The sequence below is a fragment of the Anolis sagrei genome, chromosome X, assembly GCF_037176765.1.
Source record: "Anolis sagrei isolate rAnoSag1 chromosome X, rAnoSag1.mat, whole genome shotgun sequence".
NCBI lineage: Eukaryota > Metazoa > Chordata > Lepidosauria > Squamata > Dactyloidae > Anolis > Anolis sagrei.
Window position 1 is genome coordinate 57,004,880 of NC_090034.1, and position 52,497 is coordinate 57,057,376.

General features: G+C 42.9%; 1 protein-coding gene across 1 annotated transcript; it reads right to left on the reverse strand.

Moving 5' to 3' along the window:
- Nucleotides 1–7,642: 7,642 nt before the first annotated feature.
- Nucleotides 7,643–50,891, reverse strand: ARID3A (AT-rich interaction domain 3A). The gene is made up of 9 exons (XM_060784920.2): nucleotides 50,588–50,891; nucleotides 42,662–43,308; nucleotides 40,334–40,655; nucleotides 31,530–31,602; nucleotides 21,066–21,249; nucleotides 17,489–17,730; nucleotides 17,104–17,394; nucleotides 15,775–15,864; nucleotides 7,643–14,788 (listed from the first exon to the last, which is right to left on the reverse strand). The coding sequence occupies exons 2-9, from the start codon at nucleotides 43,015–43,017 to the stop codon at nucleotides 14,610–14,612; spliced, it is 1,737 nt and encodes a 578-aa protein (XP_060640903.2). The 5' UTR covers nucleotides 43,018–43,308; nucleotides 50,588–50,891; the 3' UTR covers nucleotides 7,643–14,609.
- Nucleotides 50,892–52,497: the final 1,606 nt, after the last annotated feature.

Sequence of the window (52,497 nt, forward strand, 5' to 3'; positions counted from 1 at the left end):
TTGTCTTATTGTTTTGTTGATTTTAATTGCTTGTATTGTTGTTGTTATTGCTTGTATTTTTGTATTATGGGCTTGGCCTCATGTAAGCCGCACCGAGTCCCTTGGGGAGATGGTAGCGGGGTATAAAGTTGATTGATTGTTGCCCGATATTGTGATATTAATATTGCAATATTAATTAGTATTGCTGCAAGTCACTTCTGGCAGGAAAGCAAGAGTCATAGCCATTTTGAAACCAGGCAAAAACCGTAATGATCCAAACACTATAGATCAATCTCCTTGTTGTGCCATCTTTATAAAGCTCTGGAGAGACTTATCCTTCACAGAATTATGGAAAAAATAGACCTCTGTCTGATCCCACAGCAAGCTGGTTTCAGGAAAGGGAAAAGCTGCACATCACAAGTGCTAAACCTGACTCAGCACATAGAAGATGGTTTTGAAAGGCAGCACATCACAGGAGCTGTATTCAAAGACCTGTCAGCAGCTTATGATACTGTAAATCATTGCCTCCTCCTGAAAAAAAAGGTATAATATCTCAAAGGACTACCACCTCACCTGCTTCATAGGAAATCTGCTACAAAACAGGAGCTTTTTTGTTGAGTTCCAGGGCCAGAGAAGCAATTGGCAGAAACAGAAGAATGGCCTGCCTCAGGGGAGCATGCCTGTTACATCCATGTTCAACATTTACACAAATGATCAGCTACTGTCACAAGGGACAGAGAGCTTCATCTGTGCTGACAATCGTGCCATTAAAAGGCACAGTAAGTGATATCTATAAACTGTTATTAATGAATGAACAGGAACAAGATTATTTGAAGGAAGTATGGGAAACAGACTTGGGGGAAAATGAATAATCAAGAATGGGCAAACATATGGAATATGAGAATACTAAAAATATGTCTATCAGAATTAAAGAAAATTACTACAAAATGATATGGAGGTGGTATCTAACCCCTATTAGATTAAATCAGATTGATAAAAAACATTCAAATCAGTGTTGGAGAGGTTGTCAGGAAATAGGGACATATCTTCATATGTGGTGGTCATGTTACATTATACAAAAATTTTGGGAAAGCATATTCAAAGAAATAAGAGCAATAATAAAAATAGAGACTGAGATTACACCAAAATTAGCATTATTACTTATACGTGATAATATAATTCCTGTACAAGAGGAGAAAGAATTGGTTTCTAATTTGATAACAGCAGCTAAATTGTTGATAGCAAAAAATTGGAAGGAAAAAAAAGAAATTCAATTAGAAGAATGGTATAGGGAAATTTGGAATATAGCGATTAATGATAAGCTAACTGGCAATATTAAAATTAAAAAGGGAATATGTAAACAAACAGACTTTTGGAAAATATGAGGAAACTTTATCGAGTATGTGTTTAATGAGGGAAAGGGGTATAAGCCAGCAAGAGAAACAATGATATTTTGGAATGGTGAAACAACATGAGTTGGTTGGTCCTAGTGGAGGGGGCACAAACTAAGGGTAAGGGGAAGAGGGAGGAAAAAAATGTATCAAAGAGAAACAACAGGAATGGACCATGGTCAATATCCAAAGAGTGCTCATCATTATGCTTCCAAAACAGAATAAGATTGAAGGATGGGACATGTCTAGAATTTGCATGTTGCATATATGTTACGATCATATTGCATTTGAGGAGTGAAGAATGAGTGACTTGATTATAAGGATTGGTCAGATTCTAATTATTATTTTTTGTTTTGTAAATTGAGAGAAGTCTGAATTGATTTATAGTTAGTTGGAATTTGTAGTAGTTATAGAGTATAGGAATAATTTAGTGATAAAGGTATGTTTACTTAATGTGTTTATGTTAAATTGAATAAATGCAATAATGTCGTATGAAAGCTGACTGGCACAACCTGGGGATCACAACCAGACACAGTGAAGACGTCTGCCCTTTCGCTTTGCGACTCTGCTGAATACACATAGAATCATAGAATCATAGAATCAAAGAGTTGGAAGAGACCTCATGGGCCATCCAGTCCAACCCCCTGCCAAGAAGCAGGAATATTGCATTCAAATCACCCCTGACAGATGGCCATCCAGCCTCTGCTTAAAAGCTTCCAAAGAAGGAGCCTCCACCACACTCCGGGGCAGAGAGTTCCACTGCTGAACGGCTCTCACAGTCAGGAAGTTCTTCCTAATGTTCAGATGGAATCTTCTCTCTTGTAGTTTGAAGCCATTGTTCCGCGTCCTACTCTCCAAGGAAGCAGAAAACAAGCTTGCTCCCTCCTCCCTGTGGCTTCCTCTCACATATTTATACATGGCTATCATATCTCCTCTCAGCCTTCTCTTCTTCAGGCTAAACATGCCCAGTTCCCTAAGCCGCTCCTCATAGGGCTTGTTCTCCAGACCCTTGATCATTTTAGTCGCCCTCCTCTGGACACATTCCAGCCGAGTGTGAATATATTTCTCCACGTTGAAACAGTGGATGTGGCTCTTAGTGAGACATGCCTCATTATCACAAGATATCTACACCCTACACTACTGGAGAAATTATACTGGTTAGCCGGTATTGCACCATCTGATATCTGTTGGTAAGTAGCAGTCTGTAATGAAAGGACCAAGGCAGTGACATCTCCAGCCCATCCTTTGTTCGGACATTACCCAGCAGGTCAACGCCTTAAATCAAGAAATAGCTTCCTAAGATCTATAGATATGTGCAGGAACAGCTCAGCAAGCAAGAGTCCAAAAGTGGCAGGTTAAAACCTTGAACCTCAATCAGTGGCTGAGACTGGATGAGAAATTTCCTCCTGGGCACACAGAAGACTGGGCGACTTGGAAGACGCTGAACAGACTGCACTCTGACACAAGATGCAGAGCCAACCTTAAGAAATGGGGCCACAAAGTGGAGTCCACAACATGCGAATGCGGGGAAGAGCGAACCACAGACCACCTACTACAAGCAGCCTGAGCCCTGCCACATGCACAATGGAGGACCTTTTCACAGCAACACCAAAGGCACTCCCAAGTCGCCAGCTTCTGGTCCAAGGATATTTAGTATAATGCCAAGTTTCTAACTTTGTTTGGGCGTTTTCTATACATTATAACTGTATTCTCAATTAGCTTCTGACATGATAAATTAATGAATAAATAGAAATATTAATATTGCAATATTAATTATTTGGGACTTCAGAAACCATACGTAGTGTAGAGAGAGAGAGACAAACATCTTAATTTTTAATCTTTTTTATTTAATATTTCTGCAACTTTTCCACAGTTAACAATCATCTTAAATATTCCCAAAAGTTTAAATACAATCTGCAATAATAAATGTTATAAAATGTAAACGTTTTCGTGTGTTTTCTTTTTTTTACAAACTTTTTCCTTTCTTTTCTTTCTTTCTTTCTTTCTTTCTTTAAGGTGAACAATACCTGAACGTTTGTTTGTTTTTTAATGCGGAGGGAAAAACAATTTGATTTTTTCACTTTTCCCCACCGAGAAAAATAAAATAAAAACACAAAACAATAATAATAGAAATAATAATAATAAAGAACAGAAGCCCGGAGATGATTTAAAATAGACCTCCAGGAGCCACTGTTGTCAGAGGTAGAATGTGGTTTCTTTTTTACGGTTTTATATTTCTTATTCTATTTTATTTTCCTGAGTCACAAAAGAAGTACAGATTGCATATCCTCGCTATAGAATAAAACAAAGTCTATTTTATTCTATTTCCATCGCAAAAAAGGAGGGAGGGAGAAAAAGCCCTGAAATTATGACATCTCTTTAAAAATATAATGTAAATAGGGGATTAATAGGTTTCATTCGAGAGAGAGAGGGAAAAAAAACACAGAAAAATCCCTAAAACTAATAACTAAAATTAATTAAAACCAATGACAAACAATAATCTCCCCCCCTCCCCCCCAACAAACCCCAAATTTGATTGTGATTTGAAGCGGAATGAAAATGTAAAATAAATGGATAGTGCGTTGTCAAAGGCTTTTGTGGCCAGAATCACGGGGCTGCAGTGAGTTTTCCGGGCTGTCTTGGCCATGTCCCAGAAGCATTCTCTCCTGATGTTTCGCCCACATCTATGACAGGCATCCTTAGAGGTTGTGAGGTCTGTTGGAAACTAGGCAAGAGAGGTACAACACCAATGACAAACTGATCAGCTTCGATGTGGTGTCTATTTACCAAGGTCCCGATAGCAGACACCATTGCACTCAACCAGAATTTCCCAGAAGACATCGCAGTCCTGTTTCACCATTGCCTCACCACGAGCTACTTCCAGTGTGAAAGAGGGGAGTAGCCATGGGGAGCCCTCTCAGCCCGGTCATAGCAAATTTCGATTCAGTTATTTATTTACACTATTTATATCCGTCCTTCTCATCCCGAAGGGGACTTGGCAGATCACAGAACACATAAATGACAAATATTCAATGCCGATTATACAACTGATTGTCACTGTGTCGTGGTGAGGGCACTTGCGTGTTCCAATGAACCTGCAGGTGTAACCACCGGAGTAATACATTCCTAGAAGGGGCTGCAGGGGAAAGGCCGGCTGGTTAGTTGCCAGCAGCAATAGATCACTGCCGACCAGAAGGTGGCAATTTCGAAGCCTGAGTTAGATTGAGCACCTGACTGTTAAGCCTAGCTTACTGTCCACCTTGGGCCCCCTGGTGGTGCAGCGGGTTAAACCACTGAGCTGCTGACTTTGCTGACCAAAAGGTCAGCAGTTCAAATCCAGGGAGCAGGGTGAGCTCCCGCCGTTAGCCCCAGCTTCTGCCAACCTAGTAGTTGGAAAGCATGCAAATGTGAGATCAATAGGTACCGCTTCTGTAGGATGGTAACAACACTCCCATGCAGTCATGCTGGCGACATGGCCTTGGAGGTGTCTACGGACAACACCGGCTCTTTGGCTTAGAAATGAAGATGAGTACCACCACCCAGAGTTCGACACGACTAGACTTAATGTCAGGGGAAACCTTTTTGACTGTCCACCTAAGCACCTGAGTGGTGAGTAATGAAATGAAGTACCACTTAAAGCAGGGAGATATTTTTGACACCATTAAAATGCCCTCGATTAAAGAACAAGGAGGAAATACGATCAAATGGCTTGGCGCCATCATGGATGACGCGACAGCACCTCCCGTGGTTGGAATCGAACATAACATTCTGGCACTGAAGTTGGAAATGCCAAAAATACCTCTATCTGTCTGTCTGTCTTGCATGTTTAAAAACGGCATTGAATGTTTGCTGTGCATGTGTGCATTGTGATCCGCCCTGAAATATAAATACTATAAATAATAAGTTTCAGACCGAGCACAATCCAAAGACCTCAATGGCAGATCAGGCGAAAGATTACATGGTACATGTTACAACAGCTGTGAAGGCAAAAGAAAGCTGCAACAGATTGAGAAGCCACAGTCATAGTGTTAACCACACCACTATTTGGGACCCTCACTCTGTGAAGACTGTGTGTTGATCGGCTGTGCACCTACCTCCACACATTAAAAAAGCTCACACAGAGGTATCTTCCAAGAATTTGGAAGGCCATGATACTTAGACAATGAGGGATCACCTAACTAACCAATACAATGAAAAGACAAGACAGAAGATAGAGGTGTATATATATATATGGGCTTTGCCATTTTTCGGCATCTTTGGAAGCTGTGCTCGGTTCCAGCCATAGGTGGGTCCTGTTGTTCCATATCATTGCCAAAGAACTTTTCTTTGTATTGTCGAAGGCTTTCATGGCTGGAATCACTCAGTTCTTGTGGGTTTTTCCGGGCTATATGGCCATGTTCTAGAGGCATTTCTCCTGACGTTTCGCCTGCATCTATGGCAAGCATCCTCAGAGGTGAGGTCACCTCTGCTTGCCATAGATGCAGGCGAAACGTCAGGAGAAATGCCTCTAGAACATGGCCATATAGCCCGAAAAAACCCACAAGAACTGAACTTTTCTTTGTTCGTAATCGTCCTTTTCCTGATGGAAATGCCATGGCTAAAATACAGTAGAGTCTCACTAATCCAACATAAACGGGCTGGCGGAACGTCGGATAATACGCCGTTTCCTACTATTACCCATCCGATGTGGCGCTAGACACCTAGAATATTAACAACAGGGACTCAAAGAGTAAAGGAAAGGCAACACCTCTGAGCTAGAGGGGCCCAGCAGGAAGTGCCCAGATGTGGAAGAGGAGCGTGGAAATCACAGAGGGAAGGAAGAAGGAAGGACGCTTCCACTTCCAGTCATGACTCTTCCCCCCCCCCCTTTTCTCCCCCCTCCTCCTCGACTTGCCCTTTTCACTTACTGGGAATGGAGAGAGAGTTGGGGAGCACTCCTTTAATTGAGGGGAAATGCTGGAGGAAAGGGGGGCGTCGGATAAGACGGAATGTCGGATAAGTGAAGGCCGGATAAGCGAGACTCTATTGTACCTCCCCGCTTTAATGTGTTTCTTATTTATCTACTCACATTGTTTTCGAACCGCTAGGTTGGCAGAAGGTGGGCTAAAGCTCAGGCACTCACCCTGATCCAGGCTTCGAACTATCAACCTTCTGGTTGGCAAGATTTATTGCAGCTTGGTGATTAACCTGCTGTGCTAAAGCCCGGCCACTACATGGAACACTTTTCTCCATTGAACACTTTGAAAAACAAGCCCTGGAAACAGCAACAAAAAAGCCCACTGTATGGTTCAGATTTCTGGATGACATCTTTACCATTTGGAGCCATAGGGGCCGGGCTTAGCACAGAAGGCTAAACCGCTGTGCTGCAGAAAAATCCTGTTGATCAAAAGGTCAGCAGTTCAAGACTAGGTCAGTGTGAGCACCCACTGTTAGCCCCAGCTCACTAGCAGGTTGAAAGCAGAAATGCGAGTACATAAAAAAGGTACTCAACCCATTACGCAAAGTAAGCATTTGCAGTATAGTTGATTTTGCTCAAGGGTGCTCTTGAGGCGCTCTTGGGGGAAAATAGACCTTGACATATGTGAGTTGTAGTTACCGGGATGTATAGATCACTTACAATCAAAGAGCATTCTGAACTCCACCAATGATGGAACTGAACCAAATATGGCACACAGAACTCCCACGACAAACAGAAAATATATATCTGTGATTGGTTGGGGTGGGGGCACCAAAATACTGTTTGCTTACCATTGAAAATTACCTAGGGCCGCCTCTGAAGGTACTGCTTTTAGTGGGGAGGTAATAAAGGCGCCCTCAAGGATATCAATCAGAGGAAAGCTCTTTGGCATGGAAGATGGAGCAATAGCACCCCCCATGGCCGGAGTCGAGAACAGCCTCCAAGATGCCAGAAATAAGATGAGAACAACTGCCTTTACCTCTGTGTTTTCTGTCCTTGTTAATTGTATAATGGGCATGGGATGTTTGCCGTATGTGTGTTATGTAAGCCGCTCTGAGTCCCCTTCGGGGTGAGAAGGCCGGGGTATAAATACTGTAAATAAAAATAGATGGAGAAGAACTCAACAAGCTCCTGGACCACCTCAACAGCATCCACCAAGACATCCATGGAGAATGAAAACAAAGGAAAACTACCACTTCTAGATGTTCGAGTCATCCGCAAACCCAATCAACACTTGGGCCACACAGTTTACAGAAAACCTACACACACGGATAGATAGATACCTACATAAAAACTCCAACCATCACCCAAGTAAAAAAAAAAAAAAAAAGCACAAAGCCCTGGCAGATCGTGCAAAAAGGATCTACGAAACCCACCTCCTCCAAGGTGAACGGAACCACCTCAACTGGGCTCTACAGGCCAATGGAGACTCCACCTCAGACATCAGAAGAGCTGCAAGACCAAGAACAAGCCACAAGAGTCAAGATAAAGATCCACCCAGAGGAAAAGTGTTCTTGTCATACATCAAGGGAACCACCAACCTCATAGGGAAGATGCAGAAGAAACACAACCTACAAACTATCTACAGACCTACTAAGAAAATCCAACACATGCTCCGTTCAGCAAAGGACAAGAGGGATCCTCTCACTTCTGCAGGAGTCTACCGTGTACCATGCAACTGTGGACAAGTCTCCATAGGGACTCCAAAACACAGACATGAATCAAGGAACTGGAAAGGCACTGTAGGGTAAACCAGAGAAGTCAGCCATAGCCGAGCACTTGATGATTCAACCTGAACACTGCGTATTATTTGAGAACACAGAAATGCTGGACCACGCTAACAACCACCATGGCAGACTACACAGAGAAGCCATTGAAATCCACAAACAGGTGGACAATTTCAACAGAAAGGAGGAAACCATGGAAATGAACAAAATCTGGCTACCAGTATTTAAAAACTCTTAAATCAAAACAGTAAATAAAGAACAACACACAAAAAACAGGGAATTCCAGACAGAAAACAATCAGGGCTAGCTAATATCTCCCAACAAAGGACTCATGCAGGCAGGAAGCAGCTAGGCTGTGAAGCTGCAAGACCATTCATTGCTAATCCAAAGTGGTCAATGGCAACATTCACACTTGCCTCCAACAGACAAGCGTTCTTTCTCCCACCCTGGATATTATTCCACAGATATATAAACCCGACTTACCTAGTTTCCAACAGACCTCACAACCTCTGGGGATGCCTGCTGTAGATGTGGGCAAAACGTTAGGAGAAAATGCTTCCGGAACATGGCCAGACAGCCCGGAAAACTCACAACAGCCCAATGGAGATTGCCATAAGCATTGCATTGGGGCCAAGGATATAACGCGAAGGGTTCAAAATACAATAAAAATGTAAAAGCAATGGAGATTTTCCATAGCACTTGTACCCCGAATACAATCAAAATATCCAGACAGCAGATTGATTTCTTCTTCTTTTCTTTTTATCCCCTGAGTTACAAATCCAACCCTTGTTTCGAAAGCTTGGACTAAGACATATATATATATTCATTTTACTTCTTTGAAAAGAGAAATAAAACGTTTTTCACACTTAAGCCGTGAAATAAAAGCCCAACAACCCACAAGCATACACACTTAGCAATAGATATTCTTATATATATATATATATCCTGATATATTTTGTGGAGGAGAAACCCGACACTCCGAGAAAATCGGGCGATTCTTTTCTCTCTTTTTGGTTTTCATGCACAATTGTGGTGAAAATAAAGGGGAAAATAAAGACTGAGATATTAGAGGCATATCAGTTATTAATGTAGATATATTGGCAGCAATTTATTGAATCGTTGGTTAGAACAAACCATGGTTTGCGATCGTGGTTTAGTGTTGTTCTCCGATCCTGGCTTGTTCCAAAGCTGGTTTGTTTTGGGAGGTTTTTTTGCCATTTTGGAAGGGAAAAATAAAACAACAGACGCCATTATGAAAAGAACTAACACAAAATAATTGCAAATATTATCCCAATAATGCAGCCATGGGTAAACTTGCGCTGTCCGGGTGTTTTGGACTTCAACTCCCACAATTCCCAACAGCCTCAGGCCCCTTCCTTCCGCAGCGGCTGAGGGGAAAAGGAAAGGGCCTGAGGCTGTTGGGAATTGTGGGAGTTGAAGTCCAAAACACCCGGACAGCCCAAGTTTGCCCATGCCTGCAATAAAGGGTCGCCAGAGGAGATAGAAATATTGATATTGCTTTCTATCTGTACATGGATTGGGTATAATCATCTCTCTGTATTGAAATCTATTGATATATTGGTACCAATATTTTACTTTGTAGTAGATAAAGACAACTGGAACTTAATAAATGCCAATTTTCAGAAAATAATGGACCCATACAGAAACATAGTTCTACCCTATATATAATAAATGGATATCCATTTGATATCCAGGGCTGGGGTTAAACCGCCAGCTGCCAATCGAAAGGTTCACAGTTCAAGCCCAGGTAGTGGTGAGCTCCCACCATCAGCCCCAGCTTCTGCCCACTTAGCAGATTGAAAACAGTAATGTGAGTAGATAAATAGGTACCACTTTTAGTGGAGAGGTAACAAAAACGCGCTCATAAGGACATGCCTCCGATTCGATCAAGGGGATGTCTATGGACAACAAAGCTCCTCAGAATGGAAGATGGAGCGACAGCACCTCCCCGTGGCCAGAGCCAAGCACAGCCTCCATATGTCAGAGATGGAAAAAGATGGGAAAAGCCTATATACCTCTGTTTATGTACTGTCTGCCTGTGTTAATTGTATGATGGCATTAAATGTTTGCCCTATTTGTGTTCTGTAATCCACCCTGAGTCCCCTCGGGGAGATAAAGCAGAATATATCACCATTTATCTGAATTAATGTCTCAATATATATATTGATGTATTGTAGAAGATAGACAACCAGGACCTAATGAATGCCACCTTTAGGAAATAACGGATCCATACAGAAACATAGTCATATCCTATATGCATGTATGTGTGTGTGTATATATAATATGGTAAAGCTTTTCCTTGTCATTAAGTCTAATCGAGTCCGACTCTGGGGTGGTGGTGCTCATCTCCATTTGTAAGCCGAAGAGCCAGCGTTGTGAATAGACATCTGCAAGGTCATGTGGCTGGCATGACTGTATGGAATGCTGTTACCTTCCCACAGAAGCGGTACCTATTGATCTACTCACATTTGCATGTTTTCGAACGGCTAGGTTAGCAAAAGTTGGGGCTAACAGCGGGAGCTCACCCCACTCCATGGATTTGAACTGCTGAACTTTCGGTCAGCAAGTTCAGCAGTTTAACCCACTGTGCCACTGGGATATATATATGTGTGTGTGTGTATAGTGTGTGTATATATATATATACACATACATACACACACATATACAGGATATGTCTATACATGGATATCCATTTAGTATAACCACCTATCTCAGTGGTTCCCAAGCTTTTTTTAACCAGGGACCACTTTGACCAGGGATCACTCTCCAACATTAGCACCAAAAGGGTTATGAATCAGTTTTTGGACAGCTTTGGATTTGGTTTGATGGGTGATGATTCAGAAAACTGCATTGGCTAGACCACATCAGCTCTAGTTTCTGATACAGAGCATATGCCATCCAGTAGTTGCCATCTCCTTGCACACAGAAAACCATATTTAATAATTTGATGTGGTAGTACTAATCTTTTGTGGGTAGTCAGCCTCTTCCCTTCCGACATCCCCGTTGCCTTGGTACTAGACCAGTCACTCTTGTTGCTGCGTGGTTTCGAGGCAACGGTGTAGTAGTGGTGAGGGCACAGACCATATTTTCATTCTTGTGGACCACTGGTGGTCCATGGACCACAGATTGGGAACCACTGATCTATCGGAATGGATGTCTCAATATATATTGATATATTGGTACCAATATTTTACTTTGCAGAAAATAAGACAATCAGGATTTAATGCTATTTTCGGGAAAATAATGGATCAATGCTGATAGATAGTTATATCAAATATATATTGGATATAATAATCTATCCATATTGGTCTCAATAGATATATACAGTAGAGCCTTGCTTATCTGACATAAACGGGCTGGCAGAACGTCGGATAAATGAAAATGTTAGAAAATATGGAGTCTCCTACTGTTACCCGTCCGATGCCACGCTATACACCTAGAATACTATCAACAGGGACTCTGAGAGTTAAGACAAGGCAACGTCTCGGGGCTAGAGCGGCCCAGCAGGAAGTGCTTGGATGCGGAACATGGAAATCACAGAGGGAAGGAGGGAGGACGCTTCCGCTTCCGGTCCTGCCTCTTTTCCCTCTTTCATTCCTCCTCCTCTTCCTTATCTTGCCTTTTCACTTACTGGGAATGGAGTTGGTGAGCGCTCCTTTAATTGAAGAGGAAATGCTGGAGGAAAAAGGGGACATTGGATAAGAACACCGGAATGTCAGATAAGCGAGACTCTACTGCATTGATAGATTGGTATCCACATTATAGTTTGTTCCTTTCCATATAGAAAATAGGCCACCGGGGCTGAACAAATGCAAGCTTTAGGACAATAATGGATCAATACAGATAGATAATTATAGCAAGTACATATTGATATAACAATTGGATATAATCACCTATGCATAGGCCAGGTGTTAGCACAGGAGGTTAACCACCAGCTGGAGTAAATCTTGCCAACCAAAATGTTGACAGTTTGAAGCCCGGGTTGGGGTGAGCTCCTACCCTTTAGCCCAGCTTTTGTCTACTTAACAGTTCAAAAGCAAAATGTGAGTAGATAAATAGGTGCCGCTTAAAAGCGGGGAGGTATTTAAGGCACCCTTAAGGAAATGCCATAAAAATTCTGGCGATTTGATCAAGGAGGAAGCTTACAAACAAAGCTCTTCGGCAGGGAAGATGGAGCAACAGCACCCTCCAGTGGCCAAAACCGAGCACAAGCCTCCAAGATGCCAAAGATGGGAACAGCCTATATATACCTCTATCTATGTATAGCTGTCTGTCAATGTATAAACAGCATTGAATGTTTGCTTCATATGTGTTCTGTGATCCGCCCTGAGTTCTCTTCGGGGTGAAAAGAGTGGAATATAAATACTGTAAATAACAATAATAAATAATCCATATTGCTGTCTCAACATGTATTTATATATTGGTATCAATATTAAGGTTGGTTCTCTTTCTTATAGAAAAAAAGGCAACCAGGACTTAATGGAGGCCATCTTTAAGGGGGAGCTCTTAATTTTATTTAGTACTAAAATAACGTCTAAAATCTTCACAATTTAGAAATCCATGTTATATCCCTTTGGCTTCGCAATTTGGACAACACTAAAACTCATGAAATTAATTAATCCATGTACTGAATGTTTGCTTTCCAATCCTGCTTCTCTTTCAGTTGCACTTGGGAAATGACGGGGAAAAGGGAGTTTATTTATTGGTCGAAAGCCTTTCAGAGAAGACTTCCGTATTGCTCTCCCTTTTCTCTGAATCCGCTACCTTAAAAAAATATTATGATAAATTATCTTTGCAATGCAAATAATTAAAAAAAAACACGCAAAGCCCTGCCTTCCCTGCCAGTGGTAAATGCATTGGTGCTTAAAAAATAAATACATATATTGTAATTCATCTTTAAAGAAGGATTCGCGTGAAGTAAGGCGTCTGTGGCGAACCATGTCAATAAGATAAAATAGTAATAAAGCTGCATTTTATTTTGTGATCTGGCTCAGAAAGTGAAGGGCATCTTTCTCCGGAGTTTTAAGAAAAAGATAGCTTTTCTTTCCACATTTAGTTAGCAAAGAGACACAGGAGACCTCAAGGTTTGAAAATCCTCAAATTTGGAACATCTCAAATTAAGGAGCTCCCTAAGTTAAGGAGAGCCCAAAGTTTTGTAGACCAAATTAAGAAGACCCCAAAGTTTTGGAGACCAAGTTAAGGAGACCTCAAAGTTCTGGAGACTAAGTTAAGGAGAACCCAAAGTTATGCAGACTTCAAGTTTCAGAGTTCCTGAGTTTCGGAGACCGAAAGATACGGCGATCCAAAGCTTTGGAGACCCCACATTTTTGGGACCGACCCCAAGCTTTGAACACCAAAGGTTTTAGAGAGCCTAAGTTAAAAAATCCCAAATTTTGGAGACCCCAAATTCAGGAAACCCAAAGTTTGGCAGATCTCAAGTTTTGGAGATTCCGAGTTTGTGAGACTTCCAATTTTAGTAAACACAAATTTGGAGACCCTGGTTTTGGAGACATATACATTTCAGAAACCTTGAGTTGGGGAGAATCCAAGTTTGGGATACCTCAAGTTTCAGAAATTGCAAGGTTCAGAGATCCCAGGTTTGGGAGACTTTGAGTTTTGGAGATTCAGCATTTTGGAGACCCAAAGATTCAGAGATCCCAAGTTTGGGAGACCCAAAGTTTGGCAGACCTCAAGTTTGGGAGGCTTCGGTGTTGGAGATCCCAAGTTTAGAAGATTTCACATTTGGAGGAGATATTGAAGCAAAGCTCAAGTTTCAGACACTCCAAATTTGGGAGGCCTTACATTTCGGAAAGCTCAAGTTTGGGAGACCTTAAGTTTTGGAGATCCCAAGTTTGGGACACACCGAGATTTGGATACCTTGAATTTGAAAGACCTCTGGTTTAGGAGATTCCAAGTTTGCAGGGATATATTTTGGAAAGCCTAGGTTTCTGAGACCCTGAGTTTGAGAGGACTTGAAGTTTGGAAATCTTGAATTTGGAAGGGATACATTTTGCAGATCCCAGGTTTCAGAGACCCTGAGTTTGGGGGACCTTACGTTTCAGAAACCTTGAGTTTGGGAGACCTAGTTTCAGAGATCCTCTTTTTGGGGGATTTCGAGATTGGAAGAAATAAATTTCTGAGAACCCAGGTTTTGGAGACCCCAAGTTTGAGAGATCTTACATTTCAGAAACCTTGAGTTTGGGATACCTCTTTTTGCGGAGATCTCACTTTTGGGAGGCCTGGCATTTAGAAGAGATACATTTTGGAGATCCCAAGTTGTGGAGACCCTGAGTTTGGGAGACCTTACATTTAGGAAACCTTGTGTTTGGGAGACCTTGAGTTTTGGAGACCCCTAACCCGTAACTTCCAATTCCTTGCAAGGCATGGCTTCACCCCCTCCACAAAAACACACACATGCACACACACACACACACAAATGCACACTTTCCTGAATGCAACTGGGAAAGGAAAGAGGATGCCCGATGAACGCGGCCCTGCCCAAATTGGGGCGAGGCGGTGAAGGGCGTGGAGGTTTTAAGGCGATGAGGAGTTGCTTGAGGTAGATGTGGGGGCTGCAGGAAGGCCGGCAGGAGGAGCCCCCGCTGCAGGTGCTGGGACAGCAGAAGAGGCGGTGGCACCGCTGCCAGGCTGCTGCCCGCTATTGGCGCCACTTTTGCCGAGCGGGGCATCTGACGTCTGGGCGAACAACACGCCTGGGGAGCCCAAGAACAAGTGTGTTACATAGTGGAATACTCTGCCTCGGAGTCCCTTCCAACTATAGGATGCAATGATTCTTTCGAAGAGGTCCCTAAAGGCCATCCAGTCCAACCCCCTTCTGCCAGGCAGGAAAAGCACAATTCAAGTGTTTCTGAGAGATAGCCATCTAGCCTCATAGTCATTAGCAGGTTCATGAAGTAACAAAGCAATAGTATTATAGAACCTGAGAGTTGGAAGAGACCCCAAAGACAATTCAATCCAACCCCATAAGACAGGGATAGATAGATAGATAGATAGATAGATAGATAGACAGACAGATACAGGGTAGACAGATACAATAGATAGGATAGATAGGAAGATAGATAGGATGGGTGGATGGATGGACGGACGGACGGACAGACAGACAGGAAGATAGATAGATAGATAAATAGATAGATAGATAGATAGATAGACAGACAGACAGACAGACAGACAGACAGGATAGATAGATAGATAGATAGATAGATAGATAGATAGATAGAGATAGGATAGAGAGATAGAATAGATAGATAGGAAGATAGGATAGGATAGGATAGGATAGGATAGGATAGGATAGATAGATCTGCCTCATGGATAGGTAGATAGGATAGATAGATAGATAGATAGATAGATAGATAGATAGATAGATAGATAGATAGGAGATGGATGGATGGACGGACAGACAGACAGAATCATATAATCCTAGAGTTGGAAGAGACCCCAAAGGCCATTCAGTCCAACCCCATAAGACAGGGATGGATGGATGGATGGATGGGTAGATAGATAGATAGATAGATAGACAGATACTAGAGTTGAAAGATACCCCCAAGGGCCCATCCATCCCAACCCCTTTTTCCAGGCAGGAACGCCATATCCAAGCCCTCCCGACAGATGGCCATCCAGCCTCTGCGTAATTCTAACTCTTTCAGTTTCTCTCTCAGCCGCAAATTGAGCCCCCCATTACCCGTGTAGACGATCCCGTTGATTTCCACTGACATGCTGATGCTGTTGGTGCCGTTGGTGGCGAGGTTTGCCGCCGCGTCTTGACGGCTTTCTGCAAGGAAGCAAAAAAGTTTTGTTTTTGTGGGACATCCTGCTATAGCACATTTTGCTCTAGGTTTTCAATAACTATCTCTTAGGGTCTCAAGCAAGTCAACAGTTTGTGGCAGCCACAAAAATGAAGTTTCTGGAGTAGGACAACTCCTTTCGAAGTGTTCTTTGTATAAAAACCCACAAGAACCTAGTGATTCCAGCCATGAAAGCCTTCGACAATAATAGCAGTAGTCGTAATCGTAATACCGTAGTAATCATAATAACAAGGATCATAGTAATCGCAATCATAGTAATCGTAACAGTAATCAAAATAGTAATAACAGCAGTAATAGCAATAATCATAGTAATCATATGATTATAATAATAGGGGGTGGCTAGACCCAGCCCCATAGGAGCAGTAGCAGTAGTAGTAGTAGGAGTAGTAATAATAATAATACTAGGAGGGTGGCTAGGCACATCTCACCAGGCAATAATAATAATAACAACAGGGGATGGCTAGGCCCATCTCACATGGCACTGATAGTAATAATAGTAGTAATAACAGTAGTAGAATAATAATAGGAGGGTGGCCAGGCCTGTCGCACCTGGCAGCAATAGTAATATTAGTAATAATAATAATAATAATAATAATAATAATAATAATAGGCAGCAGCTAGGCCTGTCTCACCGGCAGCAATACTAGCAATAGTAGTAGTAATAATAATAATAATAATAATAATAATAGGGAGTGGCCGTTCTCACCTGGCAGTAATACTAATAATATTAGTAATAATAGTAGTAGAATAATAATAATAGGAGAGAGGCTAGGCCCCGTCTCTCCAGGCACAAATAGTAGTAGTAATAGTAATAATAATAAGAGAGAGTGGCCCTTCTCACCTGGCAGTAATAGTAATAACAGTAATAATGATAGTAGTAGAATAATAATAATAATAATAATAATAATAATAATAGGAGGGTGGCTAGGCCTGTCTCACTGAGCAGTAATAGTAATAATAATAATAGAGAGTGGTCTTTCTCACATGGCAGTAATAGTAATAATAGTACTAATAATAGTAGTAGAGTAATAATAATAATGGGAGGGTGTCCAGGACTGCCTCACCTGGCAGTAATAGTAATATTAGTAATTTAATAATAATAACAACAACAACAACAACCACAACAATAATAGGGGATGTGGCTAGGCCTGTCTCACCTGGCAATAACAACAACAACAACAAAGGTGTGGCTAGGCCCATCTCACCTGGCGAGCGGCGTCCCTGGCCACTGCTGCCGCTGCTGCTAATACGAAGGCTCATGGGTAGCTGCCCGGCCATGGCCAGGAGGTTCTGCTGGAGGGCCCTCTGCATCAGGCGCTGCTGTTCCTCGGCCAGTGCCACCTTCTTCTCGGGCGGCTCTCCAGACTCCAGCTTCTCCCGCAGCTGCTCCAGTGCTGCCACCTGCGCTGCCGCCACTGCCTGGACAGCCGAGTGTCCGGCCAGCGAGACCGGGAGTCGGGCGGGCAGCGCAATGGGGACAGCCGAGGAGTCCTCCTCTGTGGGAGAGAGAAACAGAGTCACAATGGGGGACCGGGAGATGGCTTGAGGGATTTGTAGCTCCCGCATCACAGACGTTGATCACAGCCTTACCTTTCTTGATTTTGGGGGTTCCAGGGCTCCCGTTGGTGGCAGCAGCAGTGGCAGCGGCCATGCCCTGGATCTTGGGGGAAGCCATGACGGAGTGGGTCCCGCCGGGGGAGTAGGCGAAGAGGGATCCCCCAAAGCCCTGGCGCCGGCCTTCTCGCCGGTTGCTGTCGATGGCAGCCTGGAGCTCGTTGGGGTTGCTGAGCCCCCGCTTCTCACACTCGTACGGGTACAAGTACTTCATGTACCTGCACAGGGAGGGCAGGAAAAGGATGAGCCAAAGGCCTGATGTGGCAGCGGAAACGGCTAATGTGATGCTAAGCTGCATTCACAGCGCCCAAATTGAGCAAAGTCCTAGTTGCCTTTTGTTGTTGTTATTGTTCTTTATACCCCGCTTTTTCTCTCCACCAGGAGACTCAAAAGTGGCTATATAGTTATTATTAGTATTAGCATGTATGATTATTTTTACTTTTTTTTTTACTTTGGTCAGACCTCCCTTGGCGATCCTTGTGATGAAGAAGCTGGATGGCCATCTGTCGGGAGGGATTAGATTGTGCTTTTCCTGACTGGCAGAAGAGGATGGGACTGGATGGCCCTTGGAGTCTCTTCCCACTCTAGGAGGATGATAATAAAAATAATAATATAGTAATATCTATCTTCCTACCCGGCAGAAGAGGGTTGGATTGAATGGCCGTTGGGGTCTCTTCCAACTCTAGAATAATAATAATAATAATAATAATAATAATAATAATAATAATAATAATAATATAGTAATAGCTATCGTCCTGTCTGGCAGAAGGGGGTTGGATTGAATGGCCGTTGGGGGGTCTCTTCCAACTCTAGAATAATAATAATAATAATAATAATAATAATATAGTAATAGCTATCGTCCTGTCCGGCAGAAGGGGGTTGAATTGAATGGCCGTTGGGGTCTCTTCCAACTCTAGAATAATAATAATAATAATAATAATAATAATAATAATAATAATATAGTAATAGCTATTGTCCTGTCTGGCAGAAGGGGGTTGGATTGAATGGCCGTTGGGGGGTCTCTTCCAACTCTAGAATAATAATAATAATAATAATAATAATAATAATAATAATATAGTAATAGCTATCGTCCTGTCCGGCAGAAGAGGGTTGAATTGAATGGCCGTTGGGGTCTCTTCCAACTCTAGAATAATAATAATAATAATAATAATAATAATAATAATAATAATATAGTAATAGCTATCTTCCTGCCTGGCAGAAAGGGGTTGGACTGCATGGCCTTTGGGGTCTCTTCCAACTTTAAGAATATAATAATAATAATATAGTAATAGCTATCGTCCTGCCTGGCAGAAGGGGGGGGGGGTTGAACTGGATGGCCTTTGGGGTCTCTTCCAAATCTAGGAATATAATAATAATAATAATAATAATAATAATATAGTAATATCTATCTTCCTGCCTGGCAGAAGGGGGTTGGAATGAATGGCCGTTGGGGTCTCTTACAACTCTGGGAATTTAATAATAATAATAATAATATAATAACATCTATCTTCCTGCCCGGCAGAAGGGGGTTGGATTGAATGGCCGTTGGGGTATCTTCCAACTCTAGGAATATAATAATAATAATAATAATAATAATAATAATAATAACAACAACAACAACAACAACAACAGGCGCTGACAAAATTACCATCTGCCAGCTGCAAAAGGCCACCTTTATTCTCCGATACATCACACAGTCCTAAACACTTGAGAAGTGTCCGACGTGTAATCCAATACAACATCCAGCAGAGTGTCTGCTGTGGACTCATCTTGTTGTGTTTCAACTAATGATATTAACAACAACAATACTCCTAACCTCAAGATTGTGTTAAAAAACAAAGTATGGATTGCTGATGTTGCAATCCCAGGTGACAGCAGGATTGAAGAGAAACAACTGGAAAAGCTGACATGATATGAGGGTTTAAAGATTGAACTGCAGAGACTCTGGCACAAGCCAGTCAAGGTGGTCCCAGTGGTGATCGGCACACTGGGTGGAGTGCCTAAAGACCTTGGCCTGCACTTAAACACAATCGGCGCTGACAAAATTACCATCTGCCAGCTGCAAAAGGCCACCTTACTGGGATCTGCACGCATTATTCGCCGATACATCACACAGTCATAGGAGTGTCCGACGTGTGATCCAATGCAACAGCCAACAGAGTGATCTTGTCTGCTGTGGACTCATCTTGTGTTTCAAATAATATAGTAATATCTATCTTCCTGCCTGGCAGAAGGGGGGTTGGACTAGATGACCCTTGGGGATCCCTTCCCACCTGAGGAGTAGATTTTTTTTTGTATTGTCGAAGGCTTTCATGGCCAGAATCACTGGGCTGTTGTAGGTTTTTTCGGGCTATATGGCCATGGTCTAGAGCAGTGGTTCTCAACCTTCCTAATGCCATGACCCCTAAATACAGTTCCTCATGTTGTAGTGACCCCCAACCATAAAATTATTTTCGTTGCTACTTTAGAACTGTAATTTTTCTACTGTTATGAATCGTAATGTAAATGTATTTTCATCATTACTAATTGAACATAATTAAAGCATAGTGATTAATCAGGGAAACAACATGTTTTGGGGAGATTGGACAATGGATGATGGGATCTACAGTACCTCTGACTTCCACAGACCTGGGTGGCCCAGCTCGGGGGGCAGGGCCTGGGTCCTGTGGGGAGACATTTTGAGGAGGGGGGCAGGGCAAAAGGAGGTGGCCTCGCGACCTCTCCAAAATGGCCAAGCGACCCCCTTGGGGGTCGCGACCCCCAGGTTGAGAACCACTGGTCTAGAGGCACTCTCTCCTGACGTTTCACCTGCATCTATGGCAAGCATCCTCAGAGGTAGTTTTTTTTTTGTCGTGTCAGGAGCGATTTGAGAAACTGCAAGCCGCTTCTGGTGTGAGAGAATTGGCCCTCTGCAAGGACATTGCCCAGGGGACGCCCGGCTGATTTGATGTTTTTAGCATCCTTGTGGGAGGCTTCTCTCATGTCCCCGTATGAGGAGCTGGAGCTGATAGAGGGAGCTCATCCGCCTCTCCCCGGATTTGAACCTGCGACCTGTCGGTCTTCAGTCCTGCCAGCACAGGGGTTTAACCCACTGCGCCACCGGGAGAGTAGATGATCTTATAGCTCTACCTCTTTCCATGGAGATGCTAATGTCTATGAGGGTTGGATGGCCACCTGTTGGGAGGTGTCACGACATAAGGAGGCTGGACTGTAGCCGAGAAGGGGTTAAAGGCCTTTGCCGGCCTCCCTCTTGCTGCTCCCTGCCCCCAAATCCCCTTCCGCCACCTGGCCCTCTGCATTCCAGACTAATTAACTTTAGCCTTCATTAAGAGGAGGAGGGGAGATGTCAAAGGAGGGCGAGTGAGCAGAGAAAGGGGGAAAGGAGAATTCCCATCTCCTCCCAGGGCAATTAAATATTGTCCTCTCCAAGTGCCTGTCCTTCTTTAAACAGGAGTGCTTTACCTGTGTGTGGCATGGAATAGATGGCCTCTGGGGGTCCCCTTCTGATCTATCTATCTATCTATCTATCTATCTATCTATCTATGGGACTTACTGTGTGCGGAGGGTGAAGGCAGCGCTGGTGATGGAGGTGGGCAGGCTCAGGCCCTTGGTGATCTCCCGCCAGAGCTTCTTGTTGATGACTTCCACCAGGCCGCCTTTCTCGGTCACCAGGACATAGAGCATGTAGAGGTCCAGGACTTGCTTGGCCATGATGGGGATGCGGTTCACCGGCGTCCCTGCGAGGCAACCAAAGCGATATATTATATTACCTACATTCACATACATATACATACATACATACATATGTATCTCCCATATAGCAGGGATCCTCAAACTATGGCCCAGGGGCCGAATACGACCCTCCAAGGTAATTTACCCGGCCCTCGCTCAGGGTCAACCTAAGTCTGAAACGACTTGAAAGCGCACGACAACAACAACAACAATCCGATCTCATCAGCCAAAAGCGGGCCCACACTTCCCATTGAAATACTAATAAGGTTATCTATATATATAAAATCCAAAAGGGCGTCGTTAGGGGCCGCAAAACGTGAAATACCCCGGATGAAAAATCACCAGTCTTGGGCGTACGCATACCTCAAACCACAAGGTACGCAGAACACTCATCACAACTCAAAAAACCATAACAATCAACTCACAATTACACAACCAAACGAAGCATGCGCAGAGGAGTCCCGGAGCGAGTCGCCCGGCACACGCACATGACCGCACCACGCCCCCTCCGCGCAAGCCCCGCCCCCTCCCATCAATGCCCCGCCCCTTCCCCATGCCAAACCGAGCGCGGCCTAGGCACCGATACTGAAGCCCCGGACTGGGAGTGGGAGCTCGCCCGCCTGTGCGTGCTGGGGTGCACATGCGGCGTGGGGGGCTGTCCACCTTCCACGGGCCCAAACAGCTGGTGGCCTTTCTGGGGCTGGACCAGCGGAGGCTGCCTGGGAGGCCCCCACTGTGCGCCTTCGTGGCCCGCCCGGGAGGGGCCGCGACCCGCCTCTCCCGAGGACAACCCTTCGGCCTCCGTCACGCCCGGCCCAGGCCACCCCCGCACACCGGCGTCTGGCTCCAGGGAAGGAAGGACGCCGCCATCGGGGACGATGAGGAACAGGAAGGAGGGAAGGATGGACGGAAATGAGGGGAAGGGGTGTAAATAGGAAGGAAGGAAGGAAGGAAGGAAGGAAGGAAGGAAGAAAAGAAGGAAAGAAAGAAGAAAAGTGGCAAGGGGAAGGGAAGGTGTAGGAAGGAAGGAAGGAAGGAAGGAAGGTAGGTATATCAGAAAAGAAAGGTAGGAAATAAACAAAAGGAGGGAAGGGGAAGGGAAGGTGTATGAAAAAAGGAAGGAAGGAGAAGTTGGGAAAATATATGAGGGAAGAAAGGTAGGAAAGAAAGAAGAAAGAGAGAGTAGGAGCATGGGAAAGAAGGGAGAAAGGAAGGAAGGAAGAAGAAAGGAGCGGAAGGGAAGGTATAGGAACGAAGGAAAGGAAGGAAGGAAGGACAGAAGAAAAGGCAAGGGAGGAAAGAAAGCAAATGAAGAAGAGAAAGGGAGGGAAGGAAAGAAAGAAAGAAAGAAAAGGAAGTATGGAACTACAGAGTGAAGGAAGGAAAGAGAAAGAGAGGGAAGAAAGGAGACAAAGAGGAAGGAAAAGAAAAAGGGAGGAGGAAGGAAAGAGGTACAGAAGGAAAGAGGAGAGAAGGAAAGAAAAAAGGGAAGGGAGGAAAGACACAGCAAAGGAAAAAGAGAAAGGAGAGAAAGACGCAGGGAAGGAGAGAAATAAGGAGAAGGAAGGATGAAAGCAAACAGCTAAGGAAGGAAGTAAACAGGTAGAGAAGGAAGAAAGGAAAGAAGAAAACTGAATGAAGGAAGGAGTGAAAGAAGCAGAGAAAGAGGGAGAGAAGGCTGGCCACCGCAACGCGTGGCGGGTAAAGCTAGTATTTGTTAAATTGTTCTTCATTTTAATTACTGTATTGTTCTAAAGTGTTTTTTTGCACTACAAATAAGATACGTACACTGTGCATAGGAATTCATTCTTTTCTTTTTTCAAATTATAATCCGGCCCTCCAACAGTGTGAGGGACTATGACCTGGCCCTCTGTTTAAAAAGTTTGTGGACCCCTGCTATATAGTATAGAATTAAAGCTAGCTGTCTCTATAATATACGGTGTGTTTGTATATACATATACATATTACACACATACATATACATACACATATAGGTATCTCCCACATCCTATATAATACAGAATTAAAGCTAACTGGCTGTATAACCTAGAATTATGATATATATATCATACTAGCTGTCCCCTACCACACGTTGCTGCGGCCCAGTCTGTGTATATGTGTTTTGTGTGTGTATATGTGTGTGTTTGTGTGTGTGTGCATATATATATATATATATATATATATATATATATGGGTGTATTTGTGTTTATATGTGTACATGCGTATTGTGTATATGTGTGTGCTTGTCTATATGCATATTTGTGTGTATATATACATATGCACATGCACACATTCATACACACACACGTATATATATGCAGAAATATATACACATACATATACACACACATATATACATATACACACGCACATATACATGCACACACATATACATATACACATGCACACACATATACATATCCACATACATACATAGTGTATGTGTATATGTATGTATGGTGTATTTTGGGGTTTTTTAAGTCTGTTCCGCTGGGATTTTGTGTGTGTGCATGTGCGTGTACGTGTGTGTTTATGGATGATGGACACTCATTGGACTGTTAGGTGTATTGTGTCCAAATTTCGTGTCAAGTCGTCCAGTGGTTTTTGAGTTATGTTAATCCCACAAACGAACATTACATTTTTATTTATATAGATTATATATTATATTATATTATACTATATTCACACATACATATACATACATATCTCCCATATCCTATATCATATAAATCTAACTGGCTCATAATATAGAAATAGATAGATAGATAGATAGATAGTATATTCTAATATATTATATATACATCCATACCTATACATACATAATATATGTGTATCTCCCATATCCTACATAACACAGAATACATGTAGTTAAGGCCCATATCCTACATAACACAGAATACATGTAGTTAAGGCCCAACATCAATGCTATGGCATCCTGGGAGTTGCAGTTTGACAAGGCCCTTGCATCATCATCATCATCATCATCATCATCATCATCATCTATACACATAATAAAAGAGAAAATACGTATGTGACTGGGGTGTCCACTTACACAAACAAGCTTCTGCCTCCACAAACAGCTATAGCTCCCACTGCTCAGGAGACACCAAAGGCCCTCCCTCCAATGACATTGCAGGTTACAGCGAGCGCCATGAACATGTCCAAGAGCCTTGCCAATGTCCTCCACAAACACCACACTGCCCACCACCCAAGTAAAGGCTTTCATTTGGGGACAATTCCATTCTAGATTTTCTGTTTCTCCTCCACCGCAGGCATCCCAGTGTTTCTTACTCTCTCTATTGGTGTGGAATTTACATGACCCTGCCCACTGCCTCTCTCTTAACCCTTTCCTATTATTTTCTATGCCACACAGCATACAGAGGAACTGATCAGCAACTGAACATACTAGAGAGGTTTGGGGAGAATTCACCCCGATTTATAGAAGTTGTAGGTACTGGGATGTATAGTTCACCTGCAATCTAAGAGCACTCTGAACTCCACCAACAATGCACCGTCCTGGAACAAACTTGGTACACAGAACCTATATGACCAGAAAAAAAATACTGGAGATCTTTGGGGGAAATTCACCTTGATTTGGGGAAGCTGCAGTTCACCTACATCCAGAGAGTACTGTTAACCGAAACATCGATGGATCTGGACCAATCTTGGCACAGACCTGATATGCTGAAATCTGATTACTGGAGGGGTTTGGGGGGAACCGACCTTTCTTTCTAGGAGTTGTAGTTCACCCACAACCAGAGAAACAGTAACCTCCATCATTAGATGGACCTGGACTACACTTGGCATACAGGACCTTCATGACTAACTCAACCTATTGGAGGGGTTTGAAGGGACTGACTCACCATAGTGGGAGTTGTAGAGCACACCCAAAGAGCACACTGAACCCCACCAATGATGCATCTAGAGCAAACTAGCCTGACATAACAAACTTTTAGGGGGTTAACCTGGCATGATGGGAGTTATAGTTCACCCACAACCTTATGCATTTTGTGCAATAAAAATTGACTTTTTCAAGTAACCTGGGCAACATATATTTTATATATTACTAGCCGTCCCCTGCCACGTGTTGCTGTGGCCCACATGGGGGTTCTGTGTGGGAGGTTTGGCTCAATTCTATCATTGCTGGGTTTCAGAATGCTCTGTGATTGTAGGTGAACTATAAATCCCAGCAACTACAACTCCCAAATGTCAAGATTCTATTTTCTCCAAAGTCCACCAGTGTTCGCATTTGGGCATATTGAGTATTTGTGTAGAGTTTGGTCCAGATCCATAATTGTTTGAGTCCACAGTGATCTCTGGATGTAGGTGAACTACAACTCCAAAATCAAAGGACACTGCCCACCAAACCCTTCCAGTATTTTCTGTTGGTCATGGGAGAACGGTGTGCCAAGTTTGGTTCAACTCCATCGTGGTGGGGTTCAGAATGCTCTTTGATTGTAGGTGAACTATAAATCACAGCAACTACAACTCCCAAATGACAAAATCCATTTTTTTTAGTGAAGGACATACATTGGGTTGTTAGGTGTATCGTGTCCAAATTTGGTGTCAATTCCCCCAGCGGTTTTTGAGTGCTGTGAATACCACAAACGAACATTACATTTTTATTTATATAGATAGTATATTATAATACACATACATACATATACATACATTTAATATGTATCTCCCATATCCTTCATAATATAGAATGCATGTAGTTAAAGCCCGACGCCATGGGTCAATGCTATGGCATCCTGGGAGTTGAAGTTTGACAAGGCTCTGGCATTATATTATTATTAATGATAGATGACCCATGCTATTATTAATATACTTTTGCCAGATTTAAAACCAGAGAAACCAATCAATTGGGACAGACACAGCAAACCAATCAAATAGGCGAAATGATGCCTCGTTTTCATAGAATCATAGACTCAAAGAGTTGGAAGAGACCTCATGGGCCATCCAGTCCAACCCCCTGCCAAGAAGCAGGAATATTGCATTCAAATCACCCCTGACAGATGGCCATCCAGCCTCTGTTAAAAAGCTTCCAAAGAAGGAGCCTCCATACTCCGGGGCAGAGAGTTCCACTGCTGAACGGCTCTCACAGTCAGGAAGTTCTTCATGTTCAGATGGCATCTCCTCTCTTGTAGTTTGAAGCCATTGTTCCGCGTCCTAGTCTCCAAGGAAGCAGAAAACAAGCTTGCTCCCTCCTCCCTGTCACTTCCTCTCACATATTTATACATAGCTATCATATACCCTCTCAGCCTTCTCTTCTTCAGGCTAAACATGCCCAGCTCGCTAAGCCGCTCCTCATAGGGCTTGTTCTCCAGACCTTTTATCATTTTAGTCGCTCTCCTCTGGACACATTCCAGCTTGTCAATATCTCTCTTCAATTGTGGTGCCCAGAATTGGACACAATATTCCCGGTGTGGTCTAACCAAAGCAGAATAGAGGGGTAGCATTACTTCCCTAGATCTAGACACTAGACTCCTATTGATGCAGGTCAAAATCCCATTGGCTTTTTTTTGCCGCCACATCACATTGTTGGCTCATGTTTAACTTGTTGTCCATGAGGACTCCAAGATCTTTTTCTCGAGCCAGGCATCCCCCATTCTGTATCTTTGCATTTCGTTTTTCCTTCCAAAGTGGAGTATCTTGCATTTGTCACTGTTGAACTTCATTTTGTTAATTTTGGCCCATCTCTCTAATCTGTTTTATGAATTTCTTGCCCTGCAAATGAATTACTGGGGCCGAAGGGGTCGCAAAAATACTGTGAGGACGGAAAGGAAAATGTCCCAAATGTTGCAAAGATCTGAATTAACCCAAAACAAGCAAGGAGGAGGAAGGCAGACTGGTGGCATCATTAAGTTTATTGATTCCCCCCTTCCTTTTTATTGTTTTATTGTTTCCTTATGAACCAAAGGGGAGAAAGCAGAAGTCGTCTGTCCCGCTGTTTTACAAAAAAAAAGGGCTGCTTTATGGCCGGAAGGGGGTCCCGGATCCAAACTCCTGAAAGCAGAGGAGTTTTATAAGGCCATCTGCAGTCCTTCCTGCCCTGTTTGTGGGGGGCTGAGAGAGTGTGACCCACCCCAAATAATTCTATTTCAAAGAGCGCAATGCCGCAAAGCAATTGATGTAGGATTCGGGGCCCCAAAGAACGGCCAATTGTTCATTTGTAGGGCAGAAATCAATCCGGAAACAATGTGAAGCAGGGATAAAAATAAAGCCATTTTATATATATACACACACATATATATACACACATAGTCTGGAGGATATTTGCAGCATCCGGAGGCAGCTGTTGGGTCTACAAATCCCAAAAGCCATGACATCTCCCCCTCCCCACCCTTCATTCCTTGGGGTTTAGCTGAGCAGCCAGGAATTTGAACCATAAGGGTTTACGGTCAGTTTCTTTCCTGCCTCGAAAACATGTTGACAATTCAGTTGGGAAAAAGACGTTAGTTGTGTGTCTCTCCCTCTTCTCTTTTTCCTTAGAGGGAAAATTTATTGATCTGGTTTACTTTTACCCCGCCCTTCTCACCCCGAAGGGGACTCAGGGCGGCTTACATATCCAAGGCACAATTCGATGCCCGTAACATACAACAATGATAAAAACACAATAGCGCGAAATAGCAAACAACAACAGTACATCATATCCGTACCCGATAAAACCAATAAAACCCATAAAATATTTCATACAAACCGATACAAACCAATTACTCCTTATTACCGGTCAATATTCGCTATCTCATAGTTCAGAGTTCATTCCACAGTTATCAGTCCTGCCGGTCCTATTTGTCTGGTTGTCCTTACTTAGTTGGCAGATTGCCTGAAGGCCTGGTCCCACAACCATGTCTTTATCTTCCTCCTGAAGGACAGGAGTGATGTTGATGTCCTGATATCCACCGGGAGTGAGTTCCACAGGTAAGGGGCCGCCACTGAGAAGGCCCTGCTCCTCGTCCCCACCAGCCCCACTTGGGAAAGCGGTGGGGTCGAGAGCAGGGCCCCCTCAGATGATCTTAAATTCCGTGGTGGGACGTAGAGGGAGATACGTTCGGACAGATACACTGGAACCGTACAGGGTTTTGTAGGTCAAAACCAGCACCTTGAATTGGGCTCGGAACTGAACCGGCAGCCAGTGGAGCTGACACAGCAGAGGGGTGGTATGCTCTCTGTATGTCACTCCAGTGAGCAGCCTGGCTGCCGCTCGCTGCACCAGTTGAAGTTTCCGAACCGTCTTCAAGGGCAACCCCACGTAGAGTGCGTTACAGTAGTCTATCCGGGATGTGACAAGAGCGTGGACCACTGTGGCCAGATCAGACTTCCCAAGGTACGGGCGCAGCTGGTGCACAAGTTTTAATTGTGCAAAAGCTCTCCCGGTCACCGCTGAAACCTGTGGTTCCAGGCTCAGCGATGAGTCCAGGATCACTCCCAAGCTGCGAACCTGAGTCTTCAGGGGGAGTGTAACCCCGTCTAACACAGGCTGTAACCCTATACCCTGTTCAGCCTTACGACTTGTGTTAGGCTTGTGTTAAAGGGGATTCCTGGATTCCCCCAAAGAAAGGATAATATAATCCTTTGAGGCATCGGGGAAAAGCACCCAACACATCCCCAAAAGGTGCCCCCTAAAGGTCTCCAAAAAAGGCTTCCGGTGCATCTAGGAAAGGTAAACAATCCACAAAAAGTGTCTGGTGCAATTGAGAAAGGAAAAACACATATCTGAAAAAGGCACCCAATGAAGCACAAAGAGGTGCATAATGAATCCAAAAAAAGAAGCCCAATACAATACAAAACGTGGACTGTCTACAGACGTCACACTCAACATCAGTGCTGCCTCCGAAAAATCCTGCAAATCTCTTGGGAAGACAGGCGGACAAATGTCAGCGTGCTGGAAGAAGCAAAGACCACTAGCATTGCTTCCACACCATCAACTCTGAACTGGCCACGTTGTCTGAATGCCCGATCAGCATCTCCCAAAGCAGTTGCTATACTCCTAACTCAAGAATGGGAAACGTAACGTTGATGGACAGGAAAAGAGATCAAAAGGAGGGCTTAAAGCCGACCTTAAAAACTGTAGCATAGACACTGAGAGATAACTGGGAAGCCCTGGCCTCTGAGTGCTCTAACTGGAGGTCAGCTCTGACCAGCAGTGCTGTGGAATTTGAAGAGGCACAAATGGAGAGCGAAAGGGAGAAAGGTGCCAAGAGGAAGGAGGCGCATCAAGCCAACCTTGACCGGGACCGCCTTCCACCTGGAAACCAATGCCCTCACTGCAGGAGAACATGCGGATCAAGAATAGGGCTCCACAGTCACATACAGACCCACTACACTTGGAGGACCATCATCCTTGGGCTATGAGGGATCACCTAATCACACATCTGAAAAAGGCACCTAATGCATCTAAGAAAGGTGCCGAATGAATCTGAAAAAGGCGCCCCATAATGCCTATGAAAAAAGGGACCCAACGAATCCAAAGATGGTGCTGGTGGATTTGAGAAAAGAAAATAACACATCTGCAAAAGGCACCCAATGAATACCAAAGGGGAGCATTCGCACAACTAAAACTTGTGTGCCAGCTGCGCCCGTACCTTGGGAAGTCTGACTTGGCCACGGTAGTCCACGCTCTGGTTACATCCCGTTTAGACTACTGCAACGCTCTCTACGTGGGGTTGCCTCTGAAGACTGCTCTGAAGCTTCAAATGGTCCAACAATAGGCAGCCAGGATGCTAACAGGAGCGGCACTCAGGGAGCATACAACTCCTCTGTTGTGCCAGCTCCACTGGCTGCCAATTTGTTACCGGGCACAATTCAAAGTGCTGGCTTTAGCCTTTAAAGCCCTAAACGGTTCTGGCCCGACCTATCTGTCCGAATGCATCTCCTCCTATGAACCAGTTAGGACGTTAAGATTGTTTGGGGAGGCCCTGCTCTCGACAAGCACGCCTGGCGGGGACGAGAGACAGGGCCTTCTCAGTAGTGGCCCCCCAGTTGTGGAACGCCTTTCCTACAGACATTAGATCGGCCCCCTCCTTATTGGCATTCCGGAAGAGAGTGAAGACCTGGCTCTTCGAACAGGCTTTCAACTAAGCAGTGCAATTGATTGAATTGATTGATTACTGGAATATGGATTAATGGACAACGAGATCGGATGCTGATTCTATTGATGAGACGTGATGGATTGTTGTTTTGCTGTATTGTTGTATTGATGTTAATTAATTAATATTACTGTTTTAAATGACTAATGATTTTGTACTGTATTGTTGATACTGGTTGTTAACCGCTCTGAGTCGCCTGATGGCTGAGAAGAGAGGTATACAAGTGAAGTAAATAATAATAATAAATAATAAATCCAAATAAGGGAGCCCAATAAATCTGAATAATAATAATAATAATAATAATAATAATAATAATAACTTTATTTGTACTCCGCTACCATCTCCCCAAGAGACTCGGTGCGGCTTACATGAGGCCGAGCCCACAATACATCAGCAAAAACAACAACAGCAATACAAAACAATAAAATGAAACTCATAAACAAAAAACAAGCAGTAAACATTAACAACAACGCTTCAAAACCTATGGCTGGGCCAAATGTAAAAAGGTAAAGGTAGTCCCCTGACATTAAGTCCAGTCATGTCTGACTCTGGGGTGTGGTGCTCATCTCCATTTCTAAGCCGAAGAGCCAGCGTTGTCCGTAGACACCTCCAAGGTCATGTGCCCGGCATGACTGCATGGAGCGCCCTTACCTTCCCGCCGGAGCGGTACCTATTGATCTACTCACATTTGCATGTTTTCGAACTGCTAGGTTGGCAGAAGCTAGGGCTGACAGCGGAAGCTCATGCCGCTCCCCGGAATCGAACCTGTGACCTTTCGATCAACAAGCTCAGCAGCTCAGTGCTTTAACCCACTGCGCCTCTGGGGGCTCCCGGGCCAAATGTAATAATTATTTTTTTAAAAAAATAATGCTGATCATGACCAGGTGAAATATATAACTAGGATAGAATTTCGGAGAGGAAAGGGGGGTGCAGACAATCCTAGATCATTGATAAAGTTCATTTAGGGCACCCCATAATGCCTCCAAAAAGGGGATCCAACAAATCCAAAGACGGTGTCCGATATATCTGAAAGAGGGACCCCAAAATGCATGTAAAAGAGGGACCCAATGCCTCAGTGGGTCTTTCCTTCCAGGGCCCATCATTCCCAGATAAAAAAGAGAGTAACAAGGCCCATCGTCCCTGGAAAAAAGTGCCCAAAACACACAAATCGAGTGAGTTTTTTTTTGGCTCACCTCGCTTTTGCATGAAGCTGAAGAGGTCGTCCAAGAATTCCTTCCGCTTGGGGTCTGCGTCGAGTTCATAAAGCTGCGGGAAAGAGGGTGATGTTATTAGAACTTCACCTATCAAATATCTATGTATGTATATACACATAAACACACACATATAAAATGGACATATATGTAAGAAATATATATGTGCGTGTGTATATATATCTTAAAAATGTATTTTTATGTATAGGTAAAGGTAGTCCCCTGACATTAAGTCCAGTCATGTCTGACTCTGGGGTGTGGTGCTCATCTCCATTTCTAAGCCGAAGAGCCAGCGTTGTCCGTAGACACCTCCAAAGTCATGTGGCCGGCATGACTGCATGGAGCCCCGTTACCTTCCCGCCGGAGCGGTACCTATTGATCTACTCACATTTGCATGTTTTCGAACTGCTAGGTTGGCAGAAGCTAGGGCTGACAGCAGAAGCTCACGCCGCTCCCCGGAATCGAACCTGCGACCTTTCGATCAACAAGCTCATCAGCTCAGTGCTTTAACCCACTGCGCCACCGGGGGCTCTATGTATACCTATATATATATATACACACACACACACACACACACACACACACACACACACACAAAACATACACGTTGTCCAAATGCCCGATCACAGTCTCTCAAAGCAGTTACTCTACTCCCAACTCAAGAATGGGAAACGTAATGTTGGTGGACAGGAAAAGAGATTGAAAGATGTGCTGAAAGACAACCTTAAAAACCGTGGCATAGACACCGAGAACTGGGAAACGCTGACACTTGAGAACTCTAACTGGAGGTCAGCTGTGACCAGCAGTGATGCAGAATTCAGAGAGGCACGAATGGAGGGCAAAAGTGGGAAACATGCCAAGAGGAAGAAGGCGCGTCAAGCCAACCCTGACCGGGACTGCCTTCCACCTGGAAACCGATGTCCTAACGGTGGGAGAACATCTGGGTCAAAAATAGGTCTCCACGGTCACCTACATATTCACTACACTTGGAGGACCATTCTCCTCAAGCTACAAAGGATTGCCTAAGTAAGTAACACACACACACACATAGATGTATTGTATTTATTACATTACATGTGCTATATCAAGGACCTCCAATTGGTCACACTCTCTCAGCCTCAAAAGAAGGAAACGGCCCAGAAAGCCCAACGGTGTCAGAAAAGGCCTGAATTTCAGGTTGTTGACTAGTTTGCCAAGCAGGTGGCCAAAGCAGGAAAGATTCCTATTATTAATAGCTGGCAATAATAATAATAATAATAATAATAATAATAATAATAATAATAGAAGCCCTGCATTGAACGGGATGGATTGCTTTTCGACTTGTCTTTCTGGCACGAGGAAAGCACATGGGTTGTCGCCCAGGGCGTGCAGACAGTGGCTCAAATGCCATCCTTTGTCTGTTCAGAGAAATGGGGTGCATGACACACAAAAAAGCCCCACAGAAACCCTTTGATCTTTGACTGCAGGGCAAAAGAGGGGAGCGCATGACTCTGCAACCCCCTTTTCAGCGGGGGGGGGGGGGAGGCTGCTTTGGGTTCATTTCAGAAGGGCTTTCATTGTGGGCTCCTTGCCTGTCCCAAAAGGGGCCAGACTAGATGACCTTTGCGGGGCCCTTCCAACTCTAGCAGAATAGGATGCCTTTCTGTCTTTGGTTAGATGGGCCTCTTTTGGGAGTGCTTGAGTTGTGGCCGAATGAGATTGGACTTGATGCCCTTTGGGGACCTCTTCCAATGCTATTAGAATAGGATGCCTCTCTGTCTTTGGTTAGATGGGCCTCATTTGGGAGTGCTTGAGTTGTGCATCCCCTGTATAGCTAAATGAGGTCAGACTAAATAGCCTTTGGAGGACCCCTTCCAATGCTAGTGGAATAGGATGTCTCTCCATCTTTGTAGGTCGCATGGGCCTAATTTGGGAGTGCTTGAGCTATACATCTCCTGGATTGTTGTAGGTTTTTTCGGGTTATATGGCCATGTTCTAGAGGCATTTTCTCCTGACGTTTCGTCTGCATCTATGGCAAGCATTCTCAGAGGTAGTGAGGTCTATTGGAACTAGGAAAATGGGTTTACATATCTGTGGAATGACCAGGGTGGGGCAAAGAACTCTTGTCTGTTGCAGCTAGGTGTGAATGTTTCAACTGACCACCTTAATTAGCATTTGATGGCCTGGCAGTGCCTGGGGCAATCTTTTGTTGAGAGGTGATTGGATGTGCCTGATTGTTTCCCCTCTGTTGTTTGCTGTTGTAATTTTAGAGTTTTTTTTAATACTGGTACCCATATCTGTTGAAACATTCACACTTAGCTCCAACAGACAAGAGTTCTTTGCCCCACCCTGGTCATTCCACAGATTCCTAGTTCCAATAGATCTCACTACCTCTGAGGATGCTTGCCATAGATGCAGGTGAAATGTCAGGAGAAAATGCCTCTAGAACATGGCCATATAGCCTAAAAAAACCTACAACAACCCAGTGATTCCAGCCATGAAAACCTTCGACAATACATTATACATCCCCTGTTTAGCTGAATGAGCTCAGACTAGATAGCCTTTGGGGGATCCCTTCCAATGCTAGCGGAATAGGATGTGTCTCCGTCTTTGTAGGCCGCATGGGCCTCATTTGGGTGCTTGAGTTGTGCATCCGCTTCTAGCTGAATAAGGTCAGACTAGATAACCTTTGGGGGACCCCTTCCTAGTGGAATAGGGTGTATCTCCGTCTTTGTAAGTCGCACGGGCCTCATTTGGGAGTGCTTTTGGTGTGCCTCACTGCCTAGATGAGTGGAGGTGGACTAGATGTCCTTTGGGGACCCTGTCTGATTCTAAGCAGCCTTCTGTTTGCCAAAAAAAATCAAATCGCATCTATATATGGACCGAGAAAGTTGCCGTTTCGAATCTCACTTCCTCTTCTGCCGTTCGAGACCGAAACGGACAGCTGTGCAATTTTTCAGCAATGATTATTTTTTGCAGTATTGAAAGCCTGCAAACATTTTGCAAGTAGGAACCCCCCCCTCCCCAAAATGTGTTTTGGACCTGCTGCTTTAGGCATCCTGTCATCCACAACTTGAAAATGTTCAAATAATAATAATAATAATAATAATAATAATAATAATCCGACAAGGTTTCTAAGCCGGGTCTCCAAATTGTTATTTCATGGGCATTTTTATCTTTCGGGTCGCAGATTAGCAACGCAATGAGTTTCACACATGCTTCTTTTGGCATCCCATTGTCCTCAGCTTGAAAATATTCCAATAATAATAATAATAATAATAATAATAATAATAATAATAATGGTCAGGCAAATATTTGAATTCGAAGAAGAGGATGATTTCCGGACAAGGCTTCGAACCCTGATAATAATAATAATAATAATAATAATAATAATCAGGCAAATATTTGAATTCAAAGAAGAGGATGATTTTCCGGACAAGGCTTTGAACCCTAATAATAATAATAATAATAATAATAATAATAATGTGACTGCACAAAGATTTTAACCCTAATAATAATAATAATAATAATAATGATGATGATGATGATAATAGGATGACTACACAAGGATTCAAACCATAATAACAACAAGAGTAAGAATAATATGATGATGATGACAACTGCACAAGGATTTGAACCCTAATCATCATCATCACCATCATAAGATGATGATGGTGACTGCACAAGGATTTGAACGATAATAATAATAATAATAATAATAGGATGACTGCACAAGGATTCAAACCCTAATAATAACAATAAGAGTAAGAATAATATGATGATGATGACGACTGCACAAGGATTTGAACCCTAATAATAATAATAATAGGAAGAGAATTTGAACCCTAATAATAATAATAATAATAATAATAATGTGACTGCACAAAGATCTGAACCCTAATAATAATAGCAATAATAATAATAATAATAATAATAATAATAATAGGATGACTGCACAAGGATTCAAACCATAATAAGAGTAAGAATAATATGATAATGATGATTGCACAAGGATTTGAACCCTAATCATCATCATCAACTGCACAAGGATTTGAACGATAATAATAATAATAACAGGATGACTGCACAAGGATTTGAACGATAATAATAATAAGAGTAAGAATAATATGATGATGATGACAACTGCACAAGGATTTGAACCCTAATAATAATAATAATAATAATATCATGATGATGATGACAACTGCACACAAATTTGAATAATAGTAATAATAATAATATTAATAAAAGTATGATGATGATTGCACAAGGATTTGAACCCTAATAATAATAATAATAATAATAATAATAATAATAGGAAGAGAATTTGAACCCTAATAATAATAATAACAAGATGATGATGACTGCACAAGGATTCAAACCCTAATAAAATAAAAAATAATTATAATTATAAGAAGACTGGATAATTATTTGAGCCCAGGGCTCCAACTGCAGCACTTAAAAGGGAATCCATGGTAGCCCTTGATCCTTCTCTCAGCCATTTAATTAACCAGGCATTTCTCCGTCAGGGAAGCAAAGCTTGTTAATCCGCTAATTGCAATAAGATGTCTGAGCCCTAATCCCATGTTTCGGGAGAAAGAAAGAGAGGCATAGCTTGCCTTATATCTTGATGGGCAAAAAAGGAAGGAAAGAAAGGGGCCTTTTGGAGCACTACCAATCCCAGAATGCTGGCTGGGGATGATGGGAGTGACAGTCCCAAGAGAGTTCGAAAATAAGACAGGGAAAGAACCTGAAAAACCTGGCGGAAAAGCCGGCCGGGACTCTCCCTTTTCCGAAAGAGAATGAGATGATCCGCTTGGTTGGCTGGCGGATCGATATTTGCAAAGAAAGTGACATCGACAGCTGAATGTTTACTCAAAAGGCCTTTAAGGGAGCCAGAAGGTCATCTAGTCTGACCCCATTCGGCCAGGCAAGTAGACCTCCTTCTCTGGTGCAAGAAGCTCTCACAAATTTACCGGCATATTAAGATTTCTGCCGTTTCTTGCCCAACCCTGCCTTCTCTGCAAAGGCAAGAAAGAAAGGGGAAGCCTGAGTCAAAAAGGGCGGCTTCCGCATTTCCGACATGTTCCCCTTTGGGTGGCTGCCAGGGCTGCTCCGGCTGGGAGCTCCCTTGGATGGGTGCCAGCCATCTCAGGCCTGCTTGACCTGGTGCCAGCCGCCTTGGCAAGCCCGGCGTGGAAGGTGAGGCCAGGCGGCGGCCAGGAATGTAAACACGGCGGCAGAGAGGAGGAGGAGGGCACAGGCCGGCTGGCTCAGACGGGAGCCAAGTGACTTCTCCTTCACCCTTCAAGGAAGTGGCAACACCCAGCACCCAACTCCGACTTGGCAAGGAGGCCTGAGAGGAGGTTGCCACATGCGCACCAGGAATTAAAATGTCACTGAATGTACACCAGGTATATATGATGTCACTGAAACTTCACCAGGAATTTGTGATATCACCAAATGTTCACTGGGAATCTTATGATGTCACCACATATTCACCAGGAATCTATGATGTTACCAAATGTTCACCAGGAATCTGTAATATCACTCAATGTTCACCGGGAATCTGTCATGTCACCACATATTCACCAGGAATCTATGATGTTACCAAATGTTCACCAGGAATCTGTAATATCACTCAATGTTCACCGGGAATCTGTCATGTCACCAAATATTCACCAGGAATCTATGATGTTACCAAATGTTCACCAGGAATCTGTAATATCACTCAATGTTCACCGGGAATCTGTCATGTCACCACATATTCACCAGGAATCTATGATGTTACCAAATGTTCACCAGGAATCTGTAATATCACTCAATGTTCACCGGGAATCTGTCATGTCATCAAATATTCACCAGGAATCTATGATGTTACCAAATGTTCACCAGGAATCTATGATGTTACCAAATATTCACTGGGAATCTATAACATCACTCAATGTTCACCAGGAATCTGTAATGTCACCAAATGTTCACAGGGAATCTATAACATCACACAATGTCCACCAGGAAATCTATGATGTCACCACATATTCACCAGGAATCTATGATGTTACCAAATATTCACCGGGAATCTATAACATCACTCAATGTTCACCGGGAATCTGTGATGTCACCAAATGTTCACAGGGAATCTTATGATGTTACCAAATATTCACTGGGAATCTATAACATCACACAATGTCCACCAAGAAATCTATGATGTCACCACATATTCACCAGGAATCTATGATGTTACCAAATGTTCACTGGGAATCTATAATATCACTCAATGTTCTCCGGGAATTTGTCATGTCACCAAATATTCAGCAGGAATCTATGATGTTACCAAATGTTTACCAGGAATCTATAATATCACTCAATGTCCACCAGAAAATCTATGATGTCACCACATATTCACCAGGAATCTATAATTTTACCAAATATTCACCGGGAATCTATAACATCACTCAATGTTCATCAGGAATCCATGATGTCATCAAATGTCCACCTGGAATCTATAACATAACTCAATGTTTACCAGGAATTCATGTCACCAAATGTTCACTAGAAATCTATAACACCACTGAATGTTCACCAGAAATCCATGATGTTGCTGAATGTTTACCAAGACTCTATGATGTCCTCAAATGTTCACTAGAAATCTATAACATTGCTCAATGTTCATCAGGAATCTACGATGTCACTAAATGTTCACTAGAAACTATGATGTCACCAAATGTTCACCAGAAATGTATGAGGTTATGGAATGTTCACCAGGAATCCATGATGTCACAGAACATTCTCTGGGAACCTATGATGTCGCCAAATGTTCACTAGCAATCTATAACACTACTGAACGTTCACCAGGAACCTGAATATCACCAAAAGTTTGCTGGAAACCTGCAATGTAATCGAATGTAGTGCCTCTACGCTACACAACGAATGCAGTTGAACTTTCACAGATCAATGCTATGGAATCCTGGAATTTGTAGTTTGGGGACGGCCCCAGGACATTTGAGCAGAGAAATTTAAAGTCCATGTAAAGCTACAACTCCCAAAGGGTTAAAAGTGGGGTCAAACAGCATGGATTGTACAGTAAATGTACAAAGACCCCAAGAAACACCCTTTCCCTTCCATCTGGGTCCCATTTTAAGGGGGGGATTCCTCTCCCAATTCCCAATGTATTTACCCCCGAGCCCGTCTTTGATGTTTCCTTCCAATCGCTTTATGGCCCCTTCTTGACTCAATGAGGAGGAAATGCGCTTCCTCCCTTCCTGTGATAAAAAGCCGGCAGGAAGAATAGAATGCCAGCATTGGAATGGGACCTCCAGAGGCCATCCAGTCCACCCCCATTCAGCCAGGAAGATACTGCCAAAACTCTCCTCAAAGATGCCCACCTAACCTCAGTTTAAAAGCCTTTCCAAGCTGATAGAATATTATTCCCCCTTTGCAGCAGGATGCTTCAATGCACACAAACTTTCACGCACAATTTTGTATTGAAAACTACTGCATACAATGATAGTGTATGTATATATGGCACGCATGGGCAAATTTTCTAACTTGGGGGTTGCTCGCCAGCAGTCCCTGCTAGGAGGACTGGCTGTCCAGTGATGGAAGGAAGGAAGGACGGAAGGGAAGAAGGGAATGATGGAAGAAGAAAGAAGGAAAGAGGGAAGGAGGCGGAATGAGGGAAAGAAGGAAAGACAAAAGAGAAGGAACAGAGGAAGGGAGGGAGGAAGAGAAAGATGGAAGGAAAGAAGGGAGAGATAAAGTAATGAAAGAAGGAAGGAAGAATGAAGGGTGGAAGGCAAGGATGAAAGAAAGGATGAAGGAGAAAGAGAGAGGGGGAAGTAGGGAGGAAAGAGAGAAGGAAGGAAAGACAAAAGGGAAGGAAGGATGAAAGGGTGGAAGGGAAGGATGGAAGGAAAGGATAAGGGACAGAGAGAAGGAAAGAAAGACAAAAGGGAAGGAAAGAAGGAAGGAAGGAAGGAAGGAAAAAAGGAAAGAAGGAAGGAAGGAGGGAAGGAGAAAGAGGATGAGAGGAGGAAAGAGGGAAGGAAGGACGAAAGAGTGAAAGGGAATGATAGAAGGGGAAAGAGGGAGGGAAGGGACGGAGGTAAGGAGGAAAGAAAGAGAGAAGGAAGGAAGGACAAAAGGGAGGGAAGGAGGGAAGGAGAAAAGGGTGGAAGGGATGGATGGATGGAAGGAAGGAAGGAAATAAGGAAGGAAGTGGGGGAAGGAAAGAGAAGGAAGAATGAAAGGGTGGAAGGGAATGGAAGGGAATGGAGGGAGAGAGGAAGTGGGAGGAAGTGGGAGGGAAGGGAGAAAAGAGAGAAGGAAGGAAAGATGGACGGACGGAAGGAAGGAAGGAGAAAGAGAGAGGGAAGGAAGAATGAAAGGGTGGGAGGGGAGGGAGAAAAGAGAAGGAAGGAAAGACGAACAGATGGAAGGAAGGAAAGAAGGAAGGAAGGAAGGAAGGAAGGAAGGAAGGAGAAAGAGGAAGAGAGAGAAGAAGGAAGGATGAAAGAGTGCAAGAGAAGGAGAAAGATGGAGGGAAGGAGGAAGGAAAGAGAGAAGGAAGGATAGGATGGTGAGGGCTTGAGAAAAGAGCCCAAGGGGCTGCATCTGGCTCCCGGGTCTGGGTTTGCCCATACTTCTCTCTCTCTCTCTCTCTCTCTCTCTATATATATATATATATATATATGGATATAGAAGTCATTTGAAATCCAACACTCCAAATACTTTGAGTCCCAGGGGTTTGGGAAAAAAGAAGGCTTGCAATATATACACATCCATATACACATAAAGGCCTGGCCTACCTGCTTGAACTGCTCCTCGTAGGTCCAGTCTCCATGGTCCAGGACGGGGGGCTGGGGCTGGGCCAAGGCCTGGGGGGCTGCTCCAGAGGGCAGGCGTTCGGAGGAGAGCCCCGCTGTCCGGGGGGAGGGCTCACCGCGGAAGGGCTGTGGGGCAGGCTGCTTGCGGAGGAGAACTGGGCCGGAGCGGACCGGACCCCCAGGTAGATCCCCAAGGCCTTCCTCCGGCATCTCCTCGCCCTCCTCTTCCTCATCGTAGTCCTCCTCTTCCTCCTCCTCCTCTTCTTCATCATCAAAATCATCCTCGTCACCCCACCGGCCCTTCCTGTCAGGTCAGGGACAAGGAGGTCAACATGAGGGTCCCGGATCTGGCCCCCAATAGGGCTCCCCCACCAAATACAAGGGAAATACCTATCTTTCTATTAGCTGTAAATTACTTGTAGGGAAAAGGGGGGGGGGGTCATATTACTGGGGGAAATATCTCTCTAGCACTCTATCATTCTATCCATCTATCCATCCATTCATCTATCAGTCTGTCTGTCAACTTATCCATCTATCTATTTGTCTGTCACCCTATCCATTCATATGTCCATCCGTCTATCTATCTGTCTATCCATCCGACTATTTATCTATCCATCCATCTGTCCATCCATCCATCTATCTGTCCATCTATTCATCTATCTGTCAATCTGTCTATCTATGTATCCATCTGTCTATTTATCCATCCATCCGTCACTCTATCCATTCATATGTCCATCCATCCATCTGCCTATCTGTCTGTCTGTCTTTCTGTCTGTTCATCCATTTGTCTATCGATTTATGCATCCATCCATCTATTTATCCATCCATCCATCCATCCAACCATCCATCTATTCGTCTGTCTGTCTATCTATCTGTCTATCTGTCTATCTATCTAGCTAGCTAGCCAGCCAGCCATCTGTCCGTCTGTCTAACCATCTAACCATCTATCTATCTATCTATCTATCTATCTATCTATTCATCTATCTATCTATCTATCTATCTATCTATCTATCTATCAGTCTGTGCATCCATCCATCTACTTATCTATCTAGTCATCCATCCATCCAGCCAGTCATCGTCCTATTTGTCCATCTATCTAGCTAGTCATCTATCTCCATCTGTATGTCTGTCTATCTACCTACCTACCTATACATTTATCCATCTATTTATCTATCCATCCACCCATCTATCCATCTTTCTGTCTATCTGTCTGTCCATCCATCTATCTCTCTTTCCATCCATTTGTATGTCTGCCTGTCTGCCTGTCTGTCTGTCTGTCTGTCTATCTATCTATCATTATTATTATGTTTATTTATATCCTGCTTTTTCTCTCCATATGGAGGAGACTCAAAGCGGCTGACAACCAAAAGGATTGCAATACAACTTAAAATATATAAAAGTATTAAAACAGTATTAAACATCATTAAAAGCCTATCAAATCACAGCAGCTCCTGACAATCTTAAAAACATTCTTCTTTAAAAGCCTGCCTGAATGAAAAGGTTTCAACCTGCCACCGGAAGGAAGGACAACAGGGAGGGGGTCATTCTGACTTCCCTGGGAAGAAGGGAGTTCCAGTATCCATCCATCCATCTATCTGTCTATTCATCCATCCATCCATCTAGCTACTGGAAATTAATAGCAGCTAGATGGATTGATTGTAGGAAATATGGCAATCCTATAAGGGCAAATCTCTCTCCCTCTCCTCTTATCTGTCTGAAATAATAATACTAATAATAATAACAAGTTCCCTGCTTTATTTCTCTTCTTTCCCTCCTTTTTCTTCCTCCCCCTCCTTCTCTCTTCCTTTCTTTCACTTCTTTTTCTTGTTCCTTCCTTTCTTCTTCCCTCCTTCCTTTCCCAGCAACGCCACAGAGGGCCACTCTACTTAGTAACAGCTTTTGTAGTACAAAAGCATAAGTGACTTTTCTATATAGACAGATAACTAACCCTCAAAAAGGAAACTGTTCACTGCATGGAAAACATTTCGGGGTGGAATGCAGATCACCGAAAGCAGCCGCCGGCTTTTCCAACCCAAAAAACCTGCCAGGCCGGTTGGGCTCCTGCGTTTTATTGTCTCTCGAAAACAATCAAAGGGAAAGCTCATAAAGAAGCCAAATAGTTGCTGAATTCAGGGGTGGCATTGCAAGGCCTAGCACTCTCCATAGGGAAGATCCTTCTGGCCATTTCCCAGTCCTCTAGTGCAGCTCGATGGGCAAATAGGAGGAAAAGGGTAACCACAGAGTTGCACTGGAAGACCTAGAAATTCCTAAGAATCACAAGGAAGAAACATTCCCAAAAGTGCCACTCACAGCATCGCCTCTTCTTCTTCGGAGCCCATTCCTGGCGGATACTCAGTCTCCTCATCCTCTCCTTCCTCCCTTCCTTCGGTTTCCGACGACAATGATGATGAACGGCCGCCACCCTCTGCAAGCGGCGAGTGTCCGAGTCCGGCCGCCGCCGCCCGCATGGCCGCCAAGGCTTCCATCTGCGCCCGCTGCATCCTGGCACTCTCAGGTTCTGCGGTGTCCATCCTGCCTCGAGGGGGGTCTTCTGTTGATGTTGCCGTTGCGGCTGCCATGGCTTGTTGTTGCCGCGCCTCCATCTCCTGCTGCAGCCGGGCCTGTTGCTGCCGCTGGAGGTTCTCCATCACCGCCTGCAACTTCATGGCCCGGCCAGCAGGGGGCAACAGCGGTGGCAAGTGAGCCAAAGGGGCAAGAGGATGCCCCAAAGGGGAGGACCCTGGGCTGGGAGGGGCAGGGCTTAGCGCCGTGGTGGCCCAGCACTCTCTCTCGTTCTGCCTCTCTTTCGAGAACCTCGAAGGTTCTTTTCCCCCAAATATTCCAAATAAACCCCAGCACGTCTCACTTCACGGCCAATGGGGCGCCACCTCCTCCGTCGGTTTTCCCGTCCGTCACGTCCGTTCCTTTTTCCTCTTCATCTAGGTATCAGACAGGCCCTAGAGACAAAGGAAAACACATTAGAGAGGAATCCTAAAGAGACCCTTCAAAGGCCATCCAGACTGGCCCCATGCTGCCACAACACTATATGATCCCTCCCGACCAATGGCCACCCAACCTCACGGACGTTTGAAGGTTCACGGAGAGAAATAGGGCCATAGAATCATCAGATGCGAGAGTAGAGAAGGATCTGAAATCATTTGATTCCTCCTGACAGATGGCCGCCCAGCCTCACAGGTATTAGAAGATTTGTGGAGAGAAATAAGGCCATCGAATCATTGAATGTGAGAGTGGAGAAGGATCCAACCCCATTCGATCCCTCCTGGCAGATGGCCACCCAACCTCACGGACATTGGGAGGTTCGCAGAGAGAAATAGGGAAATATCTATCCTGACTTTTCGGAAACAGGTGAAGACATGGTTATGGAGACAGGCTTTTGATGAGTGAGACAACACCCTAAGACATGGATGGAAGATGATGTATAATTGTTTTTTAGTATGACGACTGACCACTGTAGTTTTGGATATATTTGTTGTTTTAATGTGTTATTGTAATATGAACTATGATGTTTTTACCGATTGTATGTGTTTTTATGGTTGGAAATCGGTCTGAGTCCCTCAAAAGAGGTGAGAAGGTCGGTATATAAAACTCTGAAATAAATAAATAAATAAATAAATAAAATCATTGAATGCGAGAGTGGAGAAGAATCCATCACCATTCGATCCCTCCCAGCAGACAGCCACTCGACCCCACGGGAAAATAAGGCTTAACGGTATCAGGGAGAATATTGCTCATTATTATTATTATTATTATTATTATTATATTGATTTACACTCTGATTTATCTCTCCCGAAGGAGACTCACAAGACGACAAGCAAAGAGGACAGTTGAGGTTCAGGTTCCAAAATTCAGGTGACCACCCTGTTCTGCATGAAATCCCATTATTATTATATTTATTTATACCCTACTTTATCTCTCCTGAAGGAGACTCACAAGACAGCAAACAAAGAGCAAGGTTAAGCTTCATGTTACAAAATTCGGGTGATCATTCAGTTCTGCGCAGAATCCTACATATTATCTGGACAACGTGAGCCAGGCGAAACCCAATAATACAAGTAAGCCAAAGCCCCGAACTCTCATCACAAATGGATGAATGAAATCCTTTTTTTGTGTCAGTCAGTGAGCTGATGCAACAGTAAAAGGAAATTTGCAATTTCGCCACATTACAAAAGGAGAGTCTATACATATAATCCTATCCGAAGTGGCTTCTTTGCAATAGGACCCTGCTCTTTATCTGTGTTTCCAACTCATTTGCATATGAAAAATAACATCATGGTTTAAGCCAGGTAATATGACAATGAACCATGATTTAAATGAACCAGGTTACATGCCAATCAACCACAATGTAAACAAACCAGGTTAGATGCCAACAAACCATCATGTAAACAAAGCAGGTTACATGTCAATAAACCACAATATGAACAAGCCAGGTTGCATGCCAACAAACCATGATGTAATAATAATAATCATAATAAGACTTTATTTATACCCCGCTACCATCTCCCCAGGGGACTCGGTGCGGCTTACATGAGGCCGAGCCCAGAATACAACAATACAAGCAATAACAATAACAATACAAGCAATTTAAAAACAACAAACAATAAAACAATAACATAAACATTATCAATAGGACAACACACTTTAAAATCTATGGGTAGGCCAAATGGAATTAAATTTAAATTTAAAACAAGCCAGGTTACATGTCGATAAACCATGATGTAAACAAGCCAGGTTACATGTCAACAAACCATGATGTAAATAACTAGGTCACATGCCAAGAAACCATGATGTAAGCAGGCCAGGTTACATGTCAATAAACCATGATGTAAGCAAGCCAGGTTACATGTCAACAAACCATGATGTAAATAACTAGGTCACATGCCAAGAAACCATGATGTAAGCAAGCCAGGTTACATGTCGATAAACCATGATGTAAGCAAGCCAGGTTACATGTCAACAAACCATGATGTAAATAACTAGGTCACATGCCAAGAAAACATGATGTAAGCAAGCCAGGTTACATGTCGATAAACCATGATGTAAACAAGCCAGGTTACATGCCAGCAAACCATGACGTAAACAAGTCAGAATGCACGTCAATAAATGATGACGTAAACAAACCAATTTACATGCCAAGAAACAATGGTGTAAACAAACCATGCCAAGAAATCACGATGTAAACAAGCCAAGTTACATGACAATAAACCATGATGTCAACAAGCCAGGTTACATATCAATAAACCATGATGTAAACAAACCAGGTCACATGCCAACAAGCCACGATTTGATGAGAAGGGGTCAAATCCAATGTAATAATCCATTTAAAATCCAATGTAGAAAATTCACCCTGGATTCTACTTCCCACGCATTGCACCAAAAGGGCTTCAACTGCCACAGAATACCAAGGGGCGCCGGCAGCCAATCAGAAGGCTCTCCTTCCCCCAAGTTCCGCCTCTGCCACCACCCGATTGGCTGTAGCAGTAAAAAACAAAGCAAAACTCCAGAACACGCACAGCAATACAGTTCTCATTGTAGACACAACTCAAAATAATAATGATAAGAGCCAAAATAGCTGATCATCATCAACAACAACAACAACAACAAATTCCAAATTAGCTGGAGAAAGGAAACTGAGCAAAACTACTACTATCTTCTTCTATATACATAAAAATGTTATGTTCGTTTGTGGGATTAGCATAACTCAAAAACCACTGAATGAATTGACACCAAATTTGGACACAATACACCTATCAGGCCAATGAGTGACCATCACTCATAAAAAACACTGAAAAACACAGCAGAAGAGACATAAAAAGTCAAAAATAAAAATACATTACAACACGTGAAAAACTATATATATATATGCAAACACACATATATACACAAATATATATACACACAAAATACATATACACAGACTGGGCCACAGCAATGCGTGGCAGGGGACGGCTAGTCTATATAAATAAAAATGTAATGTTGTTTGTGGGATTAACAGAACTCAAAAACCACTGGAGAAATTGACACCAAATTTGGACACAAGACACCTAAAAACCCAATATATGTCCTTCACTCAAAAAATTGATTTTGTCATTTGGGAGTTGTAGTTGCTGGGATTTATAGTTCACCTACAATCAAAGAACATTCTGAACCCCACCAACGATGGAATTGAACCAAACTTGGCACACAGTTCTCCCATGACCAACAAAATACTGGAAGGGTTTGGTGGGCAGTGTCCTTTGGTTTTGGAGTTGTAGTTCACCTACATCCAGAGAGCACTGTGGACTCAAACAATGATAGATCTGGACTAAATTCTACACGAAGACTCAATATGCCCAAATGTGAACACTGGTGGAGTTTGGGGAGAATAGAATCTTGACATTCGGGAGTTGTAGTTGCTGGGATTTATAGTTCACCTACAATCATAGAGCATTCTGAACCCCACCAACGATGGAATTGAACCAAACTTGGCACACAGTTCTCCCATGACCAAGAAAATACTGGAAGGGTTTGGTGGGCAGTGTCCTTTGGTTTTGGAATTGTAGTTCACCTACATCCAGAGAGCACTGTGGACTCAAACAATGATAGATCTGGACTAAATTCTACACGAATACTCAATATGCCCAAATGTGAACACTGGTGGAGTTTGGGGAAAATAGAATCTTGACATTTGGGAGTTGTAGTTGCTGGGATTTGTAGTTCACCTACAATCAAAGAGCATTCTGAACCCCACCAACGATAGAATTGGGCCAAACCTCCCACACAGAACCCCAGCAACGCGTGGCAGGGGACGGCTAGTTATAAATAAAAATGTAATGTTCGTTTGTGGGATTAACTAAACTCAAAAACCACTGAACGAATTGACACCAAATTTGGACACAATACACCTATCAGGCCAATGAATGACCATCACTCATAAAAACACTGAAAATCACAGCAGAAGAGACATAAAAAGTCAAAAAATAAAAATACATTGCAACACGTGCAAAATCATATATATATATGCAAACACACATATATACACAAATAAATACACACACATAACACATATATCACTCATAAAAACACTGAAAAACAAACAGAAGGGACTTAAAACGCCAAAAAAGCAAAAAGACGCTACAGCACATGCGCAACACAACTCCCTCTGACAAACAAAACACACAAAAGCATATCCACACTCTCTTTTGGACTACAGCTCCCAGCATCCCCTAGATCAGGCCCTTTAGGAGAGGAGGATGATCCAAATGCATTGCTTCCAAGCTGCAAGCTTTCTTCTCCTTGGGTTTCTTTGAGAGCATCCCTGTTCCTGCATATTTCCAATGCCCTGTTCCTGGACTGCAACTCCCAGCAATCCTCCAGATAGATAGATTAGATAGAGATAGATAGGTAGGTAGATAGATCAGGAGGACTGCTGGGAGTTGCAGTCCAAGAATAGGTAGAGAACGAAGCAAGGGGAGAAAGAAGAAGGGAAAGAAAAGGGGGAAGGAAGGGAAAAGGAAGAGAAGGAAGGAGAGAAGGAAAGAAAAAAAGGGAAGGAAGGAAAGAGGGAGGGAAGGAGGGAAAGAAGAGAACGAGAGAGGGAAGGTTGGCCACAGCAACGCATGGCAGGTACAGCTAGTTACTAATAAAAACCATTATTATTAAATTCCAAAATAGCGGATGGAAGAAAAAAGGTCATCATGTCATTCTAAAACCAATAATAATAATAATAATAATAATAATAATAAATTCCAAATTAGCAGAAGGAAGAGCAAGATTATTATAGTAAGAATGATAATAATAATTAATTTAGATTATTATTATTGTTATTATTATTATTATAAACTCCAAATTAGCAGGAGGAAGAAATAAGAGTAATAATCATAATAATAATTCCAAATTAGCTGGAAGGAGAAATAATAATAATAATAATAATAATAATAATAATAAGCTGGGGAAGAAAGAAGAGCAACAACCACAATAATTTAATTTAAAATGTCTAATGAGCTGGAGGAACAGCAGCAGCAATAATAATAATAATAATAATAATAATAATAATAAGCTTAATGAGCTCAGGGAAGAAAGAATAGCAATAGCAGCAGCAGTAACAATAATGATAATATGAAATGCCTAATGAGCTCAGGGAAGAAAGAAGAGTAGTAATAATAATAATAATAATACAAAATGCCTAATGAGCTGGGGGAAGAATGAAGAGCAATAATAATAATTACAACACTAATAATAATGATAATATAAAACGCCTAATGAGCTTGGGGAAGAAAAAAGAGCAGCAGCCATAAGAATAACAGCAGCAGCAATAATCATAATCATAATGCCTTATTAGCTGAGGGAAGTAAGAAGAGCACCAATAATAATAATAATAATAACAACAACAAATCAAAGTAGTAGTAGTAGTAGTAGTAATATAAAATGTCTAATGAGCTGGAGGAAGATAGAATAGCAGCAGCCACAATAACAACAACAACAACAACAACAATAAAATGTCTAATGAGCTCGGGGAAAAACAAGAGCAATAATAGTAATAGTAATAATAATAATAATTTAATGAACTGGAGGAAGAAGAACAACAGCCTAATGAGCTGGGGGAAGATAGACTAGCAGCAGAAATAATAATAATAACAATAATAATAATAACAATAATAATAATAAATGTCTAATTAGCTTGGGGAAAAATAAGAGTAATAATAATAATAATATAAAATGCCTAATGAGCTTGGGGAAGAAATTAGAGCAATAATGATAATGACAATAATAATAATAATAATAATAATAATAACAACATGCCTGATGAGCTGGGGGAAGAATGAAGAGCAATAATAAAGATGATAATTATAATATAAAATGCCTAATAAGCTTGAGGAAGAAAGAATAGCAGCAGCAGCAATAATAATAATAATAATAATAATAATAGTCTAATGAGCTCAGAGAAAAACAAGAGCAATCACAGTAGTAGTAGTAGTGGTAATAATGATAATAATAAGTGCCTAATGAGCTGGGAAAAGATAGAATAGAAGCAACAGCAAGAAGAAGAATATAATAATAGTAGTAGTAGTGATAATAATAATAATAATAACAATACGCTTGGGAAGTGTTCGACTTGTGATTGTGTGATACGAAATCCAGCCTATAGATTTCGTTTGCTGTGGCATACTGTGGTGTCAGTAAAATAACAATATAATAATAATAATAATAATAATAATATAAAATGCCTAATGAACTTGAGGAAAGAAAGGCGGCCTTGGACCAAATAGATAGAAAGATGAGCAATAATAATAATAATAATAATAATAATAATATAAAATGCCTAATGAACCTGAGGAAAGAAAGGCGGCTTTGGACCAAATAGATAGAAAGATGAGGAATAATTAATAATAATAATAATAATAATATAAAATGCCTAATGAGCTGGGGAAAGAAAGGTGGCCTTGGACCAAATAGATAGAAAGATGAGCAATAATAATAATAATAATATAAAATGTCTAAAGAGGAAAGAAAGGTGGCCTTGGACCAAATAGATAGAAAGATGAGCAATAATAATAATAATAATAATAATAATAATAATAATAATATAAAATGCCTAATGAGGAAAGAAAGGTGGCCTTGGACCAAATAGATAGAAAGATGAGCAATAATAATAATAATAATAATAATAATAATAATATAAAATGCTGGGGAAAGAAAGGTGGCCTTGGATCAAGTATTTATTGTTGTTTATTTGGTTTACCATTTAAAAACCTGCAAATATGCAAACATTAACACAGGATGAATGATAACAAGGGTATTTTTTTTACAAAAATCAGTAAAAAAAAAGACCATTCCCACCAGAAATGTAATATATTGCATATAGTGTTGCATATATAGTGCTGCAATCTGGCCCAAGAATTGGAATTTTCCAAAATCCTCAAATAAAAACCTTGGCCTGGGCCCAGAAAAATCCAGGAAAATCAGGCATTACAATGGCAGGACTAAACAGCCAGGGTTGCAAAACCCAACCAGGAAGCAACACAATTTTCTAAAGGGGGGGGGGGGTGTTAGAAAATTTGCATATTTGTGGAGAAAAAGAAGATCAAACTGCCCAAAAAAGGAAATGAGGCTCATAGGAAGTAAAGGAATGTCTTTGCAAAAAGGAAAAGTGCAAAATAATCCCAATTGCAATAGGGGGTGGGGGGCAAATTCAACACTTATGGGGGAGATCAGACCCTCAATCCCCCCAATACATACCTTGCAAAGAAAGGGGTGGGGTTGCCCCATGTTGGCCAATTGATCTCCTGCAGTTCCTTCTTCTCTCCTTTCCTTTCTTGGCTTCCTTCCTTCTTTCCCTCTTCCTTTCCTCCCTCTCTTTCCCCCTTTTCCCCCCTTTCTTTTCAAAGCAAGCTGGCAACTTGCAAAGGGCGAAGTTGCATTGGCATGGCCTCCTTCCTTCCTTCCTTCTTCTGGCTTGCTTGGTGTGCCGGCGGGCGATAGGACCCCCGCGGACAAATCCGGGCGGGTGACCAAAGAGCAGTCAGATGCAAATTCCGATCGGGTGAATCAGGTTCCTAAGGGGACGTCGCCCAATTCCCAAACCCAGGGGAAAACGTGAAAATTTTTTAGAAAACGAACGAGTTTCATCCCCTTGGGCCCAAACGCAGACTGGTCTCTTTTTAACTGCCCTGGCTCCATGCTAAGGCATTCTGGGAGATGTGGTTTTACTAAGGGAGCTTAGGATGTGCAGTTTTACTAAAGGATCCTGGGAGGTGCAGTTTTACTAAGGGATCTTGGGAGATGTAGTTTTACTAAGGAAGCCTGGGAGGTGTAGTTTTACTAAGGGATCCCTGGGAGGTACAGTTTTACTAAGGGATCTTGGGAGGTGTAGTTTTACTAAGGGATCCCTGGGAGGTGCAGTTTTACTAAGGGACCTTGGGAAGTGCAGTTTTACTAAAGGATCCTGGGAGGTGTAATTTTACTAAGGGGTCCCTGGGAGGTGTGGTTTTACTAACAGACCCTGGGAGATGTAGTTTTACTAAGGGATCCCTGGGAGGTGTAGTTTTACTAAGGGATCACTGGGAGATGTAGTTCTACTAAGGGATCCCTCGGAGGTGTAGTTTTACTACAGGACCCTGGGAGATGTAGTTTTACTAAGGGATCCCTGGGAGATGTAGTTCTACTAAGGGGTCCCTGGGAGGTGTGGTTTTACTAAGGGATCCTGGGAGATGTCGTTTTACTAAGGGACCCTTCGGATGTGTAGTTTTACTAAGGGATTTCTGAGATGTGTAGTTTTACTAAGGGATCCCTGGAGTGTGTAGTTTTACTAAGGGATCTTGGGAGGTGTAGTTTTACTAAGTGATCCCTGGGAGATGTAGTTTTACTAAGGTAACCTGGGAGGTATACGTTTACTAAGGGATCCCTGGGAGGTGCAGTTTTACTAAGGGATCTTGGGAGGTGTATTTTTACTAAGGGATCCCTGGGAGGTGCAGTTTTACTAAGGGATCTTGGGAGGTGTAGTTTTACTAAGGGATCCCTGGGAGGTGCAGTTTTACTAAGGGATCCCTGGGAGGTGTAGTTCTACTAAGGGATCCCTGGGAGGTGGGGTTTTACTAAGGGACCTGGAAGATGTAGTTTTACTAATGGACACTGGGAGGTGTAGTTTTACTAAGGGACCTTGGGAAGTGCAGTTTTACTAAAGGATCCTGGGAGGTGTAATTTTACTAAGGGGTCCCTGGGAGGTGTGGTTTTACTAACAGACCCTGGGAGATGTAGTTTTACTAAGGGATCCCTGGGAGGTGTAGTTTTACTAAGGGATCACTGGGAGATGTAGTTCTACTAAGGGATCCCTGGGAGGTGTAGTTTTACTACAGGACCCTGGGAATGTAGTTTTACTAAGGGATCCTGGGAGGTGTAATTTTACTAAGGGGTCCCTGGGAGGTGTGGTTTTACTAACAGACCCTGGGAGATGTAGTTTTACTAAGGGATCCCTGGGAGATGTAGTTCTACTAAGGGATCCCTGGGAGGTGTAGTTTTACTACAGGACCCTGGGAATGTAGTTTTACTAAGGGATCCCTGGGAGGTGTAGTTTTACTAAGGGATCACTGGGAGATGTAGTTCTACTAAGGGATCCCTGGGAGGTGTAGTTTTACTACAGGACCCTGGGA

Excerpts from the sequence above, each read along its gene's own strand:
- ARID3A (XM_060784920.2), bottom strand. The coding sequence starts at position 43,017 with ATGAAGTTGCAGGCGGTGATGGAGAACCTCCAGCGGCAGCAACAGGCC. Across the intron at positions 17,731-21,065 it reads GCCTTCACCCTCCGCACACA|GTACATGAAGTACTTGTACC; the intron begins GTAAGTCCCATA and ends CTCCCTGTGCAG. Across the intron at positions 14,789-15,774 it reads CAACGGGATCGTCTACACGG|GCGTGTTGTTCGCCCAGACG; the intron begins GTAATGGGGGGC and ends TGGGCTCCCCAG.